General features: G+C 41.3%; 2 protein-coding genes across 2 annotated transcripts; one reads left to right on the forward strand and one right to left on the reverse strand.

Moving 5' to 3' along the window:
• Positions 1–332: 332 nt before the first annotated feature.
• LOC310965175 (solute carrier family 41 member 1-like) lies at positions 333–16,529 on the forward strand (the record flags this gene model as incomplete). The annotated part of the gene is made up of 10 exons (XM_083938635.1): positions 333–527; positions 3,110–3,217; positions 5,095–5,166; positions 5,507–5,651; positions 5,761–5,907; positions 6,928–7,072; positions 7,177–7,256; positions 13,839–13,973; positions 16,053–16,201; positions 16,350–16,529. 10 exons carry the CDS (start codon positions 333–335, stop codon positions 16,527–16,529), a joined length of 1,356 nt encoding a protein of 451 aa, XP_083794761.1.
• Positions 16,530–21,656: 5,127 nt separating this feature from the next.
• LOC310966039 (carbohydrate sulfotransferase 11-like) lies at positions 21,657–53,014 on the reverse strand. The gene is made up of 3 exons (XM_083939833.1): positions 52,703–53,014; positions 37,667–37,746; positions 21,657–23,469 (listed from the first exon to the last, which is right to left on the reverse strand). Exons 1-3 carry the CDS (start codon positions 52,839–52,841, stop codon positions 22,624–22,626), a joined length of 1,065 nt encoding a protein of 354 aa, XP_083795959.1. The 5' UTR covers positions 52,842–53,014; the 3' UTR covers positions 21,657–22,623.
• Between the last annotated feature and the right edge of the window lie 19,075 nt (positions 53,015–72,089).

Raw genomic sequence — 72,089 nt, forward strand, 5'->3', positions numbered from 1 at the left:
AGTGGACTTTGTGTGTGTGTGTGTGTGTGTGTGTGTGTGTGTGTGTGTGTGTGTGTGTGTATGCGCGTCTAAATATGTGTGTGTGCTCCATTGAAGTGGATGAAAGCTCCGACTAGTTCACCATTTGCAAAAGTACTTTTTGTTGCTGCCCTGCCGCTGCTGGAGTGACAGGCAACACAAGCTTGTTGAGCCTGTGATCAACTGGAGAACAGTCAAAACAGGATGCCTGTGTGTGTTCCCTCTGTCCAAATGGATCATTACATCCTTCTCATATCAACTTGACTTGACTTTTTGTGGCGTAGAAGAGCAGGGGAGAGTTAACAGGACCAGCCATGGTGGTGACCAATCTTTCTCTGGAACTGCGTTTCCAAGGGAAGAAGCTGAGGGGCTTCACGTGCAAACTGACCCGTTTAGCCCACGGCTTACTGCCAGAGAGCTCGTGGACTATCGCGGCCCAGATCCTGTTGCCGTACCTGGTGTCCGGTATGGGCATGGTGGCGGCTGGGATAGTCATGGATGTAGTGCAAGTATGGACGATAAGACCTTGTGATTGAAGTGATTTACTGACGTCAGTTGTTTATGCTCTAACATTAAATGCTAGACAAGTATATTTGATGCTAAACAATGGATTAGTAGACAGGTGTTGTTTTATGTTTTGTGACTTTTTCATGACTATCACTGTTCTTTGTTTCATTTGCCCTTCAGGTACAGTAGTGGTGAGAAAGAATGATGTAAAGACTCTGTTGTCTATTTGTTATGGAAGATTCTTGCAACACAAAAAGCACCGTAGTGACTGAGAACAACACTGTTTACAAAGACGATAGTATTTACCGATATCTATTGAGCTTTACTTGCTAAAATTATATTATTTGAGGGACAATTAGGCAATCTTTCAAACAGTGTTTGTCTAAAAACTCTGACCCAGAAGAATAGCATAATATCTAATTAATCTAATCTAATTCATAGACTGTATAGTTCCAGCCCAGCTTCCCACTTGTTCGAAGTGGTCAGGACTACTTATCAGAATCAGAATCAGGTTTATTGCCAGGCAATTTCCATTATAAGGAATTTGACTTGATTTGACAGCGCCTACATAAATATAAACATGAACTCAAGCAAACTAAATATATGGCATTGAATTACATACATGAAATATAAGTGAGTGTGTTTGCATGACCAGTGCATAGAAAAAAGAATAGATATAGCAACAACTAAGGTTGTTTTTTTTAACTTAAAGGTGAATATGTAGAATCTTTATTAATTATATATATATATATATATATATATATATATATATATGCCCATGGAGCATTTTGAAGGAAACAGAATCAAAATATTCCTTTTCCATAAAAAATAAATATTAATCTGAATTAATATTTTAACATTTTTTTGACAGGTTTAACAAAGACTTTCTGTTACGTTCTGTTTACATTGTAGCAACCAATAGTATTGGGCGTTGCTGGTTGCCAGGGTTGTCTGTTGTTGGGTGCAGCTACTGTAGAATGGCACTGGTGAAATGGAGTTTGCCAATCCTGCAGCTGCTTCTTTGTCCCAGCAGCTGAGTGAGTGGAGACGGGCAAAAACCAGAGTCAGTATAGGCCAAACATTCACTCCATGGACTGAGATAAAGGAGTTCAACGGCATTAAAACGCACGCCCAAATGTCTACATTTATCCTTGATCAGTAAGCTAACTTTCATGTTTACTTAGCTGTAACGCTAACTGTCAGTCAAACTCCTCTGCAATACTTGTTTTTTGAAATTAGTCGTTACCCTGTATGATTCATCACTTGACATGGTGCAGGCTGATCGCACTGTTCTGCTCAATCTCCATATTCAACCTTTAAACTTTAAATGTTGCTTTAAAAGTCATGCTATTTAATGTCATCAAGAAAACACTTCCTATTTATATTATTTATAGGAGCCTATTATACATTTAAACATGTCGTAACCATGTTTTTAACCACAAACCTCAGATGCAGCGGAGCATTCAGACATTCTGAACTGTTTGACCAGTGAGCATCGATTGATTTGAAGAGTGCCTTTACTTCCCAGAGTTAACAAGAAACTGAATCTGTCAGCTCTCTATGTCTGGACTAGCAGCAGGCTGACCTGCTGCATAATTCAGGGCATCAGTCATATCGTGCTGCAGGGGAGGTATATACAGTACAAGAGGTTAAACAGCGAGAGAGCTCTGTTGTATCTGCGTCAGTTTCTGATACAGCTGTCTGCCCGTCTGTGTCCTGTATGTTCTGTACAGGTGCAGGAGCAGTCAAGTCAAGGTCAGATATAACTAGACGGGCTGGAAGTGTAACTGCACAAACAGAATAACACTATAAATTGGCAGAAAACAATCACATCTCTCAGTGTTGGCTGCTGATTGTGAAAATGCCCTTGATGGAGGCCTCAAGAGATCATTTACTACTGACACGTTTTGACTTGTGTTGGTGAAGCACCAAGAACTTAATTAGTGAACCCGGAGTTTATTAAAAGAGTGTTTACCTACTGGCCCCTGTACCAGCTCCTCTCATAGTAAAGTCCATTCAAGTGGATTACCAAAGTCAATCCCAAAGGAAGGAGCCCATTGGTGCTTTGTTTTGTGTGTAGGGACTCTTCTCATGCTGCTGCAGAGGTTTGCTGTTATTTTAAGCAGCATTAGTGGTTAAAAAAGACGTTTGAATGCCTTCACCTTACTGCCCCGAGCTAATCACTGTTAGCCACGTCCCCGGAAAAAACTGTCTCTATGGATTATTTGATGTAATGTCGAAAAAGAGCATGGGATGATTTTGGCTGGAATTACACTTTTAAGACAAGATAGATGCTTATATCAACATGCTTACCTAGTTTATCATATTAGTAAAGCCTGTTAGCATGCTAACATTTGATGTAAATGCCGAAAATGGGAGCATTGGGAGGATTTCGGGCCAGAATTACACTTTAAATGTGATGAGTTCACATTAGTTTTCTGTGGCTTCTGTGTTACAGCAGGTTTAAAGGAGAAATGGTGGTTTCACTGTGATGTATTTGATCTGTGGGCTGCCTGCTGCGTGCAGGCTGGTTGGGGACAGAAGGTGCATTAAAAAACAACAACTGTTCTACTGTGTTTTTCAGCACTGGGAGGTGTTCAAAGAGATCTCAGAGGTGTTTATCTTGGTGCCAGCCCTGGTGGGGCTGAAGGGGAATCTGGAGATGACATTGGCATCCAGACTGTCAACAGCAGTGAGTGGAAACACACGCTCTCTCTCTCTCTCTCTCTCTCTCTCACACACACACACACACACACACACACACACACACAAACACACACACACACACACACACACACACACACACACACACACACACACACACACACACACACACACACACACCCACACACACACACACACACACACACACAAAGGCCTCACCCACCTAAAGAGATGATGACAAATGTTTTAAATGTATACCACTACTGAAAACATTTTTATGTTGTTTTTAGTAGATGTGTCACGCACACTTGGCATCAGCTTGCCAGACAAGTTGGCTTTTAAGTTTGTGACTTGTCCTCAAAAATGTGATGCTACTATTCTGCCTCCCAGCTTCCTAACATCAGCCAAGTTTAAAGCCAGTTCCAAACAAAACATGGAGAACCACACACTTTGGGGAGCCGCGACTTCAGCATCCATCAATATGAATTCATTATCAATTCAATTCAATTTAATTCAATTCAATTTTATTTATAGTGCCAAATCATAACAACAGTTATCTCAGGACACTTTACTTTAGTAGGTAAAGACCACACTCTATGACTTATTTATGCTTTACATAGACCCAACAATTCCCCCGTAGAGTACGGTGGCAACGAAAACCTTCCCTATAACAGACAGGAACGTCAGACAGACCCAGCTCTGTGGAGGACGCACATCTGTCTGCACTGGAGAGAGGAAGAGAAGGAGAGAGAGAGAGAGAAAAGAGGGACAGATGGACAGAGAGAGACACAGACAGACACAAAGACAGAGACAGACACACTTCCAGTAACTATAATAATATCTATAGTAATGTGAATATGACTTATTAATACAGCAGAATAGTAGAAACAAGCACAGCTAAGGTAATAGATTATAACAGCAGCAGGAAGCGTCATGCAGGACCACGGCAGCAGGCACCACCACCATCAGCAGAGACCTGTGAGACGACAAAGCACAAACAACTCTGGGGAAGAAGTTGAATTAGTAACATGCATTGATGAGACATGAATGATACAAACAGAGAGGAGAGAAGCTCAGAGTATCAGGAACAGTATTATCCCCCCGGCAGACTAGGCCTATAGCAGCGTCATTAAGCAGAACAACATCATTTTAACAATAACAACATTGCTAAGGGCTCGTAAGTCCTCGCTGTAAGCTTTATGAGTCAATTCAATTCAATAAGCTTTAATAGCAGGTCATTGACATGTTTTGCCAAAGCACAATTTTGATGATTTAAGATGAATGAGAATAAAAAGGTTGTATGATTGAATCTGTGCTCATTCAAAGACAGTGTAATGATGGGATGGATGCCTTTACAGCAGTTCAGTTAATTGTATAATAAAGATTTATTTGTTTCTCTGGCACAAAAGGGGAATAAATAACAACAAAAACTAAATAAAAAAGACAACAAAACATTGGAAACATCTGTCAGCTAAATTGTTATTTCACAGTCAATGCATCCATAGAATAAAGTCAACAAAAATATCCTATAATAGGATAAAATAAATGAGAAATATACTCCAATAATATAAGTAAAGGCAATGAAGGTGGTAATCAGAACATCCTACTGGTTGCCTCTTTTGTTGTGGCAGGAAGTGAAATGAGGGGCAATCTCTCTCTTTCTGTCAGGCTACAGGGCAATTCTTTAAAAATGATGGAAAGCAACATAACATTCCCGCAGTTTTGACAGACCAGGGTCAGTTACTCATCAGCTGCACGCTGTCAGCCAGTCGGGACATTTGTCAGGGTAAGCGTGACATGGTGTTGACAAACAGCGGAAATGCAATAATACATGCATGGTGACCCTTGAGAACAGCTACCGTGTGATTGAAAAATGCGATCACGTGAACCTGTTTTCATCCACAGGCCAACACAGGGCAGATGGATGAGGCTCAGCAGCAGTGGAGGATGGTTTTCTGTAATCTGGCTCTCATTCAGGTGACACTCTGCCCCGCCACACACTGTCCATCCTATTAATGACACACTCCGTCACTCGGCTGGCTTTGAGACAATTCAATTCAAAGCCTTATCACGCCTTTAATGGCCTTCTCACTTCACTAATGCATCTCAGCCGATATATACACATAACAGTTGGAGTAGTAGCTATGATAAGATATTGGAGCATATAGATCCCATATAATTGAGTCTTGCGCTGCATTTTTTCCCCTGCTTTTCTATTTTCCCATGCCTCTCTTTCATTATTTAGCATAGACATATAATGAGATATATGGGTGGATAAATGAGACTTAAATCCATCTGCTCTGTCCTTCGTCTCCAGGTCCAGGCCACAGTTGTGGGCTTCCTGGCAGCTGTTGCAGCCGTGGGACTCGGGGGTCTGACCAGGGGGAGAGTGGATGTTATCCAGGCTGCTGTCCTCTGTGCCAGCAGCGTCACTACTGCTTTTGTCGCTGCACTGTCTCTAGGTCAGACAAAGGCACTAACTACTGCAGAGGAATGAGCGGCTGCACACGTACTGTAGAGAGTTTATAAGCTTAGATGTTGTTTCCCTTTCTTCATCTCGTGCTTTTTCAGGTCTGGTGATGGTGGCGGTGATTATTGGATCCAGGAAAGTGGGCATCAACCCAGATAATGTGGCCACACCCATCGCTGCCAGCCTCGGAGACCTCATCACTCTGTCACTGCTTGCTGGTGTCAGCAGCCTCTTCTTCTGTTACAGAGGTCAGAGGTCACACATTACATCACAAACGCCACACGGGTCACTATCAGTGCACTGTTTTCCTGCACCAGTGACATGCATTAGATAAGAAGTTTATTGAGCAGGGACAAACACATTGTACATTGCTTCATATAAAATATAAAATATAAAATAGGTGCCATGCTCACTGGTTTCTAGTCAAGACTAATTTGCAACCCATGTCCCTGGTTAGGCCTTTAATAACAGTTACACAAGCAAAGTTAAAAACAATACACATGTTACAATCCAGAACATCAAACAGACATTATGACAAAAACAAGGACAACAAGTAATGTGTGTGCGTGTGTACTTGCCCTGTGTTTAAGGGTCAGCGTTCACAGAGGGTTTTTCAGTTTCAACCATTGTTTTACTTGTGTGTTAAAAAACCTTGAGCTCTGTCAATGTTTTGATGTTCGGTTGTATTGTAATCTGGTTGGGTGCCTAACACTCTGAAGGATGATTGTCATAATGTTTGCTGACCATTCGCTGTTATACAATATCCCCTTGTTGCACCCCTAGTTCTGATGCTACTGTTTGTTACTTCTCAAGAAAGGCTGTCCACACACTAGATAATAACCATGACAATGAAAAGCTTACAAAGCTTTCAAAACCCAGCAAATTATGTTTCTTGGGGATTGTGGCGATGGTGCCATCTAACAAGTTTCTGATCCATTATTTTAAGTGCCTGTTTGTAAAATGATTGTATTGGTTTAATTGCATCAACACTATTTTGTTGATCAATTTGAGTGAAACCTATTTAAAATCCTTTCCTGTGATTCAAAAGAGTAAAATTCAACTGCATAGCAACAGTGTTTTGGTAATTGAGGATTATTTGGCCAGACGAGGGCAGCATAGTGTTTTTTTGACAGACAGAAGCAGTAAAGACTTCATCATTATGGTCAAAATATCTGGTTGGTGTTTCTATTCAAACACCAATTTCTATATTATATGAAGAGTGTATCAAAGATTTTTACAGATGTACTCTGTGCCTTGTTGCTCTCCAGATATGTGGTATATACCTCCTGCAGTGTGTGGCTTCTTCCTGCTCCTTATCCCAGTGTGGGTCATCATTGCCCGTCGTTCTCCACCGATCAGCGAGGTCCTAAAGTCAGGCTGGCAGCCAGTCATTTTGGCCATGTCCATTAGCAGGTGAGCCGTCCTGTTGATGAGAATACGTTGTGTGACGCCGTCTCTACCACAGGTTCCAGCAACGTTTTACCCACTTAGACTTACATATGCTGTCTTTTCCCCAGCATTGGTGGTCTGATCCTGGATAAGACAGTGAGCAATCCAAACTTCGAAGGCATGGCGGTGTTCACTCCAGTCATCAATGGTGAGTGATGAACTCCACTCAACACTTCACTTTAAACACTCTATGCATCATGTATAAGCAGTGCATAAAAAGCAGTATAAACACTTCATACGTGAAAATTAAATACCAATTTGGTATTGAATTGCTTATAGAAATGTAAAGTTTTGCTTCCGTATCAGTGGTCATACAAGTGAAGAGTACGTTTTTATAAATTAATAAATAGAAATAATATATATTTAAATATATTATTCATTCATAAAGGTGAATTAAGGGAAGGCAAGTGGGGGATAATTATCTCCTTTCTTGTGTAAATGTGGAGATTGTTCACAGGATTAGTGGAAACATTGATCTGTTGGTGGTGCAAGAGAACAAGTCAGAGCAGTTATATGACGGCTATTATTACCAAATGAAGGCTTTGAACACCCACACAGGTGTTTTCCTCAGGTGAAAACTGGATGGAGATGTGCGAGGGATTATGATTTCACCAAACTCTATGTACTAATAAGGATGAAAACTAGGTGAGTTGCCCTGCAGAAGGGTGAGGGAGCTGTCAATCAAGCACAGCTGTAATTAGGCAAATAGAAACATCTGTGTGGGTACCCAATGGTTCTTTATGTTTTTACATGAATTATATGATAGCTTCAAAAATATGATGCATGACTACTTTTTAAACTATGATCTAATAAGTTAAGGTGACAAGAATCCGGGGACATTTTTAATTCAGAGACGTAAAAACCTCCAAGTCCTGTCGTGTTTTTGTCTTTGATAAACTAAAACGAGGACACTGCCCTTAACATTCGTAAAGCAGTTTCTCTCACCCTATTTCTCCTAAATTGCAAAGTAATTGATTAACAATGATTGTTTTTCCTCTAATCAAAGTAGCTGAGATAAAGAAGATCCATAAAATCAGCTGTTATCAGAACCAGAATCAGATCAGATAAAGATAGGCCTCCTTCTTACACCAGATGATTTTCACAACATTTGGGGAAGAGTTTGAAATGGAAAATGTAACAGTTCATGTTGAACGACAACTTAGGGTGCATGGTTTCAGAAAAGATATGTTTTTAAGGTGGTTGAATCATCTCATCTCATCTTCATCCGCTTATCCGGGGTCGGGTCGCGGGGGCAGGGGACCCCAAACTTCCCTTTCCCTTGACTCAGTTTTCTGTTAATGTGGGTGGAAAATAGCAAACAGCTACAGCCTGACATGCTATACAGTATCTCCTCTTGTTGTATAATATAAATGTCTAATTGTGAAGGGTCCCGAACTTGAAATAAATAGATTATAAATAAAAAATGACAAATGAAAGCCAAAATACCTAACGAATTACTTAACTCGATGTAAAAATATATTCAATGTATTAATATTGTCTGTTTGTGGTCATAAGTATTCTGATAGGCCTGAAATATGAAATACAGAAGAGGAAGAAAAATTACTTTATTTATCCCGCAACGGGGAATTAGAATTTTTTCATGCTTATTATTAATCATGTTACACACACAAGCCCCGAAATACACACACATGCACAGACAGGACCTATATACATGCAATTAAGGAGAGATGTTAGAGCGAGGGGGCTGCCAGTGACCAGCGCCCCGAGCAGATGGGGGGTCCACACTCCATTCATGGTCCACACAGTGACTTGAACCAGCGACCCTACAGTTCCCGGTCAAGTCACTTATGGACTGAGCTACTGCTGCCCCGTCTTCACTGGTTTGCCGCAGCCTGTGAAGAATAAAATGCTAAAAAGGCCGAAAGTGGAATTCTGTCGTTCATCAACAACCAAACAAATGCTCATTTGCTTTCAAGTATCCCTGTCTTCACCAGAGCCAAACTAAACTGGATATAAAATGTAGCCGACCCATTTTGAATGGAAGACTTTTGGTACATCCTGCTACTATTGGCATATTATTCTAAACATGGTTAGGTTAAGCATTTTAACCATGATAACCCGACTGGAGGAAGACGTCTTGTCAGAGCAAATACAACTCAAAAGAATATAGAGAATGAAGAAGTGGATCCATCACGCACAGTAACTTACATAAGTAACTTTAATCTGACTACTGATTTGGAAATAATAACACGTTAGACTAGGCCATTCATTCATCTTCAACCGCTTATCCCGGGGTCGGGGTCGCAGGGGGGCTGGATCCCAGCTGACATCGGGTGTGAGGCGGGGTACACCCTGGACAGGACGCCAGTTTATCGCAGGGCACATAGAGACGAACAGAGACAGACAACCATTCACACCTAAGGGCTATTCTTAGAGTAATCAATGAACCTAACACGTGCATGTCTTTGGACTGTGGGAGGAAACCGGAGAACCCGGAGAAAACCAACGCAGACACAGGGAGAACATGCAAACTCCGGCCGGGATGAGAACTTGTAACCTTCTTGCTGTGAGGGGACAGTGCTAACCACTACACCACCGTGGGTTCCCTAAACTTTTCCAGGCCCCAGAACAGCATTGGCTTCTGGCCGGGCCCCCTCTTTGCAAACCCACTGACAATGCTACTAAATATTTCACACATCATCTTTATAAATGAGGCCTTCATGGCCAACTCGGGAACGGTAGCTTGCTGTGTGAATGCAGCAGGTAGCCTGACCAAATGCTTTTCTTAACGTCTGAAGAAGTCTGCCATTTTTTCGGGCCTCTGCCGAATGTTTTTGTATCAAGTGACGCTGCAGTTATCCAGACAGAGCACACAATTCTGGCAATCATGGCCATTTTTCTGTATGGCTGTAGCTTGAGGAGCAGAGCAGATTGATAAATGGCGCAAATCGCCAGGTTATACATGTATTTGTCCTTCTGAATAAATCATCAACTGGTTTAATGTTCTCAGACCACTAATTTTCCTAAAATACAAATACATCCACTCGGTATGATCCAGGACAAATTTGTAAACATAACCCGGACTTGTTTATTTCAATTAATGCTAGAGGAATAGAAATCCATCTGCCATGATTTTCTAATTCTGGCAACAGACACATTTTAATGACCTCAAAGAACACAAAGCTTATATTGTGTCATCCAAGGAATTTAAGGATACATTATTTCACAGAGAGGACTATAGCGCTATAGACAAAAACAACAAAAGCAGGCAAATCTCTAGAATTATAATCCTTGTGTATGTGTGTTTTTTGGAAGTCAAATCATTCCTACAGTGAATTCCTCGTCCTATGAACGATGTTTGACTGGCCGGCAATCAGAAAGATGAGCATGGCAAATAACATTTTGATTTGAATTGAATTGCCCTGTAGCCTCGGGGGATCAACTTCATTGATCCCCCGAGGAGGGAAATTGGGTTTGTCCCAACACAACATAACAGTAAAAAACAAAAACACTATATATTTAAAAACAGACAGAATAAATACTCTAGGCACACACACACAACATTCATTGATTAAAAATTTGGTAAGCTGGAATGCACAGGTCTGGAGGCTACATGTGTGTTATAAAGCCTGATGGCCTCAGGCAGAAAGGAAGCGCCGTAGCACTCCCGTGTGCACCTAGGCTAAAGGAGTCTTTGTCAGTGGCAGCTCCTCAGTCCGTCCAGGGTGCTGTGGAGGGGGTGGGAGACATTATCCATGATGGATTTGATCTTCTACAGCATTTTATGTCTCACCACGTCTTCCAGTGGAGCCAGCTTGGTCCCCACGATTGATTTTGATTAGAGTCCTTCGCCTTTATTCCCGCACCCCAGCACACCACTGCAAAGAAGATAGTGCTTGCCACTACCGACTGGTAGGACATTTGAAGCATCCTACTGCAGATGTTAAAAGACCTGAGTTTGCGGACAAAGTAAAGCCTTCTCATGCCTTTTTTGTACAGTAACTCTTTACTGGGACCACTGCAGCTTGCAGTCAAGGTTCACAGCGAGGTACTTATATGATGTTTCCTGCTCCACATCTGTTCCTGAGATGGAGATCGGCAGTGGTGATGTGTTAGTACGGCCGAAGTTAACCACCATCTCCTTGGTTTTTTCAATGTTCAGCTGTAGGTGGTTCTCCCCACACCACCTCACAAAGTCAACCACCAGGTTCCTGTACTCCTCCTCCTGTTCCTCCTCATCACACCCAACTATGGCCGTGTCACCTGCAAAAGTACTCAGGTGACACGGCCATAGTTGGAACAGCACTTAAAGTCTGCAGTGTAGGTGGTGAAGAGGAATGGAGAGAGAACAGTTCCCTGGGGGGCCCCGGTGTTACTTATCAGACGGCCAGACGCACAGCTCTGTAATCTCACAGACTGTGGTCTGCCAGTCAGATAGTCGGTGAGTCAGGCGATGAGAGGAGTATCCACGTCCATTCTCTCCAACTTTTCACTCAGCAGCCTTGGCTCAGCTGGATGGTGTTGATCAAAAGTCAAAGAAAGTGATGCGAACCGTGGTGTTGGGTTTGTCCAAGGAGGAGTAGGCCCTTTGCAGCAGGTATATAATTGACTCTGACATGGGGCTGGTAAGCGAACTGCAGAGGGTCCTGGGCTGCACGTACCTGTGTCCTCCGGTGTGCCAGAACCAACCTCTCTTTGAAGGTCATAGAGAGGTTGGTTCTGGCACACCGGAGGACAGAGGTATGGGCCTGTAGTCATCCACTGCAGTGGTGTGTATTTTCTCACGGCCTGGGACCAGGCATGATGTTTTCCATAGCTCTGGGACTCTTTGGTGCTGTAGGCTCATGGTGAAAAGGTGCTGCAGGACTCCACACAGCTGGCTCTCACAACCCTTCAGTACCCTTGATGATATCTGGGCAAAGGGTTTCCAAGGTGAAGCCTGTCTTACTCCTTTCTCACCTGGTCGAGGGAGATGTTAAAACTGGTTGTACAGTCTGAAGGTGTTGATCTGGCTTTAGCCTGTGCGAGTCGTACGCGACTATACGACCTTTAGTATTTTATAGTGGTATTGTTGTATTGTGATATTACTAAACCAATTACATTTCAGTATCTAAGTACTTATTCTGCCACTGCATGAATTTTAGCAGGATTGCATGTGTTTAGTTATCACTTTCTCAGACATGATCCTTACTTTAGTGGCCTTGAATGATAAAATTAGGATAATTTTGATTTATTTGACCTAAAATAATAATTATTAAGCATATAATCCCCTTAATTGAAGCGGAAACAATTTTCTAAATTTCTTCCACATGCTCTAGCCAAGAAAATGAACATTGACTTGTTTTGCAGAATAAGCAGAGCTGGGATTTGGAGTGATGGTTTAAAATCTTTGAAGGTAGCTTCATAATTAGCTTCATTATCACTAATGTCAACTGATGTAATGTGGGAATTGTTGGAGCATGCAGACGCCCAGCAGCTGATCTCATTATTATGTAAAAGGGCCTCAAATCTGAGCTATTATTCAATCATGAGGTATTAAAGTGCTGCTGGAGTTGGGCAGTCTCCTCCCCATCAGAGGAGCCTCAGGGCCAGATCTTCACTGACAGAGTGCGTTGCCCACATAGTAGCATGCTAAGTAGAGAGGAATAACAACGGCCTTTACATAAACCACAAGCCTGATCAGAATGCCAACTATGCATTCACTGGCTCCTGTTTGCACAGCATCTCTGCCAGCCTTGGTGTTCAAAGACTCATATATCGCCACCCCCGTACAGGAAGTGCATTTGCATCACAATTCAGCAGCCTGTTGGCCAGAAACCAGGGTTGAAGCTGAAGTAGAAATACCAGTCTAAAAATTCTCCCGAGTAAAAGTCCTGAACTCTTAGTTTTACTTCAGCTAAATGTACTTTAAGTGTCCAATATTAAAGAATTCATTATGCAGAATGGCTTCTTTCAGATTGGTATATTATTGTGCAGTTCTCACAAACACATACATGCATTTAAGGGTTGTAGTCCTTCAGTGTGGAGAGAATTTTAGATTCTACTTACTCGGTAGCTTAAAGTATGGCATCATATTATACTGTATAACACAAGAATATCATAACTCTTTATGTAAACATTAATCAGCTAGTGACTTTTACCTAATGTGCAGTGAAAAGTAGAATATTTCAGTGCTGTAGAAGTAAAAATTGGTAGAAAATGGAAATACTAAAATAAAGTACATTTCAAATTTGTACTTCAGTACAACACTTGAGTTAATGTTTCTTTGCACCACTGCCAGAAACATTCCTCCTGTTTTCTCTAAATGATCCAAGAGGTGTTGTTCTGCTCCCAATAAAACGAGTCTGAGAAGAGAGCAGCGTTACAATGAATATGGCACAACATCCGACTGCCTTTTCCAAGCCTTCAGAGAAAAAATCCCCCAGGATCGTGTGATTCGAGTCAACTGCTGAATAGATTTCAGGCACAATAACAGTTTGGATCCTTTTTCCAAGAGTGTTTCCTTTGATAGTGTACAGTAAGTGCTCAGCTTCTTACAGTATATGGCTGTAACATGACAAATATGAAAACATAGTGTAAAAAGCAAAATGAAAAACATTTTTAGTAACTGGAATTCATTATGTTTTTTTGTCTCAGACAGCAAAATAAACAGCAAACATCTTCACGTTTGACGCAACAATGTTCAGTCCAATCTTGAAAATCCATGGTGTGCTTGTTCCTAGTTTTATTGTGGAGTTGATCAGTGCTCCACTTTTCTATATCAATGCAGGTGTAGGTGGAAATTTGGTGGCCATCCAGGCCAGCAGGATGTCCACGTACCTCCACTACTGGAGCGTTCCCGAAGCTCTTCCATATATAATGAGTGTGAACTGTCCTGGACCCTGTGCCACCCTCTGCTCCTCAGGTCAGATACAGAGAGAAATACACCATTTAAAGCCCTCCTTTAGAAATGATTCATCAAGAAATAATTGCACAAGGAACTCTCTAATCTATTGTATTATTCAAAATATTAACACTGACATTAAAATTTGACCACAAAGCAGTTACATGCATGTACTTTTTATTTAACATGAACACACTACAGCAGGCAACAGATTAAAGTACACAAATATTAAACACACAATCATTGTTTTTTGACTCCAAACCAAAGAAAAAAAATGCTTCACTACTTTTAACATATAAAAAATTAATACATTAACAAACAACACGTATCATGTTCACACGCAAGCATACAGTGGTTTACAAGGTCACTCATTAAACCACACTGGTGGCTCTTGTTTCATAATGTGTTTGTTATTATGTTCCTCTAACTTACTCTTACCTCTAACAGTTACTGACTTTAAATCAGTTAACATTACGGATGCAGTGGGAGTTGAGTTAACTCAGTAAATTATTCTGATTCGTTCTTAAAGTATAATTACGGCGAGAAATCATCCCATGGTCAGCACTTACATACATCAAATTAGCCATCGAGACAGTTTTTTTCATGAAACAACCATAAATGGAGAAATCCAGGAGAGTCAGTAACAGCCAGATGTGGCTAACACTGATTAGCTCTAACACCGTAGTGGACACCGGTGGTCAGAGAAGCTGTCCGACTGAAGAAGCGATAACATATCCCGGTAGACTCCGGAGACAGTTGCAAGTTACCGACAGGCCAAAAGGGCTGCAGCTTCTGCCGTGTCAAAGGCAAAGCCGCGGGTGTGGGAGGAGTTCTCCTGTTCAAAAAGTGGGACCAGAAAGTGTTTGCCAATTATTAGGGTATCACACTACCTTCCTGGTAAAGTCTACTCCAAGGTGCTGGAAGGGAGGGTTCGTCCTATAGTCGAACCTCAGATTGAAGAGGAACAATGCGGTTTCCGTCCCGGACGTGGAACAACGGACCAGCTCTTCACTCTTGCAAGATCCTGGAGGGGGCCTGGGAGTATGCCCATCCAGTCTACATGTGCTTTGTGGATCTGGAGAAAGCATATGACCGGATCCCCAGGGAGATACTGTGGGAGGTGCTGCGGGAGTATGGGGTGAGGGGTCACTTCTGTGGGCCATCCGATCTCTGTACACCCAAAGCGAGAACTGTGTCCGGATCCTCGGCAGGAGGGTGGCTAGAGTCTCCCTTAGAGATAGGGTGAGAAGTTCAGCCATCCGTGGGGATCTTAGAGTAAAGTCGCTGCTCCTTTGCGTTGAAATGAGCCAGTTGAGGTGGTTCGAACATCTAGTAAGGATGCCCCCTGGGCGCCTCCCTAGGGAGGTGTTCCAGGCACGTCCAGCTGGGAGGAGGCCTCGGGGAAGACCCAGGACCAGGTGGAGAGTTTATATCCCCACACTGGCCTGGGAACGCCTTGGGATCCCCCAGTTAGAGCTGGTTAATGTGGCTCGGGAAAGGGAAGTCTGGGGTCCCCTGCTAGAGCTGCTGCCCCCGCGACCCGACCCCGGATTAGTGGTTGAATATGAGTGAGTGGATATTGTTATTGCACTGTGTAATCATGTAATCCCACTCTAGTTTTCCTGTAGTGTGTGATCATATTTTATTTGTGTGTTTGTGCAGCCGTCTTGGCCAGATCACTCTTTTAAAAGAGGTTTTAAATCTCAATTAGTTTTTTACCTGGTCAAATATTGATTGATTGATTGAGGGACTTCTATGATCTCACACCAGTCTGCGGGAAATTGATTCTTGTGAAAAAAGGCGACTGGCTCAGTGGTTAGAGCAGAGACCCCATATATTGTGCTGAAAGTCCTCACTGTAGTGAACCAGAGTTCAATCCTGACCTGTGATCCTTTGCTGCATGTCTCTCCCCGACTTCAATCAATCTTTAGCTGCACAATATTACAGGCAACGGAGCCAGAAAAATAATCTTAAAAAAATAGAAATGCTTCACTGAAAACAGAACGCAGTCTACAACCTCTAGGGCTGCTAATGAACACAATAATGTATTTTTAGAACTGAAAAATGCAGCTTGCTACTTCTCTTACTATGTTTATCTAGATGTGAACTCCAAATCAGCCAGAGTCCTGGTCCTTCTTGTAGTCCCGGGTCACCTCTTCTTCCTCTACACCATCCACTTGCTGCAGGGAGGCCACACTGCCATGACACCCACCTTCATCATCTGCTACCTGTCTGCAGCTCTGCTTCAGGTCAGAATTACAGATACAAGTTTTCTTTCTCATACTGCCAGCGAAAAAAAACTGTACTGATATGAGACTTTTGAGTTTTGCAAGAATGTATGTTTTACATCAATCTCCCGTACTATAATTTTCATATCCATCCATTGTCATTATCCAGGTGATGATTTTGCTTTACATGGCCAGCCTGATGGTGCGATGGCTGTGGCGAAGGAAACTGGATCCAGACAACTTCTCCATCCCGTACCTCACAGCTCTGGGTGACCTGTTGGGGACTGGCTTCTTGGCTCTGACCTTCAGACTGGTTCTGCTGGTCAGTTCTACTGGGACAGGAGTTTGACACAGACACTTGGTCCTGCACACACCCTGAGTGTACTGTTCTCTGTATGCAAGTGGCTGAAAAACACTTGTAACGATCGTCGGATTTAAGAAGGAAGGTTAGCATTTAACAACACAGGAGGCAATTATGGCGTTATATCTGTGCCTCAATACTGGGCGTAGAAATTACTTTTTAGCAAACCGGTTTTTATTTATGTTGCTGATGAATGATTATGCAAAGAATAAGTTAATTTGATCAGACAAAGATCTATTCTATTCTGTTCTCAATAAACGCATTTGCGTGTTTGCCATTCTCCACATTAGGGCACAGTAATAATAACCTCTCAGTTTTGCTCATTTGCTCTCTAATCCTTGCTATGTGTGTTTGCAAACCCCTGCTCACTGATGTCCCTCACCATCAATGCTCAAGTTGGGGTCATCCCTATGTTCCCCGGGTCCTTGTTCTCCGGTTGCATGCGCCTCTGCCTTAGCGGATTTAATTCAGCCTTTTATTAGGGCTAGAGGTTACGATTAGGGGTAGGGTGATGGCGCAGGGTTAGGGTGTAGTGTTAGTGTCTACATAGGCCTATTTGCCGGGAAATTCAGCACTGATTGTGGACAAATAGCCGACCGGGGACTCTTTCTTTGAAAAGCCGGTCACAGACAAAGTTGGGGCCATTGGATTCGGGGGATCGATGTTCCCTGGTCACACACAAAGCGGGGAACAAAGGACCTGGGTACATTCCCCTCAAAGTTTGCCTCCATCTGATACGACGTCACCGTGTGTACCTACAGAAGGCAAAGCCAATCTTTTTATACAAATCGGCATGATTGCATAAAAAGTTGGCAGTTGTTGTGTCTGTTGTAAGCTAGCTCACAGCTAATGTACAGTTGGTACATCGGCTGGTTGAGGGCGAATAAACAATAGGGTCAGACGATCAAATTTGCTGTCTGAACACACCTTTACAGTGTGCCGCAATTTCAGGTCAAAAAATTTGACTAGGCAATTTCTGGTTTGCTCTTTTGCCTTGCATCTGATTACTAGTAGGAAACACTGGGGAAGTGGTTAGAAGGGATATCACAGCTAAGCAAAAGAAGCGTAGTAGTGGTTATACAGCTAGTTTTATAAGCATTTATAACATTCTGCTTGTATTTAAGTCTCTACCCAGCTAGCTGACGGATAGTTGCCAGATAAGCAGCAGCCCACTACTAAGTTAACTGGCTAACTTGATTATTTGGGAGCGTACCTATGTTCCCCGGGTCTGATGTTCCCCGGGTCTGATGTTCCCCGGGTCCGATGTTCCCCGGGTCTGATGTTCCCCGGGTCCGATGTTCCCGCTTTACCCAAAAACATGAACGTGCTATAAAAAACCTCATGTTTTTGATGAATGGTGAACTGAACATCATCAGTTTGCAACTAACAGGAATGTAAGATTCTTCATTCCCGCAACACTTAACGATGGCCGCTGTGGACAGCCGCTGTGTTGATATGTGTCACCCTCTACCTAAATCTGGACCAAACATAACCCTAACCATGGAAGGGGGCGCTACAGGAAACACATTTCAACAGGAGGTAAACCCTATTTGACCAGCAAACACATTTATTTAGAGCAACTGGACAGTTTCAGAGCAGCTTATTTTAAAAAAAGAAACAACAGAAAGAAATTAATGTAAACTAGTTGATTCTTTCGGGCTGGGAACTTTGTTCAAAATACAAAATCATTAACTAAACTTTAATCTGTTAATGTTTGATTTTGCACAAATCTGACTAGCTGACTTGCTAATTACTAACTACCCACATGCCATTGAAATGAGATAAAACACACTCTCCAGCTAAATTAGAGGCACAGAGAAAGAAAAACTACATTAGCGATTATAGTACTTTGGCTAGAGAGGTAGGGAGTTGCAGTGGTCTCAGTACCAACACCATCCAGCTTGGCTCTGTAGAAACAACTCTCATCTAAAATGGACACAAGTGGAAATACTGTAGAACCACTAACTATTGTCAGCTCTTAAATGTTACATGGCAAACAACTGTATTAAGGCAATAATTATATACAACTGAGTGTAAATGTATAGTAACACAAATCAGATGCTACACAGTCTTGATGAATGTTAGATTTTATAGTGTTTATTTATAGGTTTGTGCCTTCAAACCGTGATAAGCCTTCAGTTCTCTTGTGTGTTCCTCTGAACTCTGAGTTTGGTGTTGCCAAACTTCTCCTGGGGTTTTATTTTTCTGTGCAGTACAGTGCCAGTGATTATAGCCTGTCGTACTGTCTCTATGTTAGTATGCGTTCCAGATATTGACAATGCAGATATTTATTTGTGCTATTTTTGTGAACAAATGATTTAGTGTGCACCTCTCTGTATAGGGCATTTTCAACGGTTTGATATGCACTTTTAGAAATGCTTGATGAAGATGCTAATTATCCTATTTTCACAGTGACATCAAGCTTGACCGGACCTTGCTCCTCACATTTGTAAAAACTTCTAGATGACATCTTTGCAGCCATGATTTGTCATTGAAATAAAAGACTGACATGTCCTGTAAGTCTTGACTACTCTATCTGAAGGATATCTATGAAGCAGTGTGTGTCGGGATCGCTACCTTCAAAACTCCAACAGCACTACAACAGCATATACCGTGTTTTTCTGATTATAAGTCGCTCCGGAGTTTAAGTCTCTCCAGCCGAAAATTCATAATAAAGAAGGAAACAAACATCTATAAGTCGCACTCGAGTATAAGTCGCATTTTTGGGGGAAATGTATTTGATAAAATCCAAAACCAAGAAACGACATTTCATCTTAAAGGCAATTTAAATAAAACTAGAACAGAGAACAACAGGCTGAATAAGTGTTTACGTTATATGACGCATGAACAACGAGCTGAGAACGTGCCTGGTGTGTTAACGTAACATATTACGGTCAGAGTCATTCACAGAACTATAACATATAGAACATGCTCTACGTTTACCAAACACTCTGTCACTGCTAATCACACAGAACTATAACATATAGAACATGCTCTACGTTTACCAAACACTCTGTCACTGATCACACAGAACTATAACATATAGAACATGCTCTACGTTTACCAAACACTCTGTCACTAATCACACAGAACTATAACATATAGAACCTGCTCTACGTTTACCAAACACTCTGTCACTAATCACACAGAACTATAACATATAGAACCTGCTCTACGTTTACCAAACACTCTGTCACTGCTAATCACACAGAACTATATAATATAGAACATGCTCTACATTTACCAAACACTCTGTCACTGCTAATCACACAGAACTATAACATATAGAACATGCTCTACGTTTACCAAACACCCTGTCACTAATCACACAGAACTATAACATATAGAACGTGCTCTACGTTTACCAAACACTCTGTCACTAATCACACAGAACTATAACATATAGAACATGCTCTATGTTTACCAAACACTCTGTCACTAATCACACAGAACTATAACATATAGAACATGCTCTACGTTTACCAAACACTCTGTCACTAATCACACAGAACTATAACATATAGAACATGCTCTACATTTACCAAACACTCTGTCACTGCTAATCACACAGAACTATAACATATAGAACATGCTCTACGTTTACCAAACACCCTGTCACTAATCACACAGAACTATAACATATAGAACATGCTCTACGTTTACCGAACACTCTGTCACTAATCACACAGAACTATAACATATAGAACATGCTCTACGTTTACCAAACACTCTGTCACTGCTAATCACACAGAACTATAACATATAGAACATGCTCTACGTTTACCAAACACTCTGTCACTGCTAATCACTAAATCCCCTGAACTCTTCTTTCTCGGTGTCACTTCTGAACAACTCCGCCAACTCCAAAGGTAGACAATGCGCCGCTTAGCTCAAGCATTAGCAGGTAGCATCTTTTTTTTCACAACGCACTTCTGCCATGACCCGCCCCCGCCCAATTTTGATTGGTTGACACGTGTGTGTGTGTGACCATTGCTGATATACGCCTAGTCTCTTACGTGACTGAGATAAATAATAGCCCGGGCTATTATTTGATATTTTACGGTAATGTGTTAATCATTTCACACATAAGTCGCTCCAGAGTATAAGTCGCACCCCCGGCCAAACTATGAACAAAACTGAGACTTATAATCCGAAAAATACGGTAATATCCACTCAAACATTCAAACCATTAAACAGATTCTTGCTGAAAAGTATTTATTTGAAAATTGTGAGAGAAACTATTTATCTGATTTGGCTTGTCTGACTTTGTGGAGTCAGCAATAACACAATAAATAAAGACAACATTACTGTTACACAAAAATCTGCCTATAGCACAAAAATAAACATAGTCACAGTTACAAAAGTTGTCGTATGCTGGGATCAAAATAAGGTCAGAGGCACATACGTTTTGAGACATTTCCTGTTTGAATAAGATTTTAATACTTTCACTAAAGGGGCAGTTCATCCCAGAATCCAAAATACATATTTGTTCTCTTACCTGTAGTTTCATGTAGGAACTATTTTCTTACTACACCCGTCAGTCGCCAACAGCAGCACAAGATCAAACCATTAATGGCACTCTCCTCGGCTGAGCTGTAACTTTAGCTAGTTCACATCAGTTAACTATAAACTTATGTCCTAGAGCACCATAAGCCAAGCGCCTACTACTTCCATTAGATTGGAGAGAACGGCCCATATCTCCAACATTAGCCAACTCACACCAAATCAATCTAGATGGTGAATAGCACTGCAGGTAAGAGGAAAATGTATATTTTGGAGTGAACCGTTAGCCCCGCGAGACTCTCCTGATCTCTTGCATTTCACTCGCAGATCAGTCTGGTAACATGTGGCGGAGAAAATTTTGAGAAGTTTGCCATGCGACCAAATTAATCAGCGTTGGCTTTGAGGCGAGTCAAAGTGTGACGCAGCGAGAAGCGACTCTTCAGTGTAAACAATGGTGGCGTCCGCGGATGAGATGAGCGCAGCTATCAAGCAAGTTTACGTTTCCCAAACAGCAAATATCCTTTACCGACATTTTGTTTACTTTCTAAGCTTTGCCTCGACGCTGTTAGCATGTGATACGCTTCATTGATCTGATTGGTTGATTTGGCCCGTATGTCGGTGATAAATAGTTCATCTAATCAGCAATCAGTATTTTCGCCCCTTCCCAAAAGATCTCCAACTCTCCTCTAGCAAATGCGTATCATGCGAATCAATCCATCTGGCGGAGTCATGTTAGTGAACTGTCTCTTTAAGTTACTGCAGATCATATCTGTCGTGCAAATTACATTTTTAAAACAGCAGGAAACAACTGAAATTAAATTAAACCAGAAGTTGAATGTTATTTCACACTTTCAAAGGCAGTGACCGACATCCACTGAATCACTGTTAACAGTAAAGGCTCATTTATGCTCCTAATTAAATATGTAAACGGATACGGATGGCGCCTTCTATCTGTACTCGTACCCGTATCTGTAATGTTGTACGTATTTGTGCATGTTTTCTGAAAGCTTACGGATATAGGTGAAATAAAGCAGCACCACCAAAAACAATGGGGGGCAGTGTAGCCAATAGTTCAAGCATGACAACTATAGGACGAAATGAACTAGTTTAAAAAATGGCGGAACAATATAGCGATGTCAATGCTTTCTATATCTATAATGTATTTAATGACCTCACAGACCCACCATGTCTACAATGCTGCCTTCACTTTTGCCCATTTTTGAAAAAGACCCATTATTGTGACCTCCACTGGAAGTATAAGGGCACTGACAGTTACATTGTTTGAAATTGAATCTATTTTCATACGTTGCATAAATGAGCCTTACAATATAATTTACCTTCTTTAGGCTTTAACTGTCATCTTGTGATTAATTGTCCTCTCTCACTTTCATCCTCTGCACAGAAGTATGTAAACATTTATTTACTTTGGAGCTCTAATCAGGATACATCTTCAAGAGTATTTGCAGTGTCCATATTAAGGCCTAAATAAAGTAAAACATCTCAACGGCAAACTGTACTTTTACAAGAGTCCAGGCTCCACATGTTCAAGTCGTGTTCATGGACGAGCGAAGTCCTCGCCTCATCTAAACTTGAGGTAGGCTGGTATTGAGTAGTTGAAGAGCAGGAAGTCCATGCGATAGAGGTTGTACAGCTTCTTCTGGTAGAAGGGGCTGATGTTGTGGAAGAACTGGGCCGCCATGTCTCCTGTAGTCCTGGTGCTCTTGGATGAGGTGGGGAAGCTGACCTGGTCTTCCACTCCGGCAAGTTGTAGCACGTATCGGGAGTCCTGCTCCAGCGTCTCGTATTTACCCACCACATCATAGTGGATGAGGCAGGGGTGGCACAGGGAATGCACTCGCTCCCAGTGCTCGTTGAAGGGCTCTTCTCTCTGAGTTGCCGGGTCCACGAGGTAATACACAAACTCTTCGAAAGACACGTCATTTCCTCTCTCTAGAGCTTCCGGCTGTGGGTCCGGCCTGTGCCGCTGCACTATCTTTGTGCCGTATCGTTTATGAAAAGCAGTATTGTAACTCCGTGTGAATTTGTTGCGGTAGGCAGACACCAGCCGTTCAAAGGGCTCACGTACGAAGATGAACTTCAGGTAGGAGCGTAGGCGCTGGTTAATCTGTGAGGTGGAGTACTCCGACAGAGTGCGGAGGTTTCCAGAGATGTGGGCCTCATTGGCAGGGATCGCTAGAGGGTCTCGGAGGGACCCAGCGACGCCTGTTAGAACCATGAGCACCCTTTTCCAGTTGGTGCATGCCACTTTGGGCACGTAGCAGTACAGCAAACCATGCTGGTCATCAACGATGACGTGTTTCAGGTCTTCAGGGATGAGGACTCTGCGTTTGCGGGTGTAGGAGCGGCAGGCTTCTTCTAACACCTCCCGTCTGCCCTGATGGATTGCCTGTACTGCTGACTCAACCTACAGGGACAAGGAAAAATAAAAATAAACATGAAGAACTATTTTCGGTAAGACAACCTGAAGCTATGTATCTACTTTTAAAAGTACATTACTCTTTATACAACTTGGGTCTTATTTTATGTCACTTTATATCATCACTACAACACTTTATGAACAGTGGAGACACTGTGTCCTGAGCAAATGTCACTTTGTCACTTTATATCATCACTACATCACTTTATTTAGTTGTACTGTAACTTACTTCATTAAGAAATGCTGCTACACTTCACTGTGGTTTACTGTAACTTAGTTCAGTCAGAAATGCTGCTACACCTTTAACACTTTTATCACTTATCGCTCCTTATCACTTATTGAGTTTGTACTTATTTTATTTCATATGCTGCTAAACTGCACAGTGCGTATTGTTTTATATTGTGTAAACCTACGTTTAACCACAATGTCTGTTACACTCTGTCACATTAGTTATTGTTTGATTTATTTGATGTTAGCTTTATTTTGATTTGATTTATGTTTTTATCCTTATTGTCACTCTGATCCTTTCCCATCTTTGTATTGAAACTGTTGCACAATAATTTCCTTCGGGATAAATAAATAAAGCTTCTTGAATCTTGAATTATTGTTTTGGCCATTATTCATAAGGTTATAATAAAATTGTACTCCTGTTAATTGCTGAGAGAGAGAAAATAGGTATTTACAGTATTAGGTATTTACAGTGTGGGGCTGTTACAACCATATACACAACAATAATACACAGTAATAACTGATGCTAATGTAAAAGAACCAGATGTGCTTTTCAGCTTCAGTCTTTCTATTTCATGCACATTTCATCCTGTGGCCTACTACATTTCCCACAATGCAACTCATGTGCTGACAATTTGTTTGGAAATAGTCGAGTCTTGATGGTAACATCTAACCTTGACCATTCAAGATCAAAGTAAAACTTTAACGATCTAACTTTAACTATTCAAGATCAATGTAAAACTTTAACCATCTAACCTTAACTATTCAAGATCAATGTCTAACCTTAACTATTCAAGATCAATGTCTAACCTTAACCATTCAAGATCAATGTCTAACCTTAACCATTCAAGATCAATGTCTAACCTTAACCATTCAAGATCAATGTCTAACCTTAACCATTCAAGATCAATGTCTAACCTTAACTATTCAAGATCAATGTCTAACCTTAACCATTCAAGATCAATGTCTAACCTTAACCATTCAAGATCAATGTCTAACCTTAACTATTCAAGATCAATGTCTAACCTTAACTATTCAAGATCAATGTCTAACCTTAACTATTCAAGAGCAATGTCTAACCTTAACCATTCAAGATCAATGTCTAACCTTAACCATTCAAGATCAATGTCTAACCTTAACCATTCAAGATCAATGTCTAACCTTAACCATTCAAGATCAATATCTAACCTTAACCATTCAAGATCAATGTCTAACCTTAACCGTTCAAGATCGATGTCTAACCTTAACCATTCAAGATCAATGTCTAACCTTAACTATTCAAGATCAATGTCTAACCTTAACTATTCAAGATCAATGTCTAACCTTAACTATTCAAGAGCAATGTCTAACCTTAACCATTCAAGATCAATGTCTAACCTTAACTATTCAAGATCAATGTCTAACCTTAACTATTCAAGATCAATGTCTAACCTTAACTATTCAAGATCAATGTCTAACCTTAACTATTCAGGATCAATGTCTAACCTTAACTATTCAAGATCAATGTCTAACCTTAACTATTCAACATCAATGTCTAACCGTAACAATTCAAGATCAATGTCTAACCTTAACCATTCAAGATCAATGTCTAACCTTAACTATTCAAGATCAATGTCTAACCTTAACTATTCAAGATCAATGTCTAACCTTAACTATTCAAGAGCAATGTCTAACCTTAACCATTCAAGATCAATGTCTAACCTTAACCATTCAAGATCAATGTCTAACCTTAACCATTCAAGATCAATGTCTAACCTTAACCATTCAAGATCAATGTCTAACCTTAACCATTCAAGATCAATGTCTAACCTTAACCGTTCAAGATCGATGTCTAACCTTAACCATTCAAGATCAATGTCTAACCTTAACTATTCAAGATCAATGTCTAACCTTAACTATTCAAGATCAATGTCTAACCTTAACTATTCAAGATCAATGTCTAACCTTAACTATTCAAGATCAATGTCTAACCTTAACTATTCAAGATCAATGTCTAACCTTAACTATTCAAGATCAATGTCTAACCTTAACTATTCAGGATCAATGTCTAACCTTAACCATTCAAGATCAATGTCTAACCTTAACTATTCAAGATCAATGTCTAACCGTAACCATTCAAGATCAATGTCTAACCTTAACCATTCAAGATCAATGTCTAACCTTAACCATTCAAGATCAATGTCTAACCTTAACCATTCAAGATCAATGTCTAACCTTAACCATTCAAGATCAATGTCTAACCTTAACCATTCAAGATCAATGTCTAACCTTAACCATTCAAGATCAATGTCTAACCTTAACCATTCAAGATCAATGTCTAACCCTAACTATTCAAGATCAATGTAAAACTTTAACCATCTAACCTTAACTATTCAAGATCAATGTCTAACCTTAACTATTCAAGATCAATGTCTAACCCTAACTATTCAAGATCAAGGTCTAACCTTAACCATTCAAGATCGATGTCTAACCTCAACTATTCAAGATCAATGTCTAACCTCAACTATTCAAGATCAATGTCTAACCTTAACTATTCAAGATCAATGTCTAACCTTAACTATTCAAGATCGATGTCTAACCTCAACTATTCAAGATCAATGTCTAACCTCAGCTATTCAAGATCAATGTCTAACCTTAACTATTCAAGATCAATGTCTAACCTTAACCATTCAAGATCAATGTCTAACCTTAACCTTTCAACATCCATGTCTAACCTCAACCATTCAAGATCAATGTCTAACCTCAATCATTTAAGATCGATGTCTAACCTTAACCATTCAAGATCAATGTCTAACCTTAACCACTTAAAGATCAATGTCTAACCTTAACCATTCAAGATCAATGTCTAACCTTAACTATTCAAGATCAATGTCTAACCTTAACCATTCAAAATCAATGTCTAACCTTAACTATTCAAGATCAATGTCTAACCTTAACTATTCAAGATCAATGTCTAACCTTAACTATTCAAGATCAATGTCTAACCTTAACTATTCAAGATCAATGTCTAACCTTAACTATTCAAGGTCAATGTCTAACCTTAACTATTCAAGATCAATGTCTAACCTTAACCATTCAAGATCAATGTCTAACCTTAACTATTCAAGATCAATGTCTAACCTTAACTATTCAAGATTAATGTCTAACCTTAACCATTCAAGATCAATTTCTAACCATAACCACTCAAGATCAAAGTAAAAATTTAACCATCTAATCTTAACTATTCAAGATCGATGTCTAACCTTAACCATTCAAGATCAATGTCTAACCTTAACTATTCAAGATCAATGTCTAACCTTAACTATTCAAGATCAATGTCTAACCTTAACTATTCAAGAGCAATGTCTAACCTTAACCATTCAAGATCAATGTCTAACCTTAACTATTCAAGATCAATGTCTAACCTTAACTATTCAAGATCAATGTCTAACCTTAACTATTCAGGATCAATGTCTAACCTTAACCATTCAAGATCAATGTCTAACCTTAACTATTCAAGATCAATGTCTAACCTTAACCATTCAAGATCAATGTCTAACCTTAACCATTCAAGATCAATGTCTAACCTTAACCATTCAAGATCAATGTCTAACCTTAACCATTCAAGATCAATGTCTAACCTCAACTATTCAAGATCAATGTCTAACCTTAACCATTCAAGATCAATGTCTAACCTTAACCATTCAAGATCAATGTCTAACCTTAACCATTCAAGATCAATGTCTAACCTTAACCATTCAAGATCAATGTCTAACCTTAACCACTCAAGATCAATGTCTAACCTTAACCATTCAAGATCAAAGTAAAAATTTAACCATCTAATCTTAACTATTCAAGATCGATGTCTAACCTTAACCATTCAAGATCAATGTCTAACCTTAACTATTCAAGATCAATGTCTAACCTTAACTATTCAAGATCAATGTCTAACCTTAACTATTCAAGAGCAATGTCTAACCTTAACCATTCAAGATCAATGTCTAACCTTAACTATTCAAGATCAATGTCTAACCTTAACTATTCAAGATCAATGTCTAACCTTAACTATTCAAGATCAATGTCTAACCTTAACTATTCAGGATCAATGTCTAACCTTAACCATTCAAGATCAATGTCTAACCTTAACTATTCAAGATCAATGTCTAACATTAACCATTCAAGATCAATGTCTAACCTTAACCATTCAAGATCAATGTCTAACCTTAACCATTCAAGATCAATGTCTAACCTTAACCATTCAAGATCAATGTCTAACCTTAACCATTCAAGATCAATGTCTAACCTTAACCGTTCAAGATCGATGTCTAACCTTAACCATTCAAGATCAATGTCTAACCTTAACTATTCAAGATCAATGTCTAACCTTAACTATTCAAGATCAATGTCTAACCTTAACTATTCAAGAGCAATGTCTAACCTTAACCATTCAAGATCAATGTCTAACCTTAACTATTCAAGATCAATGTCTAACCTTAACTATTCAAGAACAATGTCTAACCTTAACTATTCAAGATCAATGTCTAACCTTAACTATTCAGGATCAATGTCTAACCTTAACCATTCAAGATCAATGTCTAACCTTAACTATTCAAGATCAATGTCTAACCGTAACCATTCAAGATCAATGTCTAACCTTAACCATTCAAGATCAATGTCTAACCTTAACCATTCAAGATCAATGTCTAACCTTAACCATTCAAGATCAATGTCTAACCTTAACCATTCAAGATCAATGTCTAACCTTAACCATTCAAGATCAATGTCTAACCTTAACCATTCAAGATCAATGTCTAACCTTAACCATTCAAGATCAATGTCTAACCTTAACCATTCAAGATCAATGTCTAACCTTAACCGTTCAAGATCGATGTCTAACCTTAACCATTCAAGATCAATGTCTAACCTTAACTATTCAAGATCAATGTCTAACCGTAACTATTCAAGATCAATGTCTAACCTTAACTATTCAAGATCAATGTCTAACCTTAACTATTCAAGAGCAATGTCTAACCTTAACCATTCAAGATCAATGTCTAACCTTAACCATTCAAGATCAATGTCTAACCTAAACCATTTAAGATCAATGTCTAACCTTAACTATTCAAGATCAATGTCTAACCTTAACTATTCAAGATCAATGTCTAACCTTAACTATTCAAGATCAATGTCTAACCTTAACCATTCAAGATCAATGTCTAACCATAACCATTCAAGATCAATGTCTAACCTTAACCATTCAAGATCAATGTCTAACCTTAACCGTTCAAGATCGATGTCTAACCTTAACCATTCAAGATCAATGTCTAACCTTAACTATTCAAGATTGATGTCTAACATTAACTATTCAAGATCGATGTCTAACCTTAACTATTCAAGATCAATGTCTAACCTTAACTTTTCAAGATCAATGTCTAACCGTAACTATTCAAGATCAATGTCTAACCTTAACTATTCAAGATCAATGTCTAACCTTAACCATTCAAGATCAATGTCTAACCTTAACCATTCAAGATCAATGTCTAACCTAAACCATTCAAGATCAATGTCTAACCTTAACCATTCAAGATCAATGTCTAACCTTAACCATTCAAGATCAATGTCTAACCTAAACCATTCAAGATCAATGTCTAACCTTAACCATTCAAGATCAATGTCTAACCTTAACCATTCAAGATCAATGTCTAACCTTAACCATTCAAGATCGATGTCTAACCTTAACCATTCAAGATCAATGTCTAACCTTAACTATTCAAGATCGATGTCTAACCTTAACCATTCAAGATCAATGTCTAACCTTAACTATTCAAGATCAATGTCTAACCTTAACCATTCAAGATCAATGTCTAACCTTAACTATTCAAGATCGATGTCTAACCTTAACCATTCAAGATCAATGTCTAACCTTAACTATTCAAGATCGATGTCTAACCTTAACCATTCAAGATCAATGTCTAACCTTAACTATTCAAGATCAATGTCTAACCTTAACTATTCAAGATCAATGTCTAACCTTAACCATTCAAGATCAATGTCTAACCTAAACCATTCAAGATCAATGTCTAACCTTAACCATTCAAGATCAATGTCTAACCTTAACCATTCAAGATCAATGTCTAACCTTAACCATTCAAGATCGATGTCTAACCTTAACCATTCAAGATCAATGTCTAACCTTAACTATTCAAGATCGATGTCTAACCTTAACCATTCAAGATCAATGTCTAACCTTAACTATTCAAGATCAATTTCTAACCTTAACCATTCAAGATCAATGTCTAACCTTAACTATTCAAGATCAATGTCTAACCTTAACTATTCAAGATCAATGTCTAACCTTAACCATTCAAAATCAATGTCTAACCATAACTATTCAAGATCAATTTCTAACCTTAACCATTCAAGATCAATGTCTAACCATAACTATTCAAGATCAATGTCTAACCTTAATCATTCAAGATCAATGTCTAACCTTAACCTTTCAAGATCAATGTCTAACCTTAACCATTCAAGATATATGTCCGCCGGGTCAAATGCGTAAATTAACTGATGAAGCCTCTTGGATGAGAGGTGTAACGTCTTCCAAGACAAACAACCAAGTCCAGTTGCTTTTGACATATAATCTTAACCATTCAAGATCAGTGTCTAACTTTAACCATCTAAACTTAACCATTCAAGATCAATGTCTAACCTTAACCATCTCACAAGACTCAATCACAAATCGTGGTTACCATCTAGAAACGCTGTTGTTTTTTTGTGCTATGCTAGCAGCAGCTAATGTAGCCTTGAGCCGCTAGCTTCAAGTACAGATGAGGAGTGGACTACAGATGTCTGGTAAAGTTCACTTCTTTCTAAATCCACAATCCTAGATTCTTTTCATTTTCAAAATGTTAGCCTCTCGCCCCAACAGACACCGCTCAAGTGACATCACTTTTGTGACAGGAGAAAAGCTGACGACTGTATTTTTTAGTTGGCCTTTGGAGGCAACACAGGCAAAACGGGATGTATGACATAAAAGTTAGCCAAGTGGAGCAGATACCCTCTGAGAGATTCTGAGAAAGTATATTTACAGATACTTCTCCACTGGAGGTCTTAATCATGGTCCATCCCCTGACGTCCGTATATTGCCTTAATAAAATCCTGGGTCAGCCAGTTCAGCTTGGCCTCCTCATGGCACAAATGCCTTATTTACTTCTTTAATTTACTCAGCCTGGCTCACCACTGCAGCGGTCGGAGCCCTGAGTCTCTCAGTTTGACTCGGTGCCTGACTCTCTGTGTGGCTCTGTGTTTACTGGCAGACATTGGAACATCAAGGAAACACCGGACTGGCCAAAGACTGCAGAGCCAACACTGACCCTTCTCTCAGCAGACACTTATGTACTGTATGTTTACAACACTCTTTCCACCTCATGCTTTAATTCCTTCATGTGAGCAATATGCATGAGTCAGTACGGTTTTCTGAAGATATTAAAATAGCCACCAGGACGCACCACAAGACAAACATACCATTCAAAGAGAATACCAATGAATTCTTAAATGTGTTGATAACATACACAAGTTTCAAATGTAGTGAAAAGCTGCACTTGTATTGAAGCCAAGATCCACTAACAAAATCATGTGTCGGTCCTTCCTCCAAACCAGAAGCAATATAGCCTGTGAATGTTCTCATTTGTCCAGCTCATCATTATCCTCAAAGCAATTTCAGTCAAAAGCAACTGGATTTTTTTGGGATCTATGAATTCCTAGACAAATAACCAAGTCCAGTTGCTTTTGACTGAAATTGTGTTGGGGACAAAAGCAATATCATTTCTGCACGATCCTTGAAAGCAATCGGTAAAGAAGGAAAAGTAAGGTAGACTGTTAATCCTACAACTTGAAATTAAATGGTTTTTGTGGCACAAAAGTTGCAGTTTCACTGGATTAGTTTATGACACAATTTGCACTTGTAATTAGTGAGTGAGGTGTTATTTGTTTGTATATGTTTAGGATTATACGCAATCTCCTGTTACAAAAATGCTTAAAGCCGCACTGATCAATAATTTTGTATTGCCAAATAATTAAATAACTATGTGCAATGTGGAAGGGCTCACTTGTAGTGACAACACCAAAGGAATTTTCATCTGACTCTGCAATTCCCCTCAGCTCTACAGGGAGTTTCCTCTTTCAGCTGTTTGTTTTGGTTTTACGGCCTGAAACTTTTCTGTTTTTCATTTCCACAGATCTCATCAACATTGTTTTCCGCTGCATCAGCAGGCAGCTGTAATAAATCCACTGTATACTACTGTACCTGCCCAGCAAAAGACGGCACAGAACAAAGTTGGCACTATAGTGGAACATTTGTTGTTGTTTTTTGTTACAGAGCCTTACAGCGCTGTGCTCTTTGGATTTATAGAGCGATCGAGTGACCAGAGCCCCACCCAGGGGTGTTTATTAGGGCGCACTCACACTGTCCTTCCGCACCGGGCCAAAACAGGTTTTGCGGGTAGAGCCTAGTGCGTTTGACCAGTGTGAGTGCAACTGCTCCGCACCTAGCTCCGGCCAGCTGGCCGTCCACAACCCGTTTAAGAGAGGTGGGCTTTGTAAAGCGTGTTTGCACATGTACGAGCACGAGCGTGCGCACGAGCACGATGCCTACGGCGGCTCTCACGTCATTAATGTGCGCCTGTTCGGACAAAAAAAAAAAGACGGACCATGCGCGGGCATTTAACAACAACAACAATGGCGGCGAAAGGTTCACGTTGGTGTGATGCGGAGGTGGAGTGTTTACTGCAGATTTGGTCGATGAAAATATTCAAAAACAGTCGACAAGACGCAAAAAAACTCCGAGGTCTATGGAAAGATTTGTAAAGAAAGCGACGCATCGCCATGACGTCATCAATGCGTGTGACGTGTTACGTTATTAGATACAATCCTAAAACACTTTCATTTGAATTTAAAGCTATGGTCTACGATTTGGAATATTGGTAATTATTATTAACATTGTTTATACGGGGATCATGGTCCTGTAGTCCGAGCTACACAATATGAACAGCAAAAAGAACCAAAAAAATCCATTCAGTCTATCAGCCGTAGGCCTGCAGAGAAGCTGACCAATGGGAGTCCTCCGTCCCGGATAACTCCCATTGGCTCGTACCCTCCATCCAATCCCCTCGTCTCCCCTGCTCCTTGTCATCCCGCCCCGTCCCGCCCCATCCCGCCCCGTCCCCTCCCTTGCTGTAAACTCTGAGCAGCTAGGGATTAGCTTAGCAGCTCAGCTACCGGAGCATCTGTTACCATGGAGAAGTAAAAGCGCAGCAAGTGGCAAGTCAACATCGGGGACTTCTCTGACCGGTGGAGAAGGCTACACTAGGATTTGCGACTGAAAACAGATGCTGTTTCAAGATCTGGCTCTGTCAGTGCCCTCCTCTCCTTCGTCTTGTGTGTGTTTGTCTCCCTCTGTCTGCGTTTCCCTGCATGTGCTTCTCCCTGTCTGTCTGTAGGTCCGGTAGGCTTTCCCCAAAGCTGCAGCCTGTTTAGCTGATTAAACCACCACCTTAAAAGCCTGAAGCTGGCAGGCATGCAGCGCCGGACCGTCGTCGACCCAACCTTGGTGAAACTATTCCCCCCGGACTGGCGTCCCCTTTCTCGTTGTGATTATCACGCTCCCCGTAGTAAGTTTATTAATCGTGTTTGTTTTCTGTTTTTCTCCGTAGTTTCCCGTGTTCCTGTTTTCCCGTCCGTCTCCTGATCTCCTGACGTCTCCCCGTTCTTGTATTTCCCGTGTTCGTTTAGTTAGTCTTGTGTTTGTATATCTGTAGTGTTTTTGCGTTTGTCCGTTTGTAATATTAAACGTTTGTTTTGTAACTTTATTTTTGTCTGTGTCTGCATTGGGTCCACCTTCGTGTTATACCTGAACCGTTCATGACATGCTGAGACAGCACACTTTAAGTTGAACGGGTCATTTTTGCGTTTTATTGCGGTAGATGTTACATAAATACCCCCCATTTGTCTGTGCCAATACTGGCTTATGACTGTGAACGTGCCCGGTCTAATAAACAGCTGTGTCAACACATGTTAGCATACGTTAGCCATGTGTTTTTAGCTGGCCAGCTTCTGGCCAATACCAGAGGGTGGGTGTCGTTAGGAGGTGAGGCAGGCGATACGAGCTCAGGGGGAGGAATCGTGGAATACGGAGGGGTTTGGTTTGGTTCTGATTTTCATTTGTAGACCAAAGCCTTAAAAGCTAAATTGTAATAAACTTGACCACCATGTTTTAAAAGGCATGTTGAGTCATCCGTGTATTCAGTATAAATGTGACTTTGTTCTAAGTACAACAGCAAATATCACAGCACCCAGTGTTTCAGCGACTCTACAGATTATTACCAAGTGAGAAATAACGCAGATAAACCAAGTCATATGGGACGATACACTGAGGAACTCATGGCACAAATAGAAACAGGCTGTATGTGGTCTGTATATTTGTTAATGTCTGTTAAGATATTTCTTCAGCTGTCTTGTTTTCCGTCTCTGTGGATACGTCTGTAGCCTGTTTATCAATATGATGCTGTGTAGATTCAAAATGCTGTCATTTAAATAGTTTGTATCAAAGTTGGCTGATCAAACTTCTGATGGGTCCGGAGGTATTAAGTCTTGTCCAACACAGTGTGGCAGTAGTAGTAGTTTAATTTATTTGTTTCAGGGACCATGTACAAAGTTCATTGATTACATAGTGTTAAAAGATAATTTGTACCAGATTCTAGCTAAAAGCTCATTTCTATCTGCAGTCCCTGGGCAGGTAAGAAGAACACACACACACACACACACACACACACACACACACACACACACACACACACACACACACACACACACACACACACACACACACACACACACACACACACACACACACACACACACACACACACACACACACACACACACACACACAGTAACACACACACACACACACACACACAGTAAATGAATGTCATGGAAGTTATGGCCATAGTGCTGACAAGACTGATTTCTTAATATCCATTTTTTTACCTCACGTGAGGTAACGGTCACCATGAAAGTAATTCTATACTTTTCTCAATACTTTCACTTCCTGTCAAACTGTATAAGAACAGCAACTAGGTCTTTGAACATTCCTGCCTCTGCCTCTCCACTCAAATTGTTTGTTTTTCTCAGTAAAAATCTGAGCTTTCTTACCATTTTAGAGATACTAAAGCTTACTGCAGTAACTTGTAATAATAAAAGTAATAACTTTATTCATAAAGCACCTTAAAAACAGGGTTTACAAAGTGCTGACAGACAAAGCAAAGCAAAAGCAGTGTACCAACAGGTCAATATAACAGAAGGTTATACGGCAGGGCCAAACAAAAGCATTCTCTGGGTAAATAAATAGAGGAAGATAAAAGACGCACACATGGTAGAGAGAAGACAAGTAAAAGCAATTCAAACCAAAAACATGACATAAATATCAGGGATTAAAATATAAATAAAAGCAATAAAAAGAAAGAAAGGATAAAGAGAGAGAGAGAGAGAGAGGACATCACATCAAAGCAAGTCTATAAAAAAGGGTTTAAGAAGATAATTAAAAGAGTTTCCCGATTCTATGAACCTTATTTCCTCAGGCAGGTCGTTCCAGAGTCGAGGGGCCCTGATGGCAAAAGCACGGTCACCTTTAGATCTACCCGACTTTGGCACAGAAGGTCCCACCGGTGGGAGGCTGCCAACTGGCTCGTATGGTGTTTGAGGGCGCACTCACACTGTCCATCCGTACCGTGTCCAAGCAAGTTTCAGGGTTAAAGTCTAGTGACCAGTGTTAGTGCAACCATACGTCCTAGCTGCGGCACGCTTGCCGTCCACGGTCCGTTTGGGAGAGGTGGGCTTTTGTAAAGCACGTTTGCACATGTACGAGCACAAGTGTGCGCACGTGTACGGGCACGAGGCCTACGGCGGTTCTGACGTCATTTTATGTGCGCCTGTTGGGACATAGAAAAAAGAAGGAGGGACCATGGGCGGACATTTAAAACAATGGCGCCGAAAGGTTCACGTTGGTGTGATGCGGAGGTGGAGTGTTTACTGCAGATTTGGTCGAGACGCACAAAAACTCTGAGGTCTATGGAAAGATTTGTAAACAAAGCCACGCATCGCGATGACGTAAATCAATGCGTGTGACGTGTTACGGCGTGATGACGTATAGGCAGCAAGAAGCATTCAGGTGAGGCCCAGGTAGTGTGAGTACAAACGGGCCTGGAGGGGGGGACAAGTACCCTAAAGCACGGTACGTTGGGACAGTGTGAGTGCGCCCTGAGCCATTTAGAGGGTTTGTGTTTACAATACTTTTAAAGTAACTTTGTGTTGAGTTATGGTTGAAATTGTGAATTATAAAATTAATGAAAAATGTACTTAAGTTTGATTTGGATCAATATGTATTTGTAGGGATTTGATACCAAGTCACGCTCTGACTTAGTCAATGCCCTAATAGGGAGTCATAGTTGTTTGTTCGGATTCGGAGGGACACAGGGTAAAACCAGTTTTCTGACCGCATTTACCGCATTTATTTTAGCAAATTAATTCATATCATTCAGTCTTATTTGTTAACATAAGAACGTCATCTTGGTCTTGTAAATAGCAACATTTTTAGGTAGTTTTTTGTTTTATTTTTTCCTGGAAAGTCAACCGGAGAGTATTGTTTTTCAGGATTGTTTCCATAATCCTGATTTCTCTCTTGCTCTCATCGAATGCAGCTCTTAAATTACTCTTAATTGTCTTGTCTGACAGTGTCTGTACAAACCCATAAATCCTCCTCAATAAATATCACTGGTGGAATTCAACCAACATGGCTGACCTTTTTTTTCCTGCCAGATAAAGAAATATCAAAGCAACTTCACATGAAAAATATGACAACGATTAAGATATCACAAAGGTCAGGGATGGTTTGTGTGTGAGCCACTTAGTTCCTTAGAGCAGAGATACTTTGTTTAAGTATCTCTTAAGTGAGATGGTTTTATAAGAGCTGGTGCAAAACAGATGGATTTAATGAGATTTAAGATGCGTACACCTCAGTCATGCATTGATTGTTCTCCATATCTTGTTTTTGTTTTTTCATGCTAAGGTTTAGATGTGGCGATATGGACAAAGTCTTCTGTCTACATATATCTCATTTCATATCTATGGGCGCACTCACACTGTCCGTCCGTACCGTGCCCCGTGCTTTAGGGTCCTTGTCCCCCCTCCCTCTCCCTCGCGGCCCAGGCCTGTTTGTACTCACACTACCTGGGCCTCGGTGGATGCTTCTTGTTGCCTATACGTCATCACGCCCTAACACGTCACACGCATTGATGATGTCATCGCGATGCGCCGCTTTGTTTACAAATCTTTCCATAGACCTCAGAGTTTTTGTGCGTCTTGTCGACTGTTTTTGAATCTTTTCATCGACCAAATCTGCAGTAAACACTCCACCTCCGCACCACACCAACGTGAACCTTTCACCGCCATTGTTTTAAATGTGTGTGCATGGTCCCTCCTTCTTTTTTCTATGTCCCAACAGGCGCACAGGAAATTATGTCAGAGCCGCCATAGGCCTTGTGCTCGTGCTCGTGCTCGTACATGTGCAAACATGCTTTACAAAAGCCCATCCCTCTCAAACGGACCGTGGCCGGGCCGACAAGCGCGCCGCAGCTAGGACTCTTCTCTTGCTACTGCAGAGGTTTTGTGTTATTTTGAGCAGTATTAGTGGTTAAAAAAGATGTTTGAATGCCTTCACTGTGCTGCTCAGAGCTAATCAGTGTTAGCCACGTCCGGCTGTTAGCGACTCTCCAGGATTTCTCTCTTAATAGTTGTTTTACGAAAAAAACAACTATCGGTGGCTTATTTGATGTAGATTAGTGCTGAAAAAGACCATTCGATGATTCACGCCAGAATTACACTTTCAAACGGAGTTATACTGCCATGGTTAGAGAGGACTGACCTGGTCACCATCATAAAGTGTCTGTAGAGGACTCCTCCTCGACTTCTGCCCGCTGCTTCTTTCACCGACGGGCTCGGAGGCTGAGGAAACAGAAAACATCTGTCAAGAAAATCCAACTTCACAATGTGGTCCACAAAGAAAACAGGTCAAACAATAGAAGAGAAGATGGAAGACAAGAAAATGTCATTAAAATATTTTAAATACAGGGTTTTTCTCACTTTGACAAACGTCTAAACCCCACCTTTAAAAATAGGCATCAAAGATAGATATAAAGATAAAGTAGGTGTAAAACAGTAGAAACATGGAGATCAAACTGCAGTAGCAGATAAAAAAACACTTTGCATGGGAACAGTATTGATACATTTATTGGTGTTATTACCGCAGTTTAATCTGCTCCAGTAAACTTTCCAATTTATATATTTAAAAAGACTCTGTGGGTTGAAAAGAAGCAGAAAGAGAAGCCAAAGGACCTTGATAAGGTCTGGGTATGTTAAGAAGCATTCACAGGGTCAGCGCCACGGGACAGTTTCATTACCTGTACCTACAAGTTCATTTGGGCAAACACAGTGTGGTACAATGAGGCTAGGTTCAGGCCGGTCGGGTTCAGGCAGAGAATCAAAGCTGGGAGACACACAGAGATCTGATTGAGTTCACTTTTCTAGTTAGTCAAAAGACGGGAGTTTCCCTTCTTTCAGTAGTTTGCTTATTTTACAGAGAATCAGTGACGGACCTTCCATTAAGACGAAATAGGCGATTGCCTTAGGCCCCCAACCAGTTGCCCCCCCCCCCCCAACCAGCAGGGGCCCACGGCCACCGGCCAGTAGCGCAGCGCACTTCCCGTATCTACTGTATGCCCTGTGAATATTTATATTTTACACTGTCCCACACACATGTAACATGTCGTAACACGTTTTTCTGAGCTGTCCTGAAACGCACCATGAACAGGCAGCAGCATACTGATCACGTCACTGCGTCCAAAAACACACACTTCCACCCTCAAACTGGCTTTTTTGAGGGTGGAAGTGCGTTCACGCCAGAAGTCGATAAAATGCAGTGTGCTGCATTTATCCGGTCGCGCACTCAGAAACGCCCAAACCGTTGAGTGTGGATCGATGGACACTAAACGCCCTCAATCGCCGCAATTTTGTCCACGTAGTGGAAGAAGCGGGACTAAATTCAACTCAAACTGGAAAATGGCGGAACAACAGTGCAACCTTGCACTTCTTCTTATAACAAACGTGTAAGTTGAGTAATGCTGTGGTCTGTTGATACTGTTAGCTAAATGATGTCAAATTAATTGGCTTCCAATATAGTTAACACTAGAACCAGGGTGGCATTACTCCCTGGCCTTGGGGCGGTAGTAGCTCAGTCCATGACTGGGCTGGGTACCGGAGGATTGCTGGTTCGAGTCCCTGTGTGGATGGAGTGTGGACTGGTGGCATTACCACTGCCAAGGTAATGTTGAGCAAGGCACCAAACCCCCAACTGCTCGGGGCGACGGTCACTGGCAGCCCCCTCGCTCTAACATCTTTCCATTGGTTGCATGTATATAGGTCCTGTGTGTGTGTGTGTGTGTGTGTGTGTGTATATTTCGGGCCTGTGTGTGTAAAATGAAAAATAATAGAGTGAAAATTGAATTTCCCCATTCGCGGGACTAATAAAGGAATTCTTCTTTTCAAATTCATGTCATAAATTCGGTAAAAATACAACCCCTACATTTGAAGTTCCTGACTTTTCTTAAAATCACTTCATGCTAGGCATAGACCCAGTCCTTAATTTCTGTCCAGAATCTGTGCTCATTATTTCTTTGCATATATTTTTTGTTTATTGCTACAATAGAAAGAACAGGGAGGAGAAGGTGGAGAACATAGACTGTAAAATGAAATAAAATGTAAATAACGTATAATTAATTTATACAGTCTATAGTGAAGCAGAAGACAATGGTCATACAGGGGATTCACAGGTGAGGAGACAATAATTTATCTGTTGCATAAAAGGGACTGAGATTATTTTTCAGAGCTATATGACAAATACTATTCTCTATTCTAATGCCTTCACCGTACTGCAGTGTTAGCCACGTTCGATTGTTAGCGACTGTCCGTGATTTCTCCGTTAATAGTTATTACACTAAAAACTGTCTTGATGGCTTATTTGATGAATGTGAGTGCTGAATAAGACCATGGGATGATTTTGCGCTGGAATTGCACTTTAAAAGGGTGACGTGTTGAGAGATAACTCTAAAAACAACACACTTATTGAGGGAATGACCTGGCTCTGTTCTGCATTCCTGAAATGTTATCTGTTCGTCTGCTGTCCTGTGTGTATGACGTAGTAGTTCACTCAAAAACAACCATAGATCGACATGCGACTCTTGAACAGACAGGCAGAAATGGCTGGCATGATAAGCCTCAGTACTCATGCATCCTGACATTCATTCCTCCCACACATGCTCCCTCAAAATGTCCTTACTGTCCTTGTCAGGGACTGTCAATCATGTCATCAGCTATCCTCGTTAGCTGGTCACAAGACGATCTCATCTCTCCAATAGCACAGAGACATACATACATTGTTAGCATTTCACCCTGCTGCTGCTTTGTTGGTTTGAATGTGATTCTCTCTCTGCCTTTGATACATCCATGCTGCTGTTTTGCTTTAGTATTTGGTTCTGCACTAAAAGACTGTGCTTGAGGCAAAATTCCTAGAAAGTAAAAACTAAAAGGTTCCTGAGCATGTCTTCCTGATGCATGAGCAAGAAAATGGAGTAAATATCTGCAAACTGAGCCCTGAAGCTGCAAGTCGGGAATACTGGGTCAGGTAACAAGGAATCAACTGCTCACTCACACAGACCTAATGACTGCCATTCTGAGGTGTCATCATTCAAACTAATGTAAAAGTCCCACTGACGTCAGTATGTTTATCATGCTTTCAAAGAGCCTCATTAAATAATACGTATCCTCTCCGCACTTCATGCAGTCATAAAGCTGCAGAGATGCTTAGACAGCAATGACATTTGTCATCTGTAGCCTATGATGCTGAATTTACAAGTAGGCCACATGGGATTTGATGTTAATTAGTGGCATTCATTCAAAAGTCCAATCATCTCAGGAGAATGATGCATTGACACACAATACTGACACTTGCTGAGTAACCGTGTGTGTGTGTGTGTGTGTGTGTGTGTGTGTGTGTGTGTGTGTGTGTGTGTGTGTGTGTGCGTGTGTGCCTTCGTGCATGTTTGCCCCTTTCCACACTGTGGTGTGATCAGTCATGTGTGCCAAGAAGCTTATGAGCTGTAAACCCACTGACACAAACATGGTGAAGGCAGCCAATGAGACATGTAGGGGACTGGATGTGTAGTTATGACCAAATTATGGGTGAATAAACAAATATATGGGAAACACAAAGTATATCTATAAGGTGAAAACTGATACCGAGTTATCAGTGTCAATCAAAATTACTGCCAACCGCTTCATCACAGTTGACAACTTGGTGTTGAGTTATAGGTAAAATAATCTGTACATCTTTGGTCCTAGAAGTTTGGTGACGTCACAAACAGGCCTACTATTGTATAGTGGGTGCTGCAGTAGCTGGAAAGCTAACTGCTAACATGCTGGTTAATGCTAGTCAGTCACAATAAAACAGTGACAGTGCTGACCTTTCCCTCAAAGGTCAGCACTGTCAAGATGGCTTGCTATAGGTCAACGATGCAAATGTCCATCCACTACCGTTTGGTATTGGTGTGTCCAGGCCTTAATGTCATGGTGCTTTCAATCGGGGTCGTTTTTACCGTGTTTACGAGAGGGGTCATTAAGCCTTTACATTTCCTGCACATTCATTTTTCCTCTTGCTAGCTAAAATGTTAGAGAAGTCTTGTGGCGTCCATGTAGCAAACATAGACTGTATAAAAAATGGACATAGCCTCTCTGTCGAGGTCCACTCAACTTGATTTAATTGTACTCGCCAATGGAACTCGCCATCTTGTCAGACCTTAACTCCGCCTCATTTCCTCTTACCAAAAAAGGGCATGTATGTGACGTTGGGGGGGGGGGGGGTACATCTATCCCAGATGCGTTGCTTTTGACTGAAGCTGCTTTTGGGGATAACGATGACCTGGACATATGAGAACCTCCACAGGCCTTTTTTTTTTCCCAGGTCTTAAATAGAATAAGTTGAATGAATGAATAAGTTCCATTTGAAGGCACCATTTATAATTGACAGTGTGACAAACAAGTAATAAAGCATGATAGCTTCTCTTTTTTTTTAGATTTAGAGTTTTATTGTCCATTTTCAAACATAAAAGACAACAAACAATCAGAACAACACACACAAACCCCACTATAAATAAATACAAATGATATGATAGCTTCTTCTATCCTCTCCCACTCTCTGTTCTCTCCGAGGTCAGCATTGTCAAGATGACTTGCTATTGGTCAACGGTGCAAATATGCAGCTCAAAGTTCAGCAAAGTTTAACTCAATGCAAGTTGAACTTTGCGCATATTTACAAAACCCCCCCAGGCAAATCCACTATTTGCAGTGTTGCAATGGAATGACAGTTTTACTGTTTGATATGTTGGTGTGTCCAGGCCTTAATGGTAATCGCTCACAGAGTGAATGAGACGCCAAACCAAGCCTTATTACTGGAGTGAACAGTCCGATATGCTGCTGCCAAAGGAAGGTTTTGTCCTCTGCCCTCAGCTGCCAAAGTGAGGGGAGCATTTCCCCACAGTACACTGACTGATTTAACCTGTTTCCACAAAACATCACCACTTCCTTATGGAAACTACAAGTGATTCGGAAACACATTCACAACATGACCACTCACAAAGCCATCTTTTCAACCCCTCCTAAATGAAACACCAGTCAGCAGATGTAATGTCTGAAATGATTTTTGGAACTGACAAATACCTGGCAGACTGAGAGATTCAGGAACAAGCTGAGACGGCACATTACCTGGACTGAAAGAGTGCATTGTGTGTCATCACTCCCCTGCTAATGTGGCATTACTCAGCAAGCGAGGAAATTCATAATACAAGTTTTGTATTAGTATTAAGTATTTAACAAAGAGCCAGATGAAAATAAAAGGGTATTAAGGGTACTTCATACTTCCCAAAAGGATCCCCCCCCCCCCCCCCCATTCTCGTTTGTTTTCCACCCATACAGGATCATCTCAAGAATATCTATGTCCACACGAAACCATCAAAACTGATGGTACGCATTTCAGGCCTACGTGTGGCGCTGTAACTACCACAGAAATACACCAACAACGGAGAAGAAGAGATGAGCTGACGTTGTGTATAATACAAACACCTGGAAGTTTCTTGCCAAATCTGGCTAATTCCTAAATCCTCATCCATCCTAGAGAGAAATCTAGCGACTGTTTCTGGGGTTTTGATGACTTTGAGTGAAAGTAGGTATCACCCTGCAGTTACTGTCCTCAACGAGCAGCCGGTGCTGCAGTGAGCCCCTCCCCCATCCCAAAGCACTCACAGCCGGTCAGCAGTGTTGACTTTCTCACAAGATTTCACGACTTTTCAGACCTTCTCAGCAACTTTGTTTATAAAAAGCAACTAGTGAAAATGTAGCGACTTATTCAGACCATTAGGGAAAAGGAAGAAATATGTGGTAATTCATTCCCATGCATGCCGCTTAAAATAATCAAACTCCATGACCCCCTGCTACCAGTCTCTCCCCTTTTCTCCTCAGACACTCAGGGCCCGTCCACATGAAGAGGCGTTTTCCTGTAACCACACAACTTTAGTATCGTTTTGGCCGACCATCCACAACCGGGTCCCAGAGTAGGAAGATTTGAAAACGCCCCCATGACGTTGTCGTCTGGAAGGTGAAACCGCGTACTTTGGTTAACTGTGCCGCCATCTCCCTACTTCTGACCTCTAACCCCCATGGTGACACAATAGTGCTGCTGCGTGGAGAGAGACACGGACCCACAGACTGAACTGGACTCTGAGTGACTGCATGGGAATGAATTAGGCCGACCAGATATTTCTCTCTTTTCCCTGATGGTCGGAATAAGTCGCTAAATTGGTCACTAGTAGCTTTGTATAAATAAAGTTTCTAAGAAATTGTGAAAAGTCGCCAACTCTAGAGAGACAGTGACCACCTTTGAGTGCTTTGGGATGGGGAAGGTGCTCACAGCAGCACCCTCTGCTCAGTGAGGACAGTAAACACCACAAAAGTCTCCATTAACACCAGAAATAGACGACAGATTTTTCTCTAGGATAGATGAGGATTTTGGAGGTCGCCATATTTGGCTAGAAACTCATCGCCCGTGTTTGTATCATAGCCTACATAGCATGTCCTTGTCTCTTCTTCTCCGTTGCTGGTGTATTTCTGTGGCAGTTACAGCGCCACATCCGGGCCTGCTATGTGTACTACAGCGCTTTTAGCTGGTTTCACTGGTTTCCTGTGGACGCAGATATTTCCTGAGCCGAGGCCGAGACAGAAAACTTTTTTAAGGATGGCGGAGAAAAAAAAGGTTGTTTGCGATCGTGTGGGCGTACCCTCAGTAGGGGTGGAACAAAATATGCAGATTAGCTGTCCCGATAACAACGCAAGCGCTGCGTCCTGAGATGTATCCACCCTTGGACCAAGTACAGAAAATAACTTTTACAGGCTCCTAAAACATCACATCCGTCTCGATGATTGGCCAAAACGATGCAAAACCTTTGCAGTTACAGCAAAACGCGTCACGGTGTGGACGGCTAGCTGAACAGCTGGATAACAGAAAGAGCTGAGAAAGGGATACTAGGTGCATTGTGAAGATTTTTCTAACCAAACACTGTCTCAGCTGTTAGCTTAAATTCCTCCCTTGAGGAGATTCACCAACGCTACCTTAGGCTTATTCAAAGGAAGGAGTAGTCCTGTTGGTTTAACCCTGTCTAGACCCAAAACTCTGCAGCGTTCCTCCTGGTTTGCACAGAAACGAGGGCTTTCGGAAATGCAGAATATAGAAAGGCTGATGTGTGTTTCTCCTGTCCAGGCCATAAACGGAGCTCTGTGTTTAGGTCCCTCTGGGAAAACTGGGGCCCCCTCCCCCGTCCTTGGCCTCTCCTGCCAGAGAGCAGCCTAACTGAGAGACACACTGTACAAGGGAAAGCCTGATCCTTTTCGGCCACAAATGTGTGTGTAAAGGGTGTTAGTGCAAAGAAAGGCATGTGGGTGGTGTAGTGTCTGTTTATTGAGTCCTTAGGATGTATGCAGATGTGAGATACGAGTTCAGAGACAAAGGGAAAGCTAGCTGGCACAGTTTGGTACTAAGCTGCATGTTCCAGCACACCTGCATTTTAAGAGCTGCAAGCGCAAAAAACCCTAAAACTAACAGGGTGATGTTGAAAAAACCAAATGACAGCTGTTGGATAAGCAGTTATCACAAGCTGTCTCCTCTGCTCTCTCTGGATCCTCTCCAACGTATAAATCATTAACTGGAGAACTGATTGGCTGCCATACCATTGGTTTTCCGAACTCCCCATTTTTGTTCACAGAAGACTTCAGAAGATTTAACACGATCTGAATAAAAGAGTCTACTGCCATGCTAGCAACGCTGTGAGGAAGTGCTTAATGATAAGAGTGCTTTGAGTTAAAAGCTAATATCAGCATGCCAAAATGCTCAAAATAACCATTTTCACATATGGACCCCAGAATCAGGTGCAGACATTGCCCGGAGGTGCCTTTTTTTAACTACAGCACACAACAGGATATTCTCCTTGTCAGACACATTCGCACATACTGTAAATACTCTGTTTGCCCTCACTGCAAACCTCATAGTAACACCATTTCAATTGCTTTAATTAGAAAATTGTGTTGTGTTACTTATTGGTAGTGTTTCGTTAACAGGTGAAACCATATAGAGACAAAGAGTGTGTAGCTCATTATATTAGTAGTAAATTTTATTCTGATGAAACTCCCGAGCAATGGTGGCTTTTGCCAGCTGTCAGCTGAGACTTCTGTAGTGTGGAAGGATTTGGCTGATACCTCCAACACGAAATTACATCAAGGAGAATGACCTAAACTGTGGTCTCTCATTAAGCCAAAGCTTCCCTTGTAGTAAACTGTGAAAACACAAAGTACAGCTGAGGCTGATGGAAATGTCATTAGTTTTTTAGGTAACTGGCCATAAACCAAAGTATTGGACCAACTGAAATTCTAACCTGATTGTGGCAAAATTGTGTTTAAATGAATCAAGCAGATATTTGACTGGATAATTGAATACTTTGACCTCATGGTGGTGCTAAGAAAAGTCAGAGGATCACCAAAGTCATTAGGATTCACCCTTTGGGAGCCTTGACTGTCTGTATAAAATTACATACCATCCGATATTTGTCAAGATATATTATAGTCAGGGGTGGTCTCTAGCTCAACTGGTTCCCAGATTCGAGTCTGAGCTGTCGCCCTTTGCTGCGTGTCACCCCCCCCCCCCCCCCCCCCCCCCCCATGTCTCTCCCTGCTTCCCTGTCTATCGCTCTCTAATAAAAGGCATAAAAAGGCCAAAAAATATCTCTAAAAAGATATAGTTTAAACCCAAGTCGTGGACCGACTGACTTCCCAGAGACTTCAGTTAAACAACAAACTTCTGTAGGTCTTATTGAGCAATATCAACAGTGAAAGGACAAACCTGCAAATCAAATCACTTGAGGATTATAGCTCTGACAACAGATGGTCTTCATTAAGAAAACGCCAGGGTACTGGCTGAATGATCAGCTCCTGCAGCTCTGTGTCACATGCAGCTGGCCGGAGGAGAACAGCACCCTAACCTCTCATAAGAAAGCCCCAGATGGCTGAGGAAACTGAAGTGATTTCAACTGACCTCTGAAAGGACACCAAGGCAAAAATGAAGAAGATTGGCTCTAGCTATGATCCTGACTAGGACAACAAGACCATCTCTGAGTCACTCCTTAACTCTACATCAGAGAGGCACAACGCAAGCATTGAAGAATTAAAGGGATACTTTGCTAATTTTAAACCAGTTCTGTGTCATGACAGTGCACGCAGCGTGTGCAGCTGAACGGTGTTTGGCTTCCTGTCGTGGCATAGCAGTGGAGACTTTAGGGACAAAGACAGATGCTAAATAATGTCCAAAGAAGCCCTGGAGCCCGGCAGGTGTTCCAATGAAGTGGGAGTGCTGAACAGTAAATTTTTAAGACTCTTTACGGGCCTCAAGTCAAGCCCAGGCGAAGCAGGTATGAGCTGGGGGTACCTCTGCAGTACAGGAATAATGACAACAGCCCTGAGGACCAAACGATAGTCTCAGGTTCTTCTTGTAATTCAATTGCAAGAACTAGCTCCCTGATAACCATCTACTCACATCTGTATCTGTAACTGTTACAGGTCACGTGTAAGTCAATGTTCCTGGGTTTTATCCCCAAGGCGTGTACAGGAGAATATCTTGCCACTGCTGTAAAACACACCACATTGCAGACCATGCTGCACCACACAGCCTTCATCCTCCTCCGTCCTTGTGTCTGTTTAAACTTTAGAGAGAAACCACAGCTACCCTTGTAGTAAAGACACTACACGTTTGAACAAAGGCTCATCTTAATGAGTCATGTCTTCAGGAACCTGCCAGAGAAAACCCATGTTTCTCATAACAAGGTGGATCACTCTATAAATTTAAAGAAGCATTGTCTTGAGTCAGATAGAGAATGAAACACATTGGACGGTACTGGAAACAAGGGACATTATGTCAGACTAGCGAGCACGTTTTGCACTTTTTGATAAAAACAGATGTCATGATTGGCTGAAATGGTCCGAGACATCTCATGTTCTGTAAAAGTACTATGTATATCCTTTGTGTCTATGATACCCACTCTGCGTCTATGTAATTATCCTAAATTTAGATTAGCGCTGTACAGTTTAAAACCATGACAGTTTGACACTGTAGCTCTGGCTTGGCAGTGCATTCCTTTGTTATGTGGCTGCTCTCCTGCAGCTTTACATAGACTTTGAAAAAAACAATATGACCTTTACCCCAGATGGAGCAAGAGAGGGAAGGTGAAGGTGCTCTAAATGCAAATGGGACAGACTGGCTGCATATCTGAAAGCAATTTAAACTGATTTAAAGCTGACAGCTTTAACACCTGAAACATGAGATGCAAGTACGTTCAAGCTGGGCTGCCTCTCACAGGCAAAATAATCATCTTCAGATGTTTAAACATTCTCATATACAGTGTCTACATACTGTAGTATATTTGATATAGTATGATGTGGTTTGAGTGCCCATGATGGCTACCCCACGGATCCTGTGCCTCTTCAGAGCGTTGGTTGTTTCCAAGACATCTCCAAAATGCAATTGAGCATATGAACAGTATGGAGCCAGTATATCGGGACGTGAAGTCAGCAGAGGACGAAACAAACAGGGGCTTCAAGTTTTAAAGAGAAATGAGCAGAGGTGATTTTCTCGCTTTGCTGGTGCGCCCCTCGCTTCCACATACACACTCATTAAGAGGTTGCACACGCAGCTTGCTGTGCTCTATGGACGAATACATGGAGCTCTTCCCAAGTCTTGGTGGTTGCGTTTCTGCCTACTTGTGACCGTTGCTAAAAAAACTATGCTTTTATCACTATTATCACCATTATTCATAAATACTATCATTAGTTTTATAAATTATAAAATTTGTAGCCATAAAACATCATCAGTAAAATATCTCTGTTTAAGAAAAAGATCACTCACAGACAAATTTGTTTAACAGCTTGGACCGAATCAGTGTGATGTTACAGTTGTCATGACAACAAGTGAGAGAGGAAAGGAATATGATTGACCGCTTAAAGAGGTTCGCAGGAACACATATAGTTTCCGTCCATACCCAACTCGAGCCTGAACGACAGCAGCAGTTTTGGGCTCAAACCCAATTTTAAAGCTGCAGACTGGTTGAACGAATTTCGTATGTTTACAACTCTGACGCCCCTCCCCCACTACCACCGAGCTCCTCCGCTCCTTGCTCGTCAGCGCGCGTTCATGCTGTATAACTACAAAAAGTAATGCACTGTAATTTGTGTGTATTCAATGTATTTATTACTAGGGATGTACCGATACACTAATCTCACAAGATACTATACGGTACACAATACACTATATTCAGCCAACAATACGATTCGATTTGATAGGATTCGATACGATACACTCAGGGCGCACTCACACTGTCCTTCCGCACCGCGCCCCGGGCTTTAGGGTACTTGTCCCCCCTCCCTCTCCCCCCGCGCCCCAGGCCCGTTTGTACTCACACTGCCTGGGCCTCGCGCAAATGCTTCTTGCTGCCTATACGTCATCACGCCGCAACACGTCACACACATTGATTGACGTCATCGCGATGCGTGGCTTTGTTTACAAATCTTTCCATAGACCTCAGAGTTTTTGTGCGTCTTGTCGACTGTTTTTGAATATTTTCATCGACCAAATCTGCAGTAAACACTCCACCTCCGCATCACACCAACGTGAACCTTTCACCGCCATTGTTGTTGTTGTTAAATGTCCCAACAGGCGCACATGAATGACGTCAGAACCGTCGTAGGCCACGTGCTCGTGCTCATACATGTGCAAACGGGCTCTACAAAAGCCCACCTCTCTCAGACGGGCCGCGGACGGCCCGCTGACCACAGTTATGCGCGGAGCGGGTGCACTCACACTGCTCAAACGCACTAGGCTTAAGCTGAAAAAACGGTTTTGGCCCGGTGCGGAAGGACAGTGTGAGTGCGCCCTTACATTATTTTCTGAAAGATTATGAAGGGACAATGTGATTTTGGTGACATCTTGAGAGTGTTTCATTGACTGGGAATGAATTTCTGTGGAAACAAAATATCAATTTATATCTCAGAATCGATAAAATCCTACAGCCCTATTTATTACTTTAGAGATTATGTCTGGAGCAAAGGAGGAAATCAGGTGTTGTAGTATAATACCTCTAAACTCTGCATTGGCAGGAGGGTCGTGGTGGTGGATGGGTCCCAACACACAGGACTTTCACCCGCGGAGTACTAAGAAAAACCACAACCTTTTTTCTAATTCTAACCAAGTTCTTTTGATCCTTCTGCCTAACCATCACCTTTTGCTGCCTAAACTTAACCATTGTAGTCCACTTTGGCTACGTTCACACTGCAGGTCTTAATGCACAATTCCCATTTATTGCTCAAATCCGATTTTTCATTTGGCTCTTCACATTACGTCTTTAAACGTGGCCTGTCTACAGATTGCTGTGTTAAAGGCTCACGCTCCTTAAGTGACCCGCATGTGCAGTTGATCATTGATGAAATCACGCCACAACGGTGTTTACGAAAGCAAACATGGCAACAGCAACCGGTATAACGTTAGTTTATAGTCTAGCTTGCACCGAAGTGTCACCCCAAATACTAATGAGGTCTAAAACTTCCCTCTCCCTCCACTGGCCGCCTGCTTCACTTCTGTCCTCCATGTTTGTTTTAATTCTGTTCCTGGTTCCCGCCTGTGGCTCACTTTTTATTTTTCAATCAACTGTATTTGTCATTCATTTACAAAAAAGTGCAGTGCGGTTCAGAATGACGTCAAAGTTACATTAAATGCGACCTGGCTGTTCAGATTTTTTTTTAATCTGATACAAAATCCTAATTCTGATTCAATGTGAGTTGTGCTGTCCAAACTGTGAGAAGCAAATCAGATATGGCTCACGTCACCTGTAACAGCAGTGTGAACGCAGCCTTTGAGAGGCTTCAGTGAGAGTCTACCGATATGCACTGGAGGGATTTATGCCACAGAGGGAAGACAAACGCCGTCTGCACACGCTGCCCGCACTGCCATGACACAGAGCAGGTTTAAAATTGGGAAAGTTAAGCATGACACCAGTGAGCCGGTACATCCGGGCATGAATCCATGGCAGCCATTATTAATGCCACTAATTACACCTTAGTTTTTCCCATATAAAAAAAAGACACAACATTTCCGTATTTCCAGCGAGCGCAGATACAATAGAGTTTAAAATATAAACATTAAATTGTGATCTCAAACTTTAAATGGTTCTCCATCAAAATCAAAGAGAAAGTAATGTGCTACAGGACTATTTTAAACACAGAAGGACAACAGAGGGAGGCACAATGAACCAGCTATAGCTAAATGAAACCTCTCCACAAAAAACTCCAGGAATGCATCGCACATGACTGACTGATGAACAGTGTACAAACATCAAAGGTTTTCTTTTTAACCTTGGATTTGAAGTGAGCACGTTTCATGAGTATGAAGGCCTGGAATCTGGCGCCGCAAGAGGCTGGTCTTTCATAGATTCCTAAAAGCCGACTCTAAGCAGTCTCTGCCCCATGTCTCACATCACATATCCAGAACTGACTGACCCCGCTCTTAAAAACCCAAACGCTGCTCACAGTATGGGCTATATACACTTTTTTGGCTGATACAGCTTGGCATGTCTGAATGAGGCCATTGTATGAGGCAGAGAGGGACCTGGAAGAGGTGGAAACAGATCTCTGTGAGGGCCAAGTCTCCGCTACCAGTCAGCTGCAACCTCGCCACATAGCAGAGAAAACACTCCACTAATCAGTTTGGTAATGAAATTGTTCCCCAGCCAAGATCTGTGGTTCTCAGGGAGATCCAGAGACAGGGTGGGAGGACAACTATGAGGGGAAGGAGTAGAGATGCACCGATCCGGTTATATCCAATCTGATACCGATACCTGGGCTGAGCGTATCGGCCCATACCCGTTACCGATCGATCCTACTGTTGAATGAATGAAGCGTAAACCTGTCCGTGTGAGTGAAGGCATCAGGGTTGACATAAACATTTAGCCTTGTTAAAATAACAGGTAACAACAATTAACACAGATGTAAATGTACTTAATTGATGACTCTAAATCACCCGTAGGTGTGAATGGTTGTCTGTCTCTGTGCGTCTCTATGTGTCCTGTGATAGACTGGCGTCCTGTCCAAGGTGGACCCCGCCTCACGCCCGATGTCAGCTGGGATCGGCTCCAGCCCCCACAACCCCGACAGGGACAAGCGGTTGAAGATGGATGGATGTACTTAATATTATTCATGTACAAATAACAAAGTGAACATTAGCAGTGGAAATAAATAAATAACACTTTCATGTAAAGTGCACTGCAAACAGATATTTTTAAATGTAATATAAACCCTTAGCGGTGTTGCAAACATAGAATTGAAGAGATTAGATCGCTGTAACTGTATTACTGTGTTTGATATTAATAAAAAAGAAATGACTGGATCGGCCTCATTTATCCGATATCTGATCCAGCTAATTAGTCGGTGCCGATATCTGATCCGGGTATCGAATCGGTGCATCTCTAGGAAGGACGGAGGACATACTGTACTAAGAATCACACACAGATCCCTCGATTATGATGTGAATGGCTTTCTCCGTTCAAGCACACTTGCGTCAGATTAATACTGTTTTACATACTGACATCAACAGATTTCATTATTACGACAGGTGGACATGACGCGAGTGGACCTTATACAGAATGGGACCAGTGTAAACCGGCGAGATCAGACCAACAAGCCACAGACAACACGCATTTCTAGAGCTGTGTACATCACCTTTTTACGCTTTCTTTGTAAATTGAACGACATGTTATTTATTTAATGCATGTTATTGTGTGATTTTATGTGGTGAAGCCAAAGATAAATGTCCACATTGTGGACAATCGAGGAAAGAAACTAGAAACATACCTTTACAGCAGATATAATAAATGTATAATTTCCAAATTAAAATTGTAAATGGATGTAACCTATATAGAACATATGCTATCAGCGTTGAATATATGTTCAACGTGCTCTTAGGAGTAACTTTTCATGTCTTGTTGTATTTATGAATGGAGGGGGAAACTTATTAGTGATTAAATTATTAAATCAAATAACATTTAACATACTTTTTGGTGGAGAATGGCTTTTCTTTGCTTCACCACTACTAATTCCTTACATGTGCATTGTTATATTTAAGCAGAAGGAAAAGAAATGAACAATATTTGCCATAAAGACTGAAGATCAGAATGCATTTGGCTCAGTTGTAAGGCTGATGGAGACTGCTCACCTGGCTTCAGGCTGCTGTTAAAGTAGAGGATGACCATAATGAAACATCCCAGACACAAGGCAAAACCCATCCGAGTGACTTTAGGTTTCCTCATCCTGACTGATTGGAAACGACCAAGAAGCCGAGCCCAATCCTGCATGCACGTTCATGTGAGAAACAAGCGGTTTGTTGTGTCGGCGGTGTCTACTTTATCACCGATGAGAGCATGGATCCGGCTCGCTGACCTTTGCTGCTCCTGATCTGCCTGAACATCATTGGATGTCCAGTGTGGAAGATGTGCAGCGGTGCAGGTGACGGCAGGAACAGAGCCGCCGGGCTGCAGACTCCGCCGGTCTGCCCGGATCTGACAGTTACCGTAACATGAGCTGCTGTGCGCCGGTTCTCGGGACTGGAAGAGGCTGCGATAGAGAGCGTCAGGGCAGTCCGAGCAGAGAGCACAGGGGCCGGCGCTCTGTTTGTGTAAGGAGGGGGGCGGTGTTTGGTTGACTTGTTAACCCCTTTCTCCCCAAACACAAGCAGCGTCTCAATACATTATTATAGTCGAGCTGAAGCCCACTCATTTTAGAAAAGAGCGACTTCCGGTTGGACCTTTCAAGGTAAAACCCCTGTATATAATGCATTTATTCTTTATCCTAGATTATTCGTATGTTCTTAGGCTACATATATGTTGTAAGTGTTCATTTCTACAACTGGTTGACTGTGATACATTGTATGTAAAATGTTGTTAAATGTTATTTAATAAAGTTAATTTGTTTCGGAAAGCAGCCTTCTGAACAGTGGCATGCACAGGGGCAATTGTTGAAAAACATTTGCTAAATTGCCCTCTAGGAGCAAAAATGCATGCTAAAGTGCCCTCTAAGAGCCAAAATGCATGCTAAAGTGTCCTCATGGGGGCCAAAACATTTGCTAAATTGCCCTCTAGGAGCAAAAATGCATGCTAAAGTGCCCTCTAAGAGCCAAAATACATGCTAAAGTGTCCTCATGGGGGCCAAAACATTTGCTAAATTGCCCTCTAGGAGCAAAAATGCATGCTAAAGTGCCCTCTAAGAGCCAAAATGCATGGTAAAGTGTCCTTATGGGAGCCTAAACATTTGCTGAAGTGCCATCTGGGAGCCAAAAGTGTGCTAAAGTGCCCTCAAAGAGCCAAAATGCATGCTAAAGTGCCCTCTAAGAGCCAAAATGCATGCTAAAGTGATCTTATGGGAGCCAAAACGCGTGCTAATATGTCCTCATGTAAGCCAAAACAAGTGCTAAAGTGCTCTCCAGGTGCTAAAACATGCGCTAAAGTGCCCTCTTGGGGGCTAAAATGCATGTCAAAGTGTCCTCTTCAGTAGCGAGAACGCACTATATGTGCCCTTTTTTCCCTTTTCGCCCCCTGCCCTTTAATAAGCCTGTGCAGGTCATTGCTTCTGCATACCTTTGGAGAGTCATATCGGAGCATAATCACTGTTCACACAGAAAAGCTCTATTTCTATATCAGCTCAAAAATTCACAATAGCAGCTGGAGTTTTTCCCTCTAATATCGGTTTGGATCTCAAAAATCTGTTCCTAATTATCTGCCAACCGAACATTTAAACCCGCTAAAAGAAAAGTGCCGCAGTGACATAACGCCATGATGACTGGTGACAATGATGGCCTGAAGCTGATTACCAAGGGCCCCTTAGACTCTCAGGGCCTCCCGGAGCCCTAAAGACATTTATTTGTGAAGATGCACCACTAAATGACATAATCAGTAAAGACAGAGCTCTTTAAATGGATGTGTAGCAGACTTCATCTCATCTCATCTTCATCCTCTTATCCGGGTTCAGGTCGCCAGGGCAGCTGCTTTAGCAGGGGACCCCAAACTTCCCTTTCCCGGGCCACATTAACCAGCTCTAACTGGGGGATCCTGAGGCGTTCCCAGGCCAGTATGGAGATATAATCTCTCCACCTGGTCCTGGGTCTTCCCCGAGGCCTCCTCCCAGCTGGACGTGCCTGGAACACCTCCCTAGGGAGGCGCCCAGTAAGTTGTAGTGTTAGCCTACACCTTTTTGTTTTCTGTCTCTAAAAAATATGGATGTATGTTGTATTGTTTTCTACTGCAGCTACAGCTTTGTTAGGAATAGTTGCTGTTTCATCTCAAATAGTTTATGTAGAGTAATGACGGTATTTATAAATTAAAAAGATACATTTTGCTCTTTTAATCAAGCTACTGGGGGCACCGCACGTGTCTACTATATGTCAGTATTTTTATTTTACAAGTGCAAGCAAATTCCTGCAGGTTTTGAGGCTTCCTCTGATTTATTTGAGCAATATATTCAAATTCTTTTGTTTTTTAAAGTAAAATTTAATAAACACAGATACAATTAAAGGAAATGAAACTGAACAGCTGAATTAATTAATGAGAAAAAATAAACTCATCAGAGTTGCACTGTGGGAATGTAGGCCCATGACACTTGGCAACGTGTCAATGCTATGCTTTTATTTTGAAGCAGAAATGAACATATATCCGTTTTAACTCTGTTCCTCTCTGGGCGACTTTACACAGCTTTAATATTGCAAACAACCAACAACCTGTGCTGGTCCGAACTGTAATGGATCAGTCTGTAGTGACTCATCTGCTGTTGACCTCTCTCACTTCATTAGAAATATCAGTCATGGGCTGCATCCTCCAGGAAACTTTGATAGTGACGTGCAATCCCACCAAACATATATAGTATAGTATAGTGTAATTCCACTGTAAAATCCTCCCCATGATCTTTTTCTGCACTTACATACATCAAATAAGACATCGAGACAGTTTTTTTTTGTGTGTAACAGAGTCGCTAACAGTGATTAGCTCGGGGCAGCACGGTGAAGGCATTCAAACGTCTTTTTTAACCACTAATGCTGCTCAAAATAACATCAAACCTCTGCAGCAGCATGAGAAGAGTCCTTACACACAAAACAAAGCACCAATGGGCTCCTTCCTTTGGGGTTGACTTTGGTAATCCACTTGAATGGACTTTACTATGAGAGGAGCTGGTACAGGGGCCAGTAGGTAAGTCTTTAAAACGCTCTTTTAATAAACTCTGGGTTCACTAACTACGCTGTTGGTGCTTCGGTTAATGTGTAAGGACTCTTCTCATGCTACTGCAGAGGTTTGCTGTTATTTTCAGCAGGATTAGTGGTTAAAAAAGACGTAATCAGCGTTAGCCACATCCGGCTGTTAGCGACTCTCCTGGATTTCTCTGTTAATAGTTGTTACACAAAAAAAAACTGTCTTAAAAGCTTATTTGATTTATGTAAGTGCCAAAAAAGACCATAATGATGATTGCACGCCGGAAATACACTCTAACCCATGGGTGTCAAAGTCAAGGCCCGCGGGCCAGATCCAGCCCGCAAATGAATTACCTCGGCCCCCGGGATGATATTTGATGGGTATTAGAACCGGCCCGCACACCACAGCCGCCTGCTGGTGTTTTTCATGCACCAAAACTACATTACCCACAATGCAACGGTAGCCCGCGAACTCACTGCAGCGCCGCAAGTGGGTCATTAGTCGTCAGCATTCAGGGCAGATGTCAACTTTCACTTGAAATTAGTGACAGAGCCATACAAAAATATTGGATTATTCATTTCATCACTAAATAAAATACGGTACGCTGTGTTAGGTCTTGGTTCAATAAGTTATATGCAATCAGCAAACAGCCTGTGCTGGTCCAAACTGTAATGGATCAGTGTGTAGTGACTCTTCTGCTGTTGACTTCTCCTCTTATCAACAGCACTTCATTTGTCACTATTGAAGAAATATCAGTCATGGGCTGCATCCTCCAGGAAACTTTGATAGTGACGTGCAATCCCACCCAACAACTTAAACACAAACAGAAGGTAAGACAAATGTCAGGTCACTATAACCCCATAATACAACCAAACTATATCCTGATAGAAATACTACAGGAACACTGAAATTCTCAGTATTTTTATTAGGTTTTTAAGTTCATGAAATACACCCAAATCATTCTACACAAAGACATTTTTGGTGATTTCCCGAGAAAATAAAGTCGTAAATCTGATTTAATGGTGACGTACTTCTGGTGCAATTCATAGAAAATTTTTTCCAAGTTATCTGTTTAATAATTCTTGTATCTGTCCTCTGTCCAATTCTCTGTTAAAGAACATGAATGTGAAATCACGGTGACCCGAACAGTCAGGATTATAAAGGAAATTCAGGTCTTTCAATCATGCTCGTGAAAAGAAAGATGAGTCGGCTGGAACACATTTCAACCAAACCCTAATCTCTTGATCCACTTTGGAGCGCTGGCTCTTGCATTGGTGTGTCAAGCGTCGATAAATATGGGAAGGACAAAAGAAAAGTGACTCGTAAAATACTGAAATGTATTTGAGGAACATCCTAGCATCATGAGAAATGTATGCAAAAGGGTTTACAAAAGCACACACATCCAGACAATGAATACTTTTACATGAAGAACATGTAAAAGATGCAAAAATGCAGTCAGCACGCTAGATAATTGGATTCTTATATGAGGAATTTGACCTCCACAGCACATGACTGTTGCAAGGCCTTCAAAGTTTGACTTAAATCCGACACTCACATTCTGAACTTCCAGGCCCAGAGGGGGTGAACCAGATGGCGTCTTGTAGCTCCATCCATTGCAGGACAGGAACTCATGTTTTGCTTATTAGAGTAGGGGAGGGCGCCCTGCTGAGCTGCTTTTGACCTCTGACCTTTTTCACATTCCTCACGTCCATCTTCCTAGGCATCATGGACTAGACCCCCTGCGTGAAGTCAGGATGGGTTAGGAGCCACGCAACTGATCAAACCCCAGGCCTGATGGCAAGACGTTGTGAAGCCTGTAAGTGTTTGAAGTGTTTACTGTGTAAAGGAATGATGGGTTACCGTCGGTGGGTTAGGGCCGGTCAGGAGTCAGCGCACATATTCGCTCTGTAGCTGACCAATCAGACAACAGGTGTCCAGCTGAATCAACACATGGTCAAAGGGGATAGAAGCAGTGTGTGTGTGTGTGTGTGTGTGTGTGTGTGTGTGTGTGTGTGTGTGTGTGTGTGTGTGTGTGTGTGTCTGTGTATGTGTATGTGTGTATGCATGTGTGCGCGTGTGTGTGCATGTGTGTGTGCGCGTGTGTGTGTGTGTGTGTGTGTTAAATTCATACTTAAAGTTCATTTCACACAGATTAAAATGAACTATAGACGAATCCAGCGAAGTACTGGAAGTGAACAAGCCGCCATTGCTGCGGTGGCATTTGAATCAAAATCAACATAAAAAAATCAACACTTGCTCCCACTTGAAGCTCTTTTATTTAGTCTTTGGTCAACATTTACTACTGACCTTCATCAGGACAATGAAAGAGCTTCAAGTGAGTGCAGGAGCAAGTGTTGATTTGACTGGGGATCTGTTCCCAGCACCACCCCGAAGGAGAGTGTGCACGCTAATTAAGCCTTTACATTTGAATCAAAATGCCATAATACTCTGAGCTGCTCTAACGGCAAATTAACAGTCTATAAAATGACATTCCCATACAACAAAACTGCATCGTCAATTGGGTTTTTTCCTCCAGGACTATGGTCACTGTTACATGGAAGCTGTTTCTGACATTGGTCTTGTACTTATAAAGCACCTTTCTAGCCTTCTGACCACTCAAGGCGCTTTCACAGTGTTTGTCACATTCACCCGTTCACACAGATATTCACACTGATGGCAGTGGACATCAACATACCATCTAATGTAACCATTCACACCACATTTACACACCCATGCACAGCACGGGGAGCAATTCGGGGTTCAGTGTCTTGCCCAAGGACACTTTGAGATGTGGACCGGGGGAGGTGGGGATCGAACTACCATTTTCTCGAATGGAGGACGATCCACTCTGCCACTGAGCCACAGTCGCCCCATTGCCACGGTAAGTCATGATGAGTTATGAGTTACCATGGCAATGTTTTTTAAAGTATTTTTATGTTGTTATTTTGTTAAAAAGTCGAAATAATGAGATACTTTCACACAACTTTTAACAAACTTTTTATATAATAAACTTTAGTTAACATTTACAGTAGCAGATCTTTGGCATGAGATTTATTCAATTTGACGCTGAGATTGTGAGTACATAGAGGATTACGTTAAATGTGACTACTTAAACAGATGAAATACTTGATTTGTATGCAAATTCACATGGGATTGTATTAAGCAAAAGTACCCTTGAAAGGATATTAAAGAGGCTGTGGCGTCAAAAGAATAAAACCGACAGCAACTGGAGACATCTGGTCAGTGCCATGGTTACAGATGGATGCACCAAAAATGTTGGTTAAATCGTGACTGACAAAGAAACAGTTTGAATATTACTACAGTTATAGTATTAGTGTTAGTGTGTTAGTCTCATCTCATCTTCATCCGCTTATCCAGGGTCGGGTCGCGGGGCAGCACCTTTAGCAGGGGACCCCAAACTTCCCTTTCCCGGGCCACATTAACCAGCTCTAACTGGGGGATCCCGAGGCGTTCCCAGGCCAGTGTGGAGATATAATCTCTCCACCTAGTCCTGGGTCTTCCCCGAGGCCTCCTCCCAGCTGTGTGGGAGTGTTATACTATATTATATAGTAATATAACTGTTTCTGTGCATTACATTTAGTACTCCGTCCTACGAACCTGTTCATGAGAATACGTTGCTTGGTTAGATTTAAAGGTCGTGGTTTGGGTTAAACCCTGAGCTTCCCCCTCTGCAGACTTCTGTGGACCTCGATTAGAAATGTTTTTGCAATAACTTCAAACATATATCTCAGGTTTCTTTGAAAACCTAAAAGATTTGGGGCTTTAATGAAAATATTCAGGGCTGGAGCTCCAGAAGCCACCATCTCACTCTGCCCCTGTTCCTTAAGTGTTCATGTAATGACTGTAAACATGAGGATACAGAATAAGGCAGAAAGAGCAGAGGCGTGTTCCCTCTGTGTATCTGACGTAAGTCTTGGGCTCAATACCCAGCTGGTGAGACACTCTGGGATTCATTACAAACACATTTTCTGCAGCAAAAAAAGGGGAGGGACACATTGGTTTATGTGGAACATCATGTACAAAAGGAGCAGACTGCTGCAATATTTTTCAACGCAAAAGAAAAAAACTAATACATGGTAATGCCTTGTTGCAATTGCATGTGACTCATGTGTGAATGGATAGAATAAACTGTACTTGGATCATTTCGTTTTGATGCAAAACAGTTGGTAACTCCTAACTATGGTGGCAACTTGCCTCATATTTTAAGGTAGGGGTCTCCAGCCCTGATCCTGAAGAGCCTCTGCCCTGCATCTTTGAAGTGTCTCTCTACTCTGCACCTGATTTAAACATACTATTCAACCCAGAGTAAAGGGTCCTCACAGTGCTTACAGGGCTAGAACGGGGTGCATTTATTATGATATATTATTATACACGCATTCATGAAAGTTTGCTGCCCTCTAAAGGCCAAAGACTGGGAGCAACATCAGCGTGTAGAAGAAACTAAAGAGAAGTAATTCTCATGTTTTGCTGAAAGATATAAAGCTGAAGGGAGGAGCTGTGTAAAGTCAGTTGGTAACAATAAGTGAAAAGAAGTCATGTTGCTTGAGGTTGTTTTGTGTCTCACTGTAGTCATTTTGCAACTCCTTCAGTGACCAAAAGTCCTTCGAATACACAGTATAAACCATAGACTGTATAAAAAAATGGACGTAGCGTCTCCGCCGGGGCCCGTTCTCTCAACTTCATCCAATCATATTCGTCTCTTGGAGTCGCCATCTTGTCAGACTTTGACTCCTTTTACCAAAAAAGGGCACTGATGTGACGGCGGGGGGAGGGAGATACGTCCATCTAGCTGCGTTTAGAGAATTAGCCACATTAGCTCCACTGCCCGGTAGCTAGGCTAACATAACACGTTACTAAATAAACGGGAATGGGAGTCCCGTGTCTCTAGCGGCGGATACACCGGCTCCGGGGGTAAAATGCAGGTAGCATTTATGATCTATGATTTAAACTGATATTTAACACAATATCATGCTTAGATACTGTAAAACACAGACCATCACGACCCAAATCCTCCAGCTGCTCCAGATTAGCATCTAGTGTATGTGCCATCAATAGAAGGCCGTACTGCAAGTCATGGTGCACGTGTGGCTATTTAATTAGCATAACAAAGCTAACGTTAACACGGTGTGTTCCTAAACCATCTGTTTCTACAGATGATCAAAGAGCAAACCATCTTGTCACTAATGGTAATACCACCACACGAATGACCGCAGTCCAGATCGAGATGACGATGTTAGCATGCTAATGATGCTAATCCTGACAACTAGCCTCCGAGGAGAAGTGACAGCCAGAGGCTAGCTGTCACTCAAGAGGCCACGCCCCTAATTATTCAGACACTTTAACCTCCAATAAAACAAAAACTAGCCTGGTACAAAAAAACATCACCCCCCTCAGTGTTGTCATGGAGATATGAGCTAAACATACAGACTAGAATATTCTTTTTCCTAGGCCTTAAACAGGTTTAATTATGCTGTGAAAACAGCCTGTTTAACATGGGGGGTCAATGAGAAACTGCTTTAATGTGCAAACTACTCCTAGTGGACACTCAGAGAACTGCAGTTTTTGGCACTTCCTTATTGGATCAACAAGGAAGTCGCTTTGGTGGGGGCTTGGTTGAAACCGAGTCTTTTGAGCATGTTTAGTTGTTCGGTTATAAAATAGATTAAACACATGATCAAAATATATCTACGAATGATCAAAATTTTAACAAAAGAGTAGAAACTTTTTTTTCACATTTTTTGTTTTGTGGCCCAGTTTGGTACTTTTTTTTTTATTTCTGAGAATATCTCATAAGAACCAACTGTAAAAACTAAATCATTTACTCCGTCCTCCAATAAGGAAGTGGCCTTTGTGACAGCTTATATTGGGACCAGAGCTGGGACAAATATCAGTGGACTTCAGTCTGGCCTCTTCCTCCGTCATGTAACGTAAATATTCAATTCAATTCAATTTTATTTATAGTGCCAAATCATAACAAAAGTTATCTCAGGAAACTTTACAAACTAGGTAAAGACCACACTATGATAAACATAGACCCAACAATTCCCCCGTAGAGTACGGTGGCAACAAAACCTTCTCTTTAAGGGCGCACTCACACTGTCGTTCTGTCCCGGGCCAAAACCGTTTTTTCAGCTAAAGCCTAGTACCTTTAAGCAGTGTGAGTGCACCCGTTCCGCGCTCAACTGCGGACAGCGGGCCGCCCACGGCCCGCTTGAAAGAGGTTGGCTTTAACGGAGCCGTTTGCACATGTACGAGCACGAGCGTGCGCACGTGTACGAGCATGAGCACGAGCCCTACGGCAGTAGCGTTATGTCCGCCTGTTGGGACATAGAAAAAAGAAGGACGGACCATGCGCGGACATTTAACAACAACAACAATGGCGGTGAAAGGTTCACGTTGGTGTGGTGCGGAGGTGGAGTGTTTACTGCAGATTTGGTCGATGAAAATATTCAAAAACAGTCGACAAGACGCACAAAAACTCCGAGGTCTGTGGAAAGATTTGTAAACAAAGCCACACACACGCAATCAATGCGTGTGACGTGTTACGGCGTGATGGCGTATGGACAGCAAGAAGTATGTGCCGAGGCCCTGGTAGTGTGAGTACAAACGGCGCTGGGGCGCGGGGGGAGAGGGAGGGGGGACAAGTACCCTAAAGCCCGGGTCGCGGTGCGGAAGGACAGTGTGAGTGCGCCCTAACAGCAGTAACGTCAGACAGGCCCAGCTCTGTGGAGGACGCACATCTGTCTGCACCGGTTGACCAAATATCTATGCTTCTTTTTATCATGGCTGATATTATCTATCTAACACCTTTGTAATTATGTTTCAAATGTACACCAATATAACCCTAATTTGAAAGATATTTGTGGACAATGTCGTCCAGGATGTCGCTCAAGTGTCCTGGAAAAGCTGGAAGTGGCCAGAAGGAAACTCAAGCCTTCACAACACTACAGAGTGTAATCACTGACAAGTCAAAAGTCATCCCAGTCTCTCTACTTGCCAGTCTCACAACACGATCATTATCATCACTGCACAGCAGGAGCTACTGGTGAACGCCACGCTTAATCACATCTCACATATATTTACACATTTTACCTTAATTTTTTAAAAATTTCTGAAAATCTATAAAAAAGGAAAAACTAGAATAGCAGGGTTGGAAAAGTGATGAGTCCCCAGATTTAACACTTTGTGGAGGCACCTTTTGCTTTAGTTACAGCATCAGTCTGTTTGGATCTGTCTCTCCCAGCTTTGTGACCTGGACTGGGAAACATTTCCCCGTTCTTCCTGCAGAACTGTTCCAGTTCAGTCAGATTCTGTGGTGAGCGCTGATGGACTGCACTCTTCAGGTCCATCCACAGATGTTCTGTAGGATTCAGGTCCGGGCTCTGACTGGGCCACTCTGGGACATTCACCTTCCTGTCCTTTAGCCACTGTGTTGTTTTATGGAGGTGTGTTTTGGGTCGTTGTCCTGCTGAAGGTGAACCACCTGCACATTTTCAAGTGTCTAACAGAGGGACAAGGGTTTTCCTCAAGGAATTCAGGTGAACTTCAGCATCCATGTTCCCTTCAGTCCTGACCAGCTGCTCAGTCCCTGCTGAAGAGACACGAGCCCACAACATGATGCTGCCACCACCAGGCTTCACTGTAGGGGAGGGTGTGTTCTGGGTGGTGTGCTGTGTTTGGTTTCCACCACCAGCGTTTGGAGTTCAGCCCAAAAAGTTCAGTTTTGGTCTCAATGACCATAAAACCTTTATCCCGGAGCTCTTTTGAAAGCATCTTTCCAACCTTGGTGAATTATTTGTGTTACCATGAACGACTAGGAGAGGAATCCTCTAGAACAGCTGATTTTATCCTGAAGTAAAATCAAGAACACCACAGTTGATGTCAGGTGGAGGCCAATTAACATGGTGTGTGATCTGGAAGGTGATTGGTTAAACCTGAGAGTGTTTATAATGGTTATTTTAAAGGGACTCATCACTTTTCCAGCACTGCTTTTCTAGTTTTTCCTTTTTTATTATTCCTTTTTAGAAATTCTGAAAAGAAATTCACTTGAATGTTGTGAGGCAAAATGTGTAAATCACGCTGGACAAATATATATATATATATATATATATACAGTATATATATATATATATATATATATATATATATATATATATATATATATATATATATATATATATATATATATATATATATATTTAAGTATTATCATTTCAGGTTGTAAAACAAAAAAGGGGCCATTTCAAAAGGGTGTTATGCCTTTCTATAGGCACTGTAGCACCTTTCATAACATACAATGCAGCTCAAAGTGCTTTACAAAAAAATTTAACAAATCAGGAACAGGAAAAGGAAACACAAAAAGAAAAAAAAGAAAATTATTCATTCATTCGTCTTCAACCGCTTGTCCCTGTCGGGGTCGCTGGGGGGCTGGAGCCGATCCCAGCTAACATTGGGCGTGAGGCGGGGTCCACCCTGGACAGGACGCCAGTCTATCACAGGACACATGGAGACGAACAGAGACAGACAACCATTCACACTGTCACTTTATATCACCACTGCATCACTTATTTGTGGTACTGTAACTTACTGATGCTACACTTACTGTGCTTTAGGACATGCTGCTACATTTCACTGTAGTTTACTGTAACTTACTTCAGTCAGAAATGTCACTTTTTAAAGTCAAGTCTTTTTAAAGTCAATGAGAAAGTGATCTAACTTTTCTCTTGATTTTTTACCTCAGTACTAAACCCCGGTGTAACACTGAACGCCAGAGGAAGTCTTTTCTTCCTGTGGCCATCAAACTTTATAATTCATCTCCCCCTGGTCAGGTAAGGAACAGTGGAGACACTGTGTCCTGAAAATGTCACTTTAGATCACTTTATATCATCACTGCACCACTTTATTTAGTTGTACTGTCACTTACTTCAGTCAGAAATGCTGCTACACTTTTAACACTGTTATCACTTTTCGCTCCTTCTCACTTATTTAGTTTGTACTTATTTTATTTCAGTATGCTGTTAAACTGCACGCTGCGTATTGTTGTATATTGTATTTACCTACGTTTAACCACAATGTCTGTTGCACTCTGTCACATTAGTTATTGTTTGATTTATTTTACGTTAGCTTTATTTCTATTTGATTTATGTTTTTATGCTTATTGTCACTCTGATCCTTTCCCACCTTTGTATTGAAACTGTTGCACAATAATTTCCCTCGGGATAAATAAATAGAGATTCTTGAATCTTGAATCTGGAAAAACATGATGAAAATGTATTGTTTTTGCCAGTATTTCCTGATTTATGGAGTGATAAAAAATATATATATATTTAAAAACCTTTGACTCTACCATGTTAACAAAATAAAACAAGAACTTTGAACTTGGTTTTATCCAAAGTTCACATTTCTGTTCTGGAAATGTATGAAAATAAGGTCATATTTCATAACAAAATGCCTCATTTGCATATTTAAACATAACATTTAAAAAAGATTATAATACAAAAAATATTTGTCCTAATGTAAGTTTTTAATTTGGGAAGTTTTATTTTGAAATCTATATGTAATTTTGTTTTTTACCCTATTCACCTGCAGTGTCTCCCACGTATGTGACGTTGATTGGCCAGCGGGGGGCGTCTGTGATCTACAATCAGCAAAATCAATAACTGTCACTCTGCTGAAGTTAGAAATAAACAGACTGACATTTAATTAAGATTCACACATCGTCAAAGTCAAAAAAGCTTCACGTTGTTTCCTCTCTGATTGAAACAGCTTCATTTCAAAACTTGAACGAGGAAAAAACGGCAGTAAACTTTAACTTTTACACGAGACTCAACATCAAACCAGGAACTAAAACTCAGCTGTGTGTGTGTGTGTGTGTGTGTGTGTGTGTGTGTGTGTGTGTTAAATTCATACTTAAAGTTAATCTCACACAGATTAAAATGAACTATAGACGAATCCAGCAAAGTGAACAAGTGGCCATTGCTGCATTTGAGTCAAAATCAACATAAAAAATCAACACTTGCTCCCACTTGAAGCTCTTTTATTTAGTCCTTGGTCACCGCGTGTGTGTGTGTGTGTGTGTGTGTGTGTGTGTGTGTGTGTGTGTGTGTGTGTGTGTGTGTGTGTGTGTGTGTGTGTGTGTGTGTGAGCGTGTGTGTGTGTGTGTCCTGTATTCTTCTGTCCTCCCAAGGACCAGACATGTTGATTTACTGTCTGTTTGCGTATAAAAGATGATGAACAGTAACAAAGTTAGAAAGTTAGAAGTTTTAAGTACATTTGTTTTGTGAAGTGAATATTTTTGGGACCGTGGGAACAGTTTCAGAAACATTTTGTCCCGATTCAGACTTGGTTTTTAGTGTCACGGTCCTCACATCTACAGAAGGACAAACATCTGTGTGTGTGTCGCAGATTAGCACAAGTTAAACTAGTAGAGGAAATGATCTTCGTTCTGTGAGGTTATAAAAGATAAGGACTAATTCAAAATGCATGCATATGCGCTGGGACTGTGTGTTTGCTGATCCAGTGTTTCTTTATCAGCATGTCAGTGTGAGTTTTTCCACCTTAACTCACAAGGTCACACTGAAACACGTCAGCTATAATTAGCAGCTGTAGTGCTTTGGTGTAATTTGAATTTCTCTAAAGTTCAGAGTTGTTTTAAGAGAACAAACAGAACTACATTAGATTAGATATATAATATAATAGTACATTAAAGTACTTTTTAGTGTTTTTATTTCTAAATCTGAGCCTTAAGATCAGCTGCTTTGTGTCATTTCTGATCGTGCACTCCTCCAATAAAGTCCTTCCAGCAGATTTATTTTAGTCTCAGTGAGACGTTTGCAGGTTTTAGAGCTGGAGAGCTGCTGCTGCTGGATCGGAGTACGTGTTGAGACTGAACGCACCGCTGCATTTTTTTGTTCATTGGAGGGTGAAGACAGGAAGGAAAAGAAAGAAGACTTGTGTTGAACGGACGACTCAAAACTAGGCAGGTCTGTGTGTCCCGCAGAAGCCAATAAGACGCTGAGGTTTCCTGTTTCACTTCCTTGTGTTTACCCTCCGCACACACACACATACACACACGCACACACACACACACACACACACACAAACACACATACACACGCACAGTACGTGTCAGACGTGACCTACACACCAACGGTTGTGTTGTTATTGTCTTTTGACACACTTTCATCACAGCATATGGAGTTCATTTACTGTAGGGTCGTTTATTTCAAACTTTATTGATGAATCGTTTAAAAATAAAACATTTTCAGATATTTATTCAACATAAAAAGACTAATATCTGACTTTAAATGCATCGAGAAGACAAAAAAGCAAGATAAGTTTTAATAATACACACTTATAAGAGAGGTAAAAATACATTATTCTTCTTTAAGTGGTTCAGTGTTTGACAGTAATAGTACTTTTTTAGTGTTTTGGTGAGATTGAAGTTAAATCTACCATATAAAATCAATGTGTTTAGAATAAATTCAATGTTTTTATGTTTATAATACAAGGATATAATAAAATAAAGGACATTTATACACTAAATTCTGATGTTACAGTTCATTTTACATAATATATATATACATGTAATGTGACATTTGAGTCCAAAAAGTCTGAATGTTTTTAATTTATAGATTAAATGTGTTAAAGAGTCTTTGGTTCATTGTTGCAAATATTACATTTGTTTTCAGCGTACTAAAGTAATATTGTTCCTGATCGTGTGTCTCGCAGCTTAACGAGCAGTTTCACATGCAAAACACAAGCTTGGGATATGATGCAAATGTTACTTTATTTTATTATCTGTCACTGATTGCATCCTTCACTTCTGACACGACACGTTTATTTTGCTGCTTCAAGTGCAATAACTTAATTTACACACTTTAAATGTCTAAAATTAATTCATTCATCTTCAACAGCTTGTCCCTGTCGGGGTCGCGGGGAGGGCTGGAGCCGATCCCAGCTGACATTGGGCGTGAGGCGGGGTCCACCCTGGACAGGACGCCAGTCTATCACAGGACACATAGAGACGAACAGAGACAGACAACCATTCACACCTACGGGTGATTTAGAGTCATCAATGAACCGAACACCTGCACGTCTTTGGACTGTGGGAGGAAACCGGAGAACCCGGAGAAAACCCACGCAGACACGGGGACAACATGCAAACTCCACACAGAAGGGCTCCAGCTGGGGTTCAAACCAGGAACCTTCTCGCTGTGAGGCGACAGTGCTAACCACCACTCTACCGTGCCGCCCTCTAGGGATGTCAATATATTCAAAAATCACAAATTAAAAAAGTAGTGAATAGAATCAGAATTTCAGACACATTAGGAATAATTTAACCAGAGAGGCCTCAAAGTTGTACATGAATGCCCTGATTTAAAACCACGTGAACTCCTGTTTCACCAGTTGGACACAAACAGTGGAGACACTTTATAAACAGACGCTGGACAAACAGTCAAAATAATATCAATATTGTAAAATACTAACTAAATATAATTCATCAAACTTGGAAAACATGATTAAATTAGCCGACATTTTACTTGAATATAAACTCTATCATCGTTTGGCTCCAGCTCCACTCAATGAATGAATGAATGAAATATCTTGCATGGTGAAATCTGTCACAATTACATTTGTAACTCTGTTGCTCTTGTCGCTTCATGTGCGTTGCCTTTTTAAATAAAGACATCTAAATAATTTTAAGAGAACAGTCTTTTATGGATTTTGTAACACACGATTGTGGGAGGAAACCGGAGAACCCGGAGAAAACCCGCGCAGACACGGGGAGAACATGCAAACTCCACACAGAAGGGCCCCAGTCTGAAATTGAATTTACTTAATTTAAGGTTACAGGAGTTTCAGTACTTTCATGGTAACTGTTTGTGTATGATGTTGTTTATATATACCTGTACTTTTATCTATTTTAATGTTTTGTGCTTATTCCTAGAATTTATATAAAGTACATGAGTTGGACTCAGCAGCGTCACTAACATGGCGGCTTATTTACGTCTATAGAGTTATATTTACAGTTTATTTTTACACAAGCGGTTATTGTGTTGTTCGTTGGTTATTGTTTGTTTTGTTGAGTGTATTAAAAAAACTAAAAATAACAAAAAAAAAGAAACAGGATACACAGGAAGTAAGAAAACCTATAGTATAGATAATAAGTGGAGAAGGGGTAGGAATTAATAAGCTAATGCTTCTTCCTGCTCCTTTTCAAACATACAAAGGGTTTTTAATGATTCGTGCTTCAAGTGTATTTTTTTTTTCATATGTTTGAAATAAAGCATTCATTCATTCAGAGTGAATGTCTCCACAGACACAGATATTGAAATACTCGGCATAAAGGCAAGTAGAAGTTTTTTCATTAGTGGGTCAAATGATCAATCACCATTGTTTTAACTCACTGTTACATAGATAGGAACTTAAAAGACAATTAAATAGATTTAAATGTTACGGAGTACATCTTTAAAACTAAACGCACCACAACACTTAATGTGACAAAAGTTAAACTACTCATTACGCAGAATGGCTCATTCATTTCAGGGTAATGTATATTATATTTTTCTATTATAACAATTGATGCATTAATGATAATGTTGTCAAATAAATGTAGTGATGAATAAAGTAGCATAAAATGTAACGTACATGTACCTCAGGATTGTACTTAAGTACTTTATTCAACTTTAGTGACGTTCCAACACTGGACTCAAGATTAAAGGTCATTAATGTTTTTTAGACTCAACAAAATCTAATTTCAAATCAGTTTAATTTAGATTTTAGTCTTTAGATGACTTAACGTCCATAATATGACGTCTGTGTGTGTGTGTGTGTGTGTGTGTGTGTGTGTGTGTGTGTACTGTCTGTGTGTGTGTGTGTTTTCTATTGTAACAATTGATGCATTAATGATAATGTTGTCAAATAAATGTAGTGAAGTATAATATTTCCCTCTGAAATGTAGTGGAGTGGATGAATAAAGTAGCATAAAATGTAACACACACGTACCTCAGATTTGTATTTAAGTACTTTATTCAACTTTAGTGACTTTAGTTCACTGGACTCAAGTTCGATAAAAGTCATTTATGTTTTTTAGACTCAACAAAATCCAATTTCAATTCAGCTTAATTAAGATTGTAGTCTTTAGATGACTTAACGTCCATAATATGACGTGTGTGTGTGTCTGTGTGTGTCTGTGTGTGTGTGTGTACTGTCTGTGTGTGTGTGTGTGTGTGTGTGTGCGTGTGTGCGTGTGTGCGTGTGTGTGTGTGTGTGTGTGTGTGTGTGTGTGTGTGTGTGTGTATGTGTGTGTGTGTGTGTGTGTACAGCTATCTTTATGAGGACCAATTTTACAATTTTCAAAAAAAAGTGAGGACATTTTTGCATCTGTGTCCTCACTTTTTCAAAGGCCAGTGTGTTGAGACTTGGTTTTAAGGTTCAGGTCTGAATCAGGGTTAACATCGGGGTAAGGGGCGAGGTAATGCATTATGTCACTGAGGGTCCTCACAAAGATAGATGTTCCAGTGTGTGTGAGGATTGCCACTCCAGTGAAACATTCACCACACTGCTGATGAAAGGATATCAGTCCCTCCCCCCATCTCTCTCCTTGAATTAAGTGTGTGTGTGTGTGTGTGTGTGTGTGTGTGTGTGTGTGTGTGTGTGTGTGTGTGTGTGTGTGTGTGTGTGTGTGTGTGTGTGTGTGTGTGTGTGTGTGTGTGTGAGTGTGTGTGTGTGTGTGTGTGTGTGCGCAAGCGGTCCGTCCGGTGGAGCAGCAGCAAACAGATCACACATTCACGCTGGTCAGCCTCACAGACTGTACATTTAAAAATGGCCGACGTGTTGAAGTCTGAAGGCTGGTTTATCAAAACGTGTGTGTGTTCTTCATACGCAAGAAGATAGATACTTAATTAATTAATTTACTAATTTTATTTAAGTGTTATATGGACTTAAACTACTCACATGACCTTCACAGGCAAACAAATCCATGGTAGTGTCCTTATTAGATATAAACTTAAGTAATTATAGTAGTAAAGTATAGTATAGTATAGTATACGTATAAAAGTAGTAATCAGAATAATAAACATTACTGGATTAAAATGAGTGATCCTTTGATGTTGCAGCTAAAGGTGGAGCTCATTTCAGCTACTTTATGAATGACTGGGTTACTTAACATTTAATAATATATCATCATTTAAAGTTTGTATTAATAACCTGAATCTGCCCAGGTTCGCATCCCGGCTGGGGTCCTTCTGTGTGGAGTTTGCATGTTCTCCCCGTGTCTGCGTGGGTTTTCTCCGGGTTCTCCGGTTTCCTCCCACAGTCCAAAGACGTGCAGGTGTTCGGTTCATTGATGACTCTAAATCACCCGTAGGTGTGAATGGTTGTCTGTCTCTGTTCGTCTCTATGTGTCCTGTGATAGACTGGCGTCCTGTCCAGGGTGGACCCCGCCTCACGCCCGATGGCAGCTGGGATCGGCTCCAGCACCCCCCGCGACCCCGACCCTGGGATAAGCGGTTGAAGATGAATGAATGAATGAATGAAAAAGTATGAAGTAGAATATAAATACTTAGTACTTTGTTACTCCAGCTATCACACAAAAGGTTGGCTGCCATAGTTACAGTTGCTAAGCTGTGATTTTAGAGGAGGTCAAGTTTCAGTTGCTTTTTTTGTACATTTAAAGCTCCCATAGTGTAAAAAAAGTGAGGTTTCTTTTATCATTTTAAAGCAGGTCGAGGTACGACATAAATACTGTGGCTGGTTATTCCGTCCAAATGTAATTTTAAAAGCCGCAAAAGAAAATGGCTGCCTGTTTCCATCCACTAGCGTCATGCATATATTAGGAGTTGGTCCACTGAGATAAGCAGCAGGTGGCGCAGTTCTCCAGTCAGAAACCATTAAACCATCGTAGAGGAAAACTACGTGGTCTCATGGTAGGGCGTATAAATAGCACGCCACTTTTCATGACTTTCATGACTTTTCGCGTGCATGTCTACGCATATTAAGCTTTTCGCGTGTCATTTTACGCCCGTTATTTCAGCCATCCTTCACATGAAATATTGATTTTAAAAACAACCCTCTGACAGAAAGCTCCACCACTTCGTATTTCTCCGCAAGGTGGCAGAGACATACGAACACGTGGGTTTTCCCTCAATGACATTTGTGCGTCAAATGACAACGCCATCTCTGCACAATACAAGTCATTTGAGACTAAATGGCGTGAAATGACACGCAAAAATCATGAAATGCGTTGTTATTATAAGCGAGATGGCTTGAGAGAAATAGCGTGTCATTCACACGCCTTTTGGTGAGACCAGGCTGAAGAAAATGGTGCAATAAGATGACTTAATT

This window comes from Echiichthys vipera, assembly GCF_963691815.1.
Source record: "Echiichthys vipera genome assembly, chromosome: X".
NCBI classification, from domain to species: domain Eukaryota; kingdom Metazoa; phylum Chordata; class Actinopteri; order Perciformes; family Trachinidae; genus Echiichthys; species Echiichthys vipera.

Bases quoted from the DNA above. Each gene is read 5' to 3' on its own strand.
- LOC310966039 (XM_083939833.1), bottom strand. From the start codon at position 52,841: ATGCAGGATTGGGCTCGGCTTCTTGGTCGTTTCCAATCAGTCAGGATG. The intron at 37,747-52,702 runs GTGAGCAGTCTC...CTGTTTCCTCAG, and splicing joins TAACAGCAGCCTGAAGCCAG to CCTCCGAGCCCGTCGGTGAA. The intron at 23,470-37,666 runs GTCAGTCCTCTC...TTGTCCCTGTAG, and splicing joins CACTTTATGATGGTGACCAG to GTTGAGTCAGCAGTACAGGC.